Below are 64624 nucleotides of genomic sequence, written 5' to 3'. Positions count from 1 at the left end.
TTTTTCTCATAGAGTGGTTTAGTCTTGTTCAAAACTATAACTTCAGACTTGTTCTCCAACTCGCATGGTACATTTTAAGTAAACTGAAGGACCACTTTATTGTAACCTGAGCTACTGAGTGTTTAAGAATGAACGTCAAGCACAAGACACTTGAGAAATGCAGCTGACCTTCAGCTAAGTTGATTTTTTTAAAATGTTCAATCAGATACAGATGCGAAGGCATCCTTTCGCATACAGTATATTACAGGCTGTTTCTCTATTTGTCTTGATGATGCTGCATTAATGAATCAGCTAGAACTCGCACACACCAATTGTATGTTAAAGTCTAATGTGCTGTAGTAGTGTTCCACATTACCATACTGTAGGTAACTTTGTTTTTTTACCATGGATAAACAGAGATGAGATCTTTCTCTTGATAGCTCTTGTGTAAAGTTTTCCACATTTTGACATGCATACTTTTAAGATGTCATGAACCAGCTGTCTCTAGAGCAAGCTAAGCAGGGATTTTGAGCCACACAATATCCTGTGCTGAATTTCCCTGGACCTACTCCATTTTGCTTTGAGTAATACATCTTTTTGCAGTACAAACAAAGCACAATAGTGTGGCAGTTCTAATCCTGGAAAATAATTGAAAATGTTTTTCTTCCCCGAGCGCTGGAACGAGATAATGATCAGTGTTCTCCCCTATAAATGAAATCAGCATTATACTGTTTTTCATGCCATTAGGCTGTACAATATTTTTTAGATTTATAAAATATGTATATCTTTTATAACATTTTATGATTTGATGTAATTTAATGGGTCTGATTGATCCTCAGGGATATCTGGAAAAAATGATTCAGCTTTCGTAAGAGGAAAAAGGCCCAGATGTTTCTTTCCATCTGAATGCTCTTGTCTTCTTTTAAAAGAATCTTCTCTTTTATAAATTTATTATTCATTTTAAAACCAGAGGATTGCACTAAAGACAAGACTTTTCATTTTGAAATGCATTAAAGTACAGTACAAGACACTTGGATTTTAATGGTTTGCTTCTTACAACTCAATCTCTGAATTTCCATTATACTGTACAGTAAATCAATGCTGCGTTCAACAGACTTTAACGTAACTGAAACACAAAGTCAAAGACAAAAAAATTCTTAAAATGTTTGAACACACCTCATTTGCCTTTATGAACATCTCGCAGAGAATTTGAGTAAACATTTCAATGTGCTTAGTAATGCCTCAAGGGTTTGTTAGATGGTTTACATCAGCACTTCACTATTAGCTTAATGTTTCCAAGTGTAAACACTTCAGTGTAGAAGGGGCTACTGTTGAATATACATTCAAAACCGACAGAGAAGCAACAGCTCTACTGTGTCAGAGAGTCAAGGCTCTGTAAGACTTTTAAAAGTCTTACAGAACGGAAAAAAAGCTTTTAAGGGCAAAAATAACAAAGCACATTGAACTTTGTCAACAGATTGTTCCTGTTTAACAGGCTTTTATTTATTTTTCACCCCAAAAAGAACAGAGAATCTTCATTTGAAAATAAACCATCTGCCATTAGAAAAACAAATGTTCACATAAAAAACCACTAGAACATTGACTCCTTTTCAGACAGAAACCTGGTGCTGGTGAGGGTTACAGGAGAAACCCTATCCCAGAAACACAGGGAACAAGGCAGGACTACTCCCTGGACAGGACTTCAGTCCATCAGAGGGCACACACCGAATAACAGGGACAATTTAGAGACACCACTTAGCTTAGCCAGTATGTCTTTGGAAGGTCCCATAGAAAAGCCATATAAACATGAAGAGAGCATACAAACGCCACACAGAGCTCACCCCAGAACCATAATTTGTGAAGCTGAAGCAACAAGCACTCCTCCATCCTGCCCTGCTACTTTATTCTTGGTGTCTTTTCTTTTCACATGTTTTAAAGTCATTTCTAATATATTTCTGATAAGAAAGTTTTTTTTCTAGCTCAGCTGTGAGCACTAACCGGAGGGCTTATCAGTTCTATTGGAGCACCATAGGACTTTATCAGATTGGCAGCATCCCAGGTGTTTCACTGAGTCAACAATCCTCTGATTTCTTCAGGGTAATACTGTACCTATAGCACAATCCAGATGTTGCTCACACTTTTGACTACTCTAATGAATTTCACCATTTGGCCTTTGAGTTGGGTACAGATTTCAAACTTGCCTTCTGTGAAGTTTTTTACAGAAAAATATTTACGATAAGGACAAAAACAGAGTTGTGATAATGTAAGCTGGGGTTTAATATAATATCCAAAATGTCTCATAAACAGTGGTAATTACAGAGATTATTACAGTATTAATACTGTAACTCTTCAAATGTACACATCACTAAGACCCTGTGCAAAGTCAAAACAACATTTGCAAATTGAAACTGCTCTGATTTTTATTCATCATTTTATTACATCAGTAATATATTTATAATTTTATTACAAGAAGTCTACAAATATTTTTAGTGTGTTTCTTAAGGTGATTAGATATTATGATTATGCTTTGGAAAACAGTGGAAACAGTGGCATGATACACTGAGAGTATGTGCCACATTCCGGAGTAATTGTATAATATCTTTATTAAAACAAAAATAACTCATTGAAAAAAAGGAGCATGACTTCCCTTCCTGAGTTCATTAATCATTGCAGCAAGGATTATTACAGAAACTGGGCATATACAGTAAATCATCTTAAAATGATCTTTCCTTCAACTTGTACTGAATCCCTATACTGTATAAGCTAAATAGAAATTAAGCTGGAAAATGCTGAAAGTTGAAAAGTCAAAGCCAGAAAAAAAAATCCAGAATAAATAACAGAGCTATCAAATATTGGAGAAATATGGTTTGGCATTAGTGAAGGGTAAGTGGCAAACCATCTGTCCTTTCTAGCATCACATACAGTATATACTGTATGTCCTGATAATTCTTGAGAATCTTAAAAGTTGAATGACTAACATTCCTGTAAAAACTTTTTGAATTAAAATGTTGGCATGACTGTGTACAAACTTACAATAAAAATCGTTAGGTGAAGATATGCTCTGCGTGTTTTGTAAACTTCCTAACACCACCAAAATAAATACAGTTGAAAAAAATATGTACCACTGAAGGATTTTGATTTTCATGTGCTAAACTAGGGAATCTTTCAGAAAAGGCATAAAAACAAAGGGCACTATGCAGTACATTAAGATATTCATTGTTGTGGTTTTACCCTTTAAGGTAACACATTATATTTGCCTTCAGTAGTGCTTACACTGTACATACTGTATAATATTTTAAAGTAGTGGTCAGGAAATTTCAAACCTTCACCATTCTGCTAACCACCTCTATACTAATGCAATTGGATGAATAAGTACTCTATGTTTATGAAACAGTTGAAGGGGTGGCACATTGGAGCAGTGGGTATCATTGCTGCCTCACATCTCTGGGGCCCTGGGCTCATTTCCAAATTTGGAGGGCTATTTGCGTGGCGTTTGTGTGTTCTCCAAGTGGTTGAGTGGGATTCCTCCCACACTCCAAAGACATAATTGGGTTCTGAGAAAATTGTCCCTGGTGTGAGTGTGCATCTGTGTGGCTAGCCTGCGATGGACTGGCGTCTCACTCAGGGTGTATCTCACCTTGCAACAATTTCTTGCCTGGATAGGTTCCAGCTCACCTGTGACCCTGTATTGGATATAAAGTGGTTGGAAGATGGATGGATGGATGAAACAGTAAAAGAGCTGGCTGTACACAAATCCTGTACTGGCATAAATTTGAAGGCATGGTAATTGACTTCGATTGATTTAAGATACAGTATACCCCAAAAATCCAAAAGAGGGCTTCAAAATACTACATTACAATCATACTAATGAAATCCTCCAATGGGGGGGTTGGCACACTACCTTAAGTGACGAATGAAGTCAAGAAATAATATGAAAATAAAATATACTGTATATATAAAATAAAATGAAAAGCAAACCAATGCAGTATAAATTTTAATAGAACAAATTGGACAAACTCCGAAGGGGCATGAAGATGAGCTGACCCACACACAGACACATCAGGAGGAATTCCAAAGGGAATAGACAGAGATATCCCTCGACCATGAGAAATGGAATTGCAGGGGTGGTGCATTTTCTGTTCTATAGCTCACATGACACTATTTTCGTGTCTTAGCAACCACAAACGGCCTAATGAAAGATGTTAACACCATGGATCTGTAACCACTGCTGTGAACTATCAATACTGCTTTCTGTAAAGTGCTCTTTTTTATTTTAAATGTTAAATTTTAACAAAAAAAGTCATCACTGCATACTGACGCTCTTAAAGCCCAGCCAGACCAGAAACAGTCACTTTCGTTCAGGGTTTGGAGTTGTTTGGATGTTATTTTCTTTCTGTTATCATAGTCAGTACCTCATTCAATTGGCAGTAATCCCGATTATAGGATTCGCCGGCAGCCAGCGATGAGCTCACAAATATCCTTTTGGAAAGGTTATGAGACAGACGTAAACTTTAAAGATCCAATTACTGCCAACTTTTTATTTAAAATAAAATCCCCAAGCCCATTTTCTTAAAGTGTGCAAAAATAAAGCACTGTATTTACTGTAGTTATTTCTCAGAATTTAGTGCTAAGACATCGAGATTGCCAAAAAATATCTCAGGAGAAGTATTTTACTTGGGAAAATTCAACAGTTTTCCGCCTTCAGGTTGCCTAATTTTAAAACTATAGATCTCTAATTTTATTTCAATTTTGGGAAGTGTTTTGTGTTTTTTGCCCTTTCATTTTGTCTTCAAAGGAGTAAAGAAGTCCATGGGCCAAAAAAAGGCCCATGGATTGTTTTTCCAAAACTATGAACCACTGATACATTTTATTGAGTGTACTACTCTAAATTACATGGGCGGTTTAATTATAGTTCAGCTAATATGACATAATCAGCCCGGTATCCGCAGATGTTGTGGGTTTTCCTAAGGACTGCTTGAGTAAAACCGCATCTATATAATACGAATTTGAAGTCATGAAGTCACTGTCAGCCAATGGGACACAGGAAAGAAGCCCAGGAGATGAAATATTTAAGCAAAAGACGTGCTTGTTAAAATAGTTTGAATGAAAAGAGTGAACATCCATCAGCTATTTCATGTCAGCAAAGAATCTGTTCCCATATGCTGGCTGGATTCCATGATATGTGATGTGTACAACCGGGAATTAGCAAATCTGGGATACAGACATGAATGGTTTGTCTTGATTGATACCCTTGAAGTGCTTTAACTTAAATTAAATTCTTGCTGTTGGAATACAGTATGAGATTTCTAATAAGCAATGCAGAAGAATCTCTTCCACCTGTTTCTACTGGTGTTAAGTATTACTGATTCTGTGTTCGATTCAGTTTGTCTTTGTTTTTTTAATATGTGCCCCATATGTGCTTTCTCAGCACTGCTGAAGCATGGTATTGTTAAAAGACATATTGATCTGTCAACAATGTTAGTCCCTCTTGCCACAATAAAAAGTATCCCTCCTGCATTGCCTGGTTCCCCTTACTGAATGAGTGTTAGTCATGCTACAGAGAGCAAAATAAAGACTCAGTTGTCTTTGGAACCACTAAGGGCCCAGCATGCTTTCAAGCATTTGCCAAAAAAAATAAATCAATAAACTTAATTTGCTTCCTTTCCATCTCCCCGCTGCAAAATAAATGGAAAAAACAAGACGCGCTTGCTTGTCTGTATCCAGTCTCTTAATGCATGGAAAAAGGATTCATTTCGGTTTTGTTCTGTAGTATGACTAAGAGCTGATGAAAGCACCCTGAAAAGCAGTGGGGTCCATTTTTCTAATAAAGTGCACAAGCATGAGAACATCTGCCCAGAGGGAAATTCAGGGAAAGAGCTTTTTTGTCCCTTCTCATGAGCATTGAATTTACTTTTAATAATTGTGGCAGGTGTCTTGTCAGGTGTAATTTTGCATGTGGTATTAACTTACTTACTGTAGGTATGAATGGTGCTTATCTCCCCTTGTGTATTTCAATCTGGCCTAACGGCATTGCAAAGCTTTATTTCACAAATAGCTTCCCTTTTTTGATTGGAGCTTGACAACTTTTGTTTTCTTTAAACTTGTGTAGTGCATTAATTATCAAAAACCTTCTAATTTGCTTGTAACAAACCAGGTGCTACCAGCCATCTCACACCACACCAGTTAGATGCAAAGTAATCATTTGAATTCTAGAATTTTTGCTATATTTTCATATAGATTTTCCTGTAAAATTTACAGTAAATTCCAAGTGTTGGTTAGTCATCAAAACAACCTACATGTATAGTTTCAAAGTCAATTTTAACACTGAAAAAAAAACATATTTCATGGAAGGGGGTCCTTAAAGCTTTGAATGAAACCAAAAATGTATTGCCTTTGCATTGTAAGGTGTGAGTTTCTACTTAGTTTCTAAGTATCTTGGACAGCAGGTTACAACACAAACTGGTATTATTAATACTGTTAATGCATTCACTTATTTCTTTAGATACTAATTTTGGTGTAAGTTTATATAACTGAGTTTACTGTAACAATTTTGTCTAACAAGAGCAGAAGCCCCACCACTCTTTGGTTAGGAGTCCAGAGACCTAACCACTGCTCCACACTACCAATGTGGTACAGTCATACTGCTTGATCGAGAAGGCACCCAGTAACCTCCAGAGTTTTGTTTTTGTGTTTATAAAATTCATTTCAATGCAAGAGCCTAATCCAAATTCCCTCCCAGTCATACTTGTCATGTATAGTTTCCTGTTTCCTGGGATGACTTACACTGTCATTCTAGTGTCCAGATTTGTTATTTTACAGTCAGGTTGCTGCCCAATTTATAGAAATGGAAACAAATGAAGTCAATTGAAGCTGATGCAATATACACTCTTTTTTGGTGCTGTCGTTTCCTGACCTGCCATCTCATTGTTGAGAATAACCGCCTAAAGTCACCACATCATTCTTACTATATATTTTGGATGATGAAATCTTTGCACCAGCTTTTGTAAGATCTTGTTTCCTGCTGCCTCCTAGTTTTTAGGAAAAATTGCTGTGACTCTGCAGCTGTTGTAAAAGGTCAAGCAATACTTAGCAATTTGGAAACAGATCTGTGACTTTCACAAACCCAGTGACATCATGGCAGCTCTGATTAAGACTATTAAGGGGCTTGAAGATTCCTTGAAATAAAACGACAACAGTAGCCCCCTGTTTCCCCATTAAACTATATGAGCTTTATTCTGAATAACGAAGACGTAATTTTTCTAATGCAGATGTGCGTCAGGAAGTTTGTGAATGAAAAACCTAATTTACAGATCATCTGTCTGTGAGGTATTTGAACAAATGAAATGTGGTGTGGTTCACATCACAAAATGAGAGTGACAAGAAAGATTTTCTTTAAATCACTTGGGTGTGGTTTCAGTCTTACAAAACACAATATTTCAACATTGTTAGGCGTACTTATGCCACAACCTCTTGTCTTTTTTAGTTATGCCCCTTACCAACAAGCCTCAACACTTCAGACAGAAAGACAGTTACATGGATGGGTCTTATTACAGAATAACTGGATTTGACATTATTCTCAGCAAAAAATGAAAAATCATAGCAGAGCCAATGCTGATTAGTCCTTGCTAACAGCTCCTTCATAAATCACGATTTAAACAGCCTTTCTGCTTGCTGGAGACTTCTCTGTGTTTACCAGCTTCAAGGGCCTATTGATATCTTTGCTTCTGGACCTTGAACCTGTTATCTTTTCGCCTTGAAGAAACGAAAAAAAATATTGGTATATGTATAAAAGGGGGTTATCCTGTTTAAATTGGTAGTTGGAATGCTTGGAGCTTTAGATAAGGAAGAAATAAATCAGGAAAGAGCCGCCTGACCCTCATGGAAAAATAAGCACCGTGGATTGTCACAAAGCCAAGAGCTCCGGATAGCAATCTGCTGACTACAGATTACATCAATTGTCCGGTGATTGCAAACCAAAGGTTAGTTTCTCTTCCTTTACATGACAGGGTGGTTTAATATTCACTTGACAGGACACATGCCTTAGAAAAGAACCCTGGCCAATACAGAATTGCTACAGTCTTACTGTATGTCCACAACACAGCCCATTGCTTAAAATTGGCTGTGCAATAAGTACTGTATGTAGCTTTTAGTTATCACAATTATTGCATACAGTACTATTCAGTACTATTTATATTTTATCCACATGTTTAGATACATTTTATGTGCCTGTTTAATTTAGTTTAGTTTAATGTTTCTCTCTCCTAGCTCGATCGACCTTAAACAAAGCACAGACTACACAGAGGACACAGCAAGGACCTAAAATACATAATTCCATCACATGTTACCTCCAATGATGTGTAAATGGGTCAAGGTTAGGAGAAAGTGTCTTGAAGATGGGGACTCAGATGTAAGAGTACCAATTTTCATCCTACCAAAGTTGCTGTGTGTGAGATGGGACCTGGTATTTTGCCTTCTGGTACACTTCACGAAAGCCCTTGCAGTGAAGGAGATCCAGCGGCTACTCATCCACCAGACTGCTGGACAATAGAGCAAATACATCATTTCTGCATGGAATGAATTGCTGAATGGATTGTTGTAAAAACTAAAAAGCTGGGGCGCTTGGCATGCTAACTCTTTAAAACAGTCTAGACTGCACAAATCGCAGGGGCTGAGGCTGAAGGGTTTGAGTGCACAGTGACATAAATGACAGGACTGACAAATAAAAGCACCAGGCCTCATTAAGAAAAAATGAGCACATGCTAATATGACATCTGAAAAGAATATAGACACTGCAAAAATGGCAAGCACTGAAACTCATGCCAAGTCCACATACTGTATTATAGGGAGCTGTGAACATGATTATTCTATCCTGCCTGTGAAATAAGCAAGTCTGAAAAGCCATTCCCAGATATCTCAGTACAGGTGGATTTGCAAGAGCTGAACAAGAAGCCACTCACCAAAAGAAGCCATGGGTTGTGGTTGTGTGAGGAAAATTGAAAAAAAGGTAAATGACAAACCAAAAATCTGTTTAGAATTTATGTTTACCTACCTCCTCAATCAGCAAATCAGTTAAAAGAATTATTATTATTATTGTTGTTGTTGTTGTTGTTTATATAACAATATAATATTATTATATTATTCTTCCTTACATTTATATAGTTCTTTACTGTACACTCCACTCAAAGCACTTTACAGGCAATGGGGATTCCCCTCCACCCCCACCAATGTGTAGCCCCCACCTGGATGATGCAACAGCAGCCATAGTACACCAGTATGCTCACCACACATCAGCTATCAGTGGGGAGGAGAATAGAGTGATGAAGCCAATTCATAGATGGAGATTATTGGGAGGCCATGATTGATAAAGGCCACTGGGAAATTTGACTAGAACAACAGGGTAACACTCCTATTCTTTCGATCAAACGCCCTGGGATTTTTAATGACCACAGAGAGTCAGGACCTCATTCGAAGGACGGCTATACTGTAAAAAGGTGTTAGGACCCCTGCTGGCCCCAATAACACCTCTTCCAGCAACAACCTTAGTTTTTCCCCGGGAGGTCTCCCATCCAGGTACTGACCAGGCTCACACCTGCTTAATTTCAGTGGTTTGCCAGTTGTGAGTTGCAGGGTGATAGGGCTGTAGTTATGGTAACATACTTGTGATCAGCATCAGACTTCTGTCTTTCACTTGCTTGCACCTGAAGGAACAACTGTGGATTATACTGCTGTATATCTGGAGGGTTTTCAGAGTCATGGTTTTCATGACCATTTTATTTAGTGAACGTTTGAGTTCCTTTGATTTGTGATGGCACACCAGTCATGCCAGGAAAGTGGACTGCAATGCCTTAGTCAAAATATGTCTGTATGGAACTGCTCCACACAGACCCACTGTAACTGCTGCAGAAGTAAACAAAGGTCAGAAGATGTTTTAGAGAAACTACTCATTGAATCACAAAAGAATAAATGAATATCCAGGAGATCCTGGGCAACATTTCTTAGCCATTTTCTGTATGTTGTCAATCTGTTTATGCAGGGCACAGTCCTCCATTAACCAAAGCTTCAGCCGGCTATGGGTCCCTTCGCTTGCATGCTCTCTCTCTACCCTGGGTGCTGCCTAGAGCTCAAGGACCTGTCTATAGATGGGACACCACAGTGGCCACAGGCACACACAATCACCAGGGAAAACAGGGTGACAAACACAGGAACAGGGGGAACAAGAGGAACTTTGCACAATAGAGGACCTTGAATATCTTAAGGGCTCTGTATCATTTACAATACAGTATATACATTACAATATGATATTCAATACAGCAAGGAGAAACATGGGGCACACAAAATGAGCCTGGGAAGGCAGGCTGGCTCACACAGCTCTGCTTTGATTGTTTATTAGGCTGAACTGGGAAAAAAAAAAACTTTCAATTGACCACACCCTGCAAGATCACGCTTTCAAAACCGCTTCCCATGAACGTGCTTCTCTATTGTGTTCATTTATCTTCCTGAAGATCGTTGTTAGATTTCTGTATGGGGAACAAGATAAGTGAGGTACAGTAACATGTTTTAAAAAAATCAACCAAAACGAATCTATTCTCTATGTTCATGAATAATTAAATGTGTGTATTCTGCGAGGGCTCATCTTTAAAAAAAAAAGAAAAAAAAGTTTCTAAATAAACTACTTAAATTCTGCTCTGATATTTTCTTTTTTTAAGCATTTGTATTTTGTCAACTAATGGTTTGAAACCCAGACTGACACTTGAATAAAATACCAGAGGATTGATTTGATAAATTCGAATTCCCCGTCTATATTTCATGTTCACAGATGTGAGTGTTTGCTTATTACCACTCTCAATATTCTGATTCTATAAAAAAAGAATTATGAGTTGTTCTATTTATTTTATAAACCGAGTTTTGAACACAAAAACATGCCTGGAAAAGCTCTGATATTTCAATTGCAGAGCTACTTTACTTCTATAATTGGTTTCATTGTGCCATCTAGTGGATTAATTAAAACACGAAAATCGGTCAATCTAAATGATTGCACTTCGATTCAAAACGCAGCAATGTAAGCAGCAAGTAGTGTAATGTAAAAAATACAGCATATACTGTTGTAACGCTTACGGCCGACAGGTACTGTGTAAGAGCCGGCGTACCAGAGCAGGTGACGTCACCGCCCTTCCCTGTGATAGCAGGACTACAGCTACTGGGCTGTAGAGAGATCTCTCTTTAGCTCACGGGGCTAGGTCGCTGCAGAGAGACGCGGAAGTCCCGGGTTCGAGCCCCGGACAGTGTGGGGCCGACCTGATGCGGCAAGGGCGCCCGCCTGAGCCCCCGTTGCGTTACATTGGTGTCAGAAGCGGGCAGAATGAGCAACTCGTGGCAGACATTACCCGACTCTGTTAAGCGCCGGCTGACGCTGACAGACGCAGAACCCATCGGCAGCGCACATAGGGAGCCTGAGCAACTCCTGGGTGCAACAGGTGGCCACAGCCCTTACCAGGGCTACCCAGTAGTGGTCCCGCCAGTAGAATTGGGGCGGCTGCCCTGGAGAGAGGATGCCCTCCCTGCTGGAGCCGATCAGCGATTCCCACACCCATCGGCGCAGGTGCGACCAGGTCGCTACAATGGTGAAGCGCCTTGGGAAACCTTTGAGGCGCAGTTCCAGCTCGCGGCCCGGACGAATGGCTGGAGCCGGGCGGAGATGGCCGGCCACCTGGCGGCGGCGCTGGAAGGAGCGGCCTGCCAGGTGCTCCTGGACGTCCCGGAGGAGAACAGAGGCGACTACACGGCGCTGGCGGCAGCCCTCCAGCTGCACTTCGGTGTAGAGGAGGCGCCAGACTTGATGCGGGAGAGGCTGGCCCTGCGGCGGCGCCGACCAGGAGAGCGACTGGGCCCGGTTGCCGCGGATGTCATGTTCCTCGCCCGCCGAGGATACCCAACTTTCCCCCGGGAGGCGCAGCGGGAGATGGCTCTCCAGGCCTTTCTCAAGGCCCTCTCGCCCGAGGAGCTGCGGCGCCATGTGCAGCTGGCTGCGCCAACATCGCTGGAGCAGGCCTTGGCCCTTGCTACACGGGCTGAGACCGTGTTCGGGGTGACTGGAAGCGCCAGCAGACGCAGTGCGCCCTGCCGGCTGACCGAGACGGCGACGGAGGAATCCAGCGAGGGGGAAGAGGAGCCAGCCCGGGCAGCGACCCCCGCGGAACAGCCCCGCACGCTGATCTGCAACCGCTGCGGGAAGAGAGGACACCGAGCCCGGTTCTGCCGGGCACCCGAGCCTCGCACTCCCCAATCAGCGTCGGGAAACGGGAACGGGGCGGCTCAGCGCGGGGAAGGCCGCCCTTGAACACCTCAACCCCCGCTCCGGAGAGCGCTGTAAAAACCGGCGCCCCTCACGCCACCGTGGGGCGAGTCGGCTGTAGCCGGGGCCTGTACCTCCACTGCCGAATCGAGGACCAACCCTGCCTGGCCCTACTCGACACCGGTTCTTCGGTAACCCTACTCTGGCCGGGCGTCCTCCCCGACACCGAGGGCACCAACCCCCCAGGATGGGAGGCCTCCGGCCTGCGGCTGAGGACCGTGACGGGACAGCTCGCTGCAGTCCGGGGGAAACAGGTGCTTGCCTTCCGTCTGGGTGCAGCGACGGTGCGCCACCCCTGCTACCTCGCACCCATCCAGGAGGACTGCATTCTGGGGCTGGACCTACTGCAGCGAGTGGGGGCCAGTTTGGACTTGGACCGGCAGGAGTTGGTGTGGCAGGGGGAGCGACTTCACCTGGTGGAGGGCAGGCCCGGCGAAGGCCGAGGGACGCGGGCTTGCCGGAGCCGGGGGAACAAGAGGCAGCGGCAGCGGCGGCGGCGGCGGCGGCGGCAGTCGCCGGGGCAGACCAGGCCTGCGAGCCGGGGAGCGAGCGTGCCGGATCCTGCTCCCGAGTCAGCCGGGGGGCCAGACAAGGCGCTGGCGGCGGGGGCCGAGCGTTGCGTGGAAGCGAGGCGCGCCGTTGAGGATCTCTACCAGCGGAGCTGCGAGGGCCTCGATCAGGACCAGCGGCAGCGGCTCCAGGAGCTACTCGCCCAGAACGAAGACCTCTTTGCGGCGAGAGATGAGGACTGCACCCGCACTGCCCTGGTCCAACACGAGATCAACACCGGCGACGCTCGGCCCATCCGCATCCCACCGGGGCGCATGATTCACGCCAAGCGGACCGCCGCCGAGGAAAAGATCCGGGAGATGGCCGCAGCGGGGGTGATTGAGCCCTCCGCGAGCCCGTGGTCGGCGCCAGCCGTACTGGTCAAAAAAAAAGACGGCTCGTGGAGGTTCTGCATCAACTACCGCAAGCTGAACGAGGTCACCCGGAAAGATTCCTACCCCCTGCCGAGGATAGATGACGCCCTGGACTACATCACCGGGTCGACCTGGTTCAGCTCCCTGGACCTCCGCTGCGGCTACTGGCAGGTACCGCTTGCTCCCGATGCTCGCCCGAAGACGGCCTTTTCCATCGGCCAGGGCCTCTGGCAGTTTACTGTCATGCCTTTTGGCCTGTGCAATGCCCCGGCGACGTTCGAGAGGCTGATGGAGAGGGTGCTGGCATCGGTCCCGCGGAACCAGTGTGTGTTGTATCTGGACGATCTGCTGGTTCATGCCCGGAGTTTCGATCAGGCCTTGACGAACCTCCAGGCGGTGCTGGCCTGCATCCGCCGTGCTGGCCTGAGGCTCAACCCCCGCAAGTGCGAGCTCCTGCGGCGGGAGGTGACCTTCCTGGGACATGTTGTTGGACCGCGAGGGGTGGCTACGGACCCAGGTAAGGTCGCCGCAGTGAGGGGCTGGCCGACTCCACGTACCGTCGCGGAGCTGCGCAGCTTTCTGGGGTTGGCCTCGTACTACCGGAGGTTCGTCCGGGACTTTGCCAGCATCGCCGCCCCGCTGCACCGCCTCACCGACAAGGGCCGCCGTTTTGACTGGGACTCGGGCTGTGAGACTGCCTTCGGCCGGTTGCGTGAAGCTCTGGTGGGGGCCCCCGTGCTGGCCTACCCCGACCCGCGGTTGCCGTATGTTCTCGACACCGACGCGAGTGACTCGGGGGTGGGCGCGGTGTTGGCGCAGGAGGGGCCGGATGGGGAGCGCGTAGTGGCATACTATAGTCGGGCTTTGACTAGGCCTGAGCGGAACTACTGCGTGACCCGTCGCGAGCTGCTGGCGGTGATGGCGGCGGTCCACCACTTCAGGCCGTACCTGTTCGGGACCCGGTTCCGGTTGAGGACCGACCATGCGTCCCTCACCTGGCTGCTCCACTTTAAGGAGCCAGAGGGGCAGATGGCGCGATGGATAGAGATCCTGCAGGAGTACGACTTCACTGTCGTGCACCGTGCAGGGTCTCGCCATCTCAATGCTGATGCTCTCTCGCGGTGCCCCTGCGAGGCCGCGGACTGCCACCACTGCGCCCGGCGGGAGCAGCGTGAGGAGGCTGTCCGCCCCGTGGCGGGGGTGAGCACCGCGGCCACGGCCCGGGAGGGGCCGCTGGGGGTGGGCCTGCCAGACCTGGCGCAGCGTCAGGCAGCTGATCCTGATGTGGGGCCGGTGCTCCGCTGGAGGGCAGCAGGAGTGCGGCCTACGCGAGAGGAGCTCGCCCCGCACCCGAAGTCCGTCAAGGCCCTCTGCGCCCTGTGGGAGGCCTTGGAGGTAAAGGACGGGGTGCTGCGCCGGGGGTGGCGGGTACCCTCCAGTGGCGAGGTACGGTGGCAGCTGGTGGTGCCTCGGTCGCTCCGCGGGGCGGTGCTCCGAGCAGTGCACGGCCAGCCGGGCGTGGGGCACTTCGGCGGTAAAAAAAACCCTGCAGCGTCTCCGAGGCCATTTTTATTGGGGTCTTTGCCACCGGGACGTGCAGCGGTACTGCCGAACGTGTGCGGTGTGCGTGGCGCAGAAGGGTCCCCCCGAGCGCTCTCGGGCCCCCCTCCAACAACACCAGGTGGGGGCTCCTATGGAGCGGGTGGGGGTGGACGTTTTGGGCCCGTTTCCGCGCACCGAGGCCGGGAACCGCTACGTCTTGGTGGCCATGGATTATTTTACGAAGTGGCCGGAGGCCTACGCCCTCCCGGACCAGAGTGCCCCCACGGTGGCTGATGCACTGCTGGAGGGGATGTTTGCCAGGCTGGGGGTGCCGGAGGAGTTACACAGTGACCAGGGGCGTAACTTCGAGTCCCAGGTCTTCGCCAGAGTGTGCCAGCGCCTGGGGATCACTAAGACGCGGACCACACCGCTGCATCCCCAGAGCGACGGGTTGGTGGAGCGGTTTAATCGGACGCTCGCCACCCAGCTGGCCACCCTGGTGTCCCGGCACCAACGGGACTGGGACCGCCACCTCCCCCTTGCGCTCTGGGCGTACAGGACCGCGGTCCAGGAATCCACCGGGTGCACCCCGGCCTCGCTCATGCTGGGCCGGGAAATGCGAACCCCGGTGGACCTGGTCTTCGGCCCGCCGCCCGGAGACGGGTCGGCACCGCCGGCTGGACCGGATTATGAATGGGACCTGCGGCAGCGGATGCAGCGGGTGCATAGCTTTACACGGACCCACCTGACGCAGGCGGGGGTCCGGCAGAAGCGGTACTACGACCTGCGCTGCAGGGGGCCTGCCTTCCAGCCCGGGGACTCGGTTTGGGTGTACAACCCGCGCCGCCGCAAAGGCCTCAGCCCTAAGCTGGCGCCGTCGTGGGAGGGGCCCGCTGAGGTACTCGGGGTGGTGGGTGAGGTCTGCTACCGTGTCCGGTTGCGAACACGGGGGAGGGTGGTGGTCCTACACCGAGACCGCCTGGCCCCCTACCGGGCCCGGGAGGAGGAGCCATGTGGGGAGGCTCTAGAGGAGCAGCCGGGGCTGGAGCCGGCCGATAGTGGGGCGTCCGTGGGTCGCCAGCCATCACCGCGGCGCAGTGGCCGCTCACGCAGGGTTCCGCAGCAGTTGGCCGAATACGAATACAGCCTGAGGGGGGTGTTCGACGTCGGCGAGACGCCAGACGCTTCAGGTGGGGGCAGTGTAACGCCCTCGCCTGGTGGTGAGGAGGAAGCGCCCCTAGGCGCTCGTAGTACCGCCGGGCATGCTGGGAGTGGTAGCCGGGGAGAGTCTGAGGGTCAGCACGATGACCAGCGGCTGACCCTACCTGTATAAATAATGTCCTAGTAAATCTAGTGCCCTGTGTAGTCCTGTAAAAGTATAGTGTGTTGTTAGGTAATTACCACCCTAAATATGTGTACGTGTTCCGTCAGTCTCCTCATGTGTGTGTAGACCCTGTGTTTGGTTTTGGTGTGGTGGTTAAATAAAGTCAGTGTTTGGTTGGTTAATCGCGTCTCCACTGTTCTTTAGTTCTGAAAAGAACCTGCAACGCTACACTGTATATAAAAACAAAAAGAGAGATAAAATGATTATGAAAGAAACAATGTGAATTGGAATGACTCTGTCCTATACAACACAATAAATAATTATTGGATCCTCAAATGTTCAGAAGACTGATGAGGGATATGAGATGGGTCTTCAATGTTGGCACAGGCCTTCTTCAGGATCTGTTGGGCATAATGCTGTGCCAGGGGTCCTAAAGGCTCCCCAATTATGTTAGAGGTTCACAACATTTTGAAGGTGATTTTAGTCTTTTCGACTGATATGAACCAACAGATAGAAGAAAAGGTTTTGATAAAAGAACTATTAAAAGTTGATAGAATTCTGTTTTTGGACTCCAAAAGAAGTCTTTTTTTTAAAACCGTGCAAGCACTGCTGGATTTCTTCACAATGACACCAGTGTTCTCAGTGGATTTAAGTTTGTCATCAAACACAGTGCCCAGATATTTGTAACTGTGAACCATACTGTGCCAACAGACTCCTGGGATTTACTCACAGAACATGGATTGTTGTGGGAATTATATTGCTTTTTTAAATCAACAGTAATTTCTTTTGTTTTTAACACATTCATCTCTAGATAAAAAATATGACAGCAGTTGATCTAGAATGGATCTGTCCAGGCTATGACTACAACACCGTAGTAGTCACTCATTAACAAACTTGACATACTGAAATCATTTTGACAGTTGGTCCGACAGTCACTATATAAGATGAAAAGGAGGGGCTGAGGGAAATCAGCAAAGAGGAGTCGGGTAAAGAAGGTTTCTGCTCTAAATGTTTATAAAGGAGATCTAGAAGAAACTCCTCTTCCAGGATGAAAGGCATCCAGTTTCCCAGCAAACTGGAGGGAGTTAAGATCTGACTCCACAATTATTTTTTCAAGAGTCTTCACTACTTATTAATGTACGGTACTGTATACACTAATATAACTATATTTCAAATCTCAATTTTATCTGAAGTGTTTTAAAAATCCTACACATTTAGTTTTGTCTTTAACCACAAAACATGCCTCAGAATATACAGCAGAACACAAAACATACAACATTAGGGAAAAAGCTGCTAGTAAACGTACAAAATGATAAGTAAACTTGTGTTCAAGATTCTGGCATGTTTAGCTCTGGGGAAAGTCCAGGACATACACAACTTGACAACAAGCTGATACCATTTCAAAGCCCACAACCCACATACACATTTTAAAATACAGATCTAACTGGAAGAAGCAGGTCACAAGGATTGTTTTCACAAGAAGTTTTCACATTTCACAAGAAACAAACACAAGAACCAGTAAGGATGTCCTTTGCCCTAACTAAAATCAGTAATACAGTACTGTATGTCAATGATTAATGACGAGAACATATGATGTAGTTCTCTTACTGTGATCTAGTAAAACATTTCATAGGCAGCAATAACTGTAAATACATAACAGTGAGATGTCCAATCTGGATAAAGCATTCTGTCAGCTGCTTTATGTAGGTGGCCTTACCCCATGATTTTATTAATAGAAACTTACAGTATCTCCCAGCTGTTGATGTTAGCTGTCACAATGAGAGATTATGATCAAATAACAGTTTTCCTGGGAGAGTGGGGGCGATTTCAGCAAATAGTGTTCTTTCTTCTTTGTGCAAGCACGATTCCAAATGGGTTTAGCGCATTTTCCATCGTGTTCTTGGGTGACACTCCAGCTCATAAATGCTTTATACCCGCGAGTGTGAATGTCAGTGCTGTATGGAGAAATTTTTCTATCCCCCTTGAAGAAGTCAATGGACAGAAACAACCCAGCAAGTGCAGAAGATACAGGCTGGATGTGATCAGAAATTTCTCTAATTTGAATTACATCCCAGGTGTGGATGTAAATGTTAGTGAGATAGAACAGGAGAGCTGTCTCAATGGGTGGGAATACAGTAAAGAGATGTACAAGTCCACTGTTGTAACAGAGGTAAGTGTACCAAAGTGCAAAGTGCTAAATTTTCAGTGAAGTGATCATGTTTTCCACTTTTGTTTTTTGAAATGTATTTAATATAGGATTTTAAGTGTTAAGGATTTTAAACTGCCAGCAAGGATAGTCAAGTTGTTAGTTCATGTACTGTATGAGCCCTGGAGACACATTAGAATGTGTCACTCACAGAGCCTGATGTGAAAATGGAGCTGGTGCCTTATACCCAAGATCAATTAAACCAGTCCAGGGGGGCTGATGGAGCATGAGATACTAGCAAGAAGAAGTCATTTGGCATATTTTTTTGTCAGCTAATTAACTTCCTAATATCATCCAGCCACAAATGAGAGTAGGTCTGTCAAGCTCATTGGTTTTAGTTATATAACCAGAAATGATCATGCTGGGAACATTCTCCAGAAACAGACAATTCAGAGCAAAATTACATTTCTTTGTGTGCTGAGAGAAAGCTGAAGTGTCTGGCAAAAAGCTGTACAAATTTAGGAAGAGGAGACAAACTTCACACAGAAAAGCACTGAAAGCTTGAATGTACAGTGCCATTGAAAGTCCCCCTTGGACTTTTTCACATTTTATTGAGTTACAGCATGGAACCATGATATATTTAGCTGAGAATATTTGCCACTCATCAACACAAAGTACTCTATAATGTCAAAGTAAAAAAAAAACTAAATTAATTAAAATAGAAAACAGAAAATAATTGAATGCATAAGTATTCACCCCCTTGCTTTGACACACCTAAATTACCTCTGAAGTAACCACTTCTTCTCCAAGTCACATAATTACTTGACTGGAGTCCACCTGTGTACAGTTGAGGCGTTTCATATGATTTCAGAATAAATACACCTGTGTCTGGGAGCTTCTACACTTAGTGCATTTCCAAGGAAACACTACTGTCACGCCCACCGCAGCCAGATGGCACTCCCACTCTGTCCTGTCCCTAGTTTCCTGTGCTTTGCTCTCCTTCCGGTGTCTCTCTCTCTCTGGGGCTATATATTTCCGGGTCTCTTATTCTCCTTTGCTCAGCATTGAAGTTCGGATGTCCTGAAACCCGCCTAGCACCAGGTCGCCCCATGTCCGCTACCTGAGGACATAGGTTTCTATACGGCATTTCCTGAACAGCTGAGCCCTGGCTAACCCCCATCTTGCTGCTACGCATAGGGTCTTTTTCGCTTTCCTGCCATTCCACGGTTTGTCCCTTCCGACATCTGTGACAACTACACCATGAAGACCAAAGAACATTCCAAGCAGATCCAAGACAAGGTTCTTGAAAAATACCAGTAAGGGGCAAGGATATAAGAACATTTCCAAGGCATTGAATATACCTCGAAGCACAGTGAAGTCCATTATTAAAAAGATAAGAAAATATGGAACAACTGTCAATCTGTCCAGTACTGGCTGTCCTCCAAAACTGAGTGCCCAGGCAAGAAGAGTAAGGGAAGCCACCAAGAGAACTATAGCAACTTTAAAGGAGGTACAGTCCTCTATGATAGATGGGAGAAACTGTGCATGAGACAACAATAGCACACACACTTCATAAATCTGTCTTGTATGGAAGGGTGGCAAGAAGAAATTGAACTTTATGTTTTGCGCCAACCTAACACAGCACATCACACTGAGAACACCATCCTTACAGTGAAGCATGGTGGTTGCAGCATCATGCTTTTGCAGATGCTTCTCTGCGGCAGGGACTGGATATATAAAGGATAGAAGGAAAAATGGATGGAGCTAAGTACAGAAAAATCCTGGAGGAAAATGTACTGCAATCCACAAGAGCACTGGGACTTGGAAGATGATTCATCTTCCAACAGGACAATGACCCGAAACGTACAGCAAAAACCACACTGGAGTGGCTTAAAACCAAAAAGGGTAATGTCCTGGCCCAGTCAAAGCCCAGACCTCAATCCAATTGAGCATCTGGGGAATGACTTACAAATTGCTAAAAACACGGTCCTCATTCAACTCGATGGAGCTTGAACAATTTTGCCAAGAAGAATGGGCAAAAATTCCAGTGTCAAGATGTGCAATGCTGATAGAGACTTACCTAAAGAGACTCACAGCTGTAATTGCTGCCAAAGGTGGTCCTACCAAGTATTAACTCTGGGGGGGTGAAATTTTTTTTATTTTTAATTATTTTAGGAAAATGTCTGGAAGAGTGGCAAAAATTCTCAGTTAAATACATCATGGTTCCATGCTGTAACACAATAAAATGTGAAAAAGTCCAAGGGGGGGTATAGACTTTCTCTAGGCACTGTATATATTTATATACTGTGTTATATGAATAATACTTTATTAAAAAAAACAACAAAAAACAACAATAATATTTAACTTTTTCTGTTAGTATGATCTTGTCTGCAACAACGAATGGAAAGAGCCTCTCACCTCTTCTATTTACTTCCTGGGAGTGTTGTGTGGGTCCTTTGTTTCCGGACAGCTCTCTGACAGGTAGTAACACTCTAAAGATCACAGTATTTTACTGTAACCTAAAAAAAAGGAACAGAAGCTAAGACTCTGTGTACCATCCCTAATTTTGATTTTGTTTCAACACTGAGCAGGTTTGGCAGAAAGCCAGTGCTATTTGCAACAATGGCAATACAGACTGTCTTCACTTTCATCCAAGTCTTTGCTCCATCCTGGGAGGTATTCTGCATATTGTTCTTCATCGTGGGACTGGGCCAGATTTCCAACTATGTGGCAGCATTTGTACTGGGTAGACTAATACTTTCCTGGCTTTGTGGTAGAAATATGTCTGTTGTTGTTAAGAGCAAAATATAATTTCCATTAATGATAGCTTTGTACTGAACCAAAAGATTGCACAAAGGAAGAATCTGAAAACAAATACACAAGCATTAACTAACAAAAAACCCACAGAGATGATTCAAATTCTTTTTCTCTTGCAGTGAGAAGATGCATAGTTTCACCTTTAATGTAGCTGTCAAGAGTGATGTACTGTAGACATGTCCTGACTGAGCTCTAGTTACTGTTTGGGCATTTGGCTTGGTTCTATTCATTTGGAGCTCTGCAGAACAAAACAGATGTACTGTATACTTTAAGGAGTAGAAGACATCCTAAAGGGATCCCAAGTATAACAGTAAAACATTTATAAAATAATCAACTGTTAATAGTAATATAATATAATATTACAAATATAAAACTATAATTTGACAGGAAGAAATACATGCACAATACAATCTACATTTTTAAAATATTTTTAACAAATATTTTCCAATTTTCTGCAGGTACAGAAATATTGACCAGGTCTTTGCGTGTTCTGTATTCGTCCCTGGGAGTGTGTATGTTCTTTGCATTTGGGTACATGATGCTCCCTTTGATGGCCTTCTTTATACGAGACTGGAGGACACTCCTGATTGCCTTGTCAATGCCTGGGCTCATCTATATCCCTTTGTGGTGGTAGGTCTCCTGTTTCGTGGCTGGTTGGAAATGGAAAAGAGTTTGGTTACGGGCTGGCACCCTTGTGCTAAGAACTTCTCTAACAGCCGTCTATGATGCAGGTTGATTCCCGAGTCACCAAGGTGGCTGCTGTCTCAGGGCAGAGTGGCAGAGGCTGAGGCCATACTGAGAGAAGCAGCAAGGAGGAATGGGATCACTCCCCCCGAAGTCATATTCCATCCATCAGAGGTAAACCTTGACCCCTTTTCTTTAAATGGAACATGAGATTAAATAGTTTTTCTGAAAATTTTTAAAAGGAAGTACTGAACAAAGTACTGCAGAAGTGGCGGTAAGAGGTAAGAGGATCACCAGGGAAGGTTTTAAGAGGAAGCAAATAAGGACATAGAAAATCGAGTTCTATGGGGACTCTGTTAAACCACGTTGTAGAGCTTGGTCTGTGGGTCTGGTCTGAACTTAGTTAGATCTCTTCATGTTAAAGCCTACAGACACCTGTGGTACGGCATCTTTTTTGCTGACTAGAAAGGGTATGTGACATTCTCTAACAGCTCAATTTCAGAATGTATATTCAGTCTTATTGTAAATCAGTGTAAGTCCTTTTACATTCTGCATTTAAATATATGTTCATTCTACTAGGCTCAAATGCAAATTTATGACAGCATTAAGTGTTGGTTCAAGTTTCTGGGTATAAAACACACAGAAAAGGCCAAAGCTTTAAATTTATTTGAGAATAAAGGTGTGTTTTTGTTCAACTCTCCTGTAGGCCTTTCTTTAACTTCAAATGCCAAAACTACACTGTGACTTCTTGCATTCCTACAGGGTAAAATCTACAGAGGAGTAAGGAATAAAATTTGGACACAGGTTGTATAGTGTTACTACATGTCACATTTCCTGATGTTGGCAGCGTCTAGTTTCAATGTCTTTTCTCAGTCTTAAGTCTCAATCTTCCCAGCAGCCATATCACCCTGCAATTCACAACTAGCAACCCCCTGAAGCTAAGCACATGTGTACCTGGTCAGTACCTGGATGGGAGACCTCCTGGGAAAAACAAGTTTTCTGCTGCAAGAGGTGCTAGCGTAGCCAGTAGGGGGCACACACCCTTTGATCTGTATGGGTCCTAATCCCCCAGTATAGTGATGGGAACACTATACTGTAAAAAGGTGCTGTCCTTCGGATGAGATGTTAAACTGAGGTCCTTAAAAATCCCAGAGTGTTTCTTGAAAAGAGTAGGGATGTAACCCCAGCATCCTGGCCAAATTTCCTATTGGCCTTTACCAATCATGGCCTCCTAATAATCCCCATCTATGAATTATCTTCATTACTCTTGTTCTCCTCCCCACTAATAGCTGATGTGTGGTGAGTGTTCTGGCACACTATGGCTGCCGTCGCATCATCCAGTTGGGGGCTACACATTGGTGGTGGTGGTGGTGGAGGGGAGTCCCCATTACTTGTAAAAAGCACTTTGAATGGAGTGTAAGCAATTATTAGTACAGTATAATTATTATTATTATTATTATTATTAAATCTGTGGACTGCCACTGATCCCTGGAGCAATACTGACCAGTCCCTGCTATAGCCTTACAGATTAAGTTGTATTCTTGTATGGACAGTTTATCCCACTATCTTGACCACATTAGACTCAATGTGTAAATTTGCTGTTAACTGTACACTTCTCACTACCATAAACAACACATTTTAATCACACATGCAAGTGATCTTTAATATCTGCTAAATACAACTATTAAATTTGTTTTCATAGCAATTAAATTATTCTCAAACATGCCAACAAATTAATGACATATGTGACAGTGTACAGTACAGTACTGTAGGTCTTTGGATTGATTTTTCACCAGCAAAAGGGTCAAGACCTCGAGAGGAGGTAGAGAGCCAGTGGGTAGTTGTCTGAAAACTTGGGTTCTTCTCTAAGATGAGAAAAGGGTGAGCCGTAAGGCTCAAAAGTAAAATATAGAAAAATTCTCTAAGGGTTTTGTAGATGAGAAGAGAGCACCTTAGCTGGGGAGCCAATGGCTTGGTTCTAAGACGATCGAACAGGACTTGTGTGAGAATGTAATATAGATTTAGAAGCTCAGGTGGTGCTGATAAAACACTCTCAAGCGACAACCAAGCAGAGAGGAACAACTAGCTATGATTGAACTTGCCATATCACCCTGCAGCTCACAACTGAAAGCCTACTGCTGCTAAGCAGGTGTGAGCCTGGTCAGTACCTGGACGGTAGACCTCCTGGGAGAAGAGGAAGAGGTGTTAGTGAGTCCAGTAGGGGGTGCTCACCCTGTGGTCTGTGTGGGTCCTAATGCCCCAGTATAGTAATGGGGACACTGTACTGTAAAGTAGGTGCTGTCCTTCAAATGAGAGGTAGAACTGAGGTCCTGACCATCTGTGTTCATTAAAAATCCCAGGGTGTTTCTTGAGAAGAGTAAGATTGTTATCCTGGTGTCCTTGCCAAAATTCCCATTGGCCTTTACCAATCATGGCCTCCTAATAATCCCCATCTGTGAACTGGCCTCGTCACTCTGTTCTCCTCCCCATGATAGCTGGTGTGTGCTATGGCTGCCATTGCATCATCCAGGTGGGGCTGCACATTGGTGGTGGTGGTGGAGGGGTGTCCCCATCCAATTATGAAATCAATTATTATTATTAATAATAATTAGAGAGCTACCTTAGTGGTGTTAGAGGCACTCTAGTGGTGAGCAGGGGAAGATTCCTGCCACTGTGACGCACATAGCACATACTGTACATCAGCAATGACCACGTAATTCAGACGCATATACAGTAGCACAGCCGGTGAATTTAATCAGTTTAAACCAGCAAAGTCAAATATATATGGATGTATCAAAAAGGCATTATGTTTCACAGTTTAGATTTTTCCAAAATAACTAAGGTCTTTTGTCTCTGTGAAAGCATCAAAGATCATTTTCTAAGTGACCGGGATTTTTTTCACATTCCAGTTAACAAAAATGGTTTGATATTTTAAGAAAAGTTTGAAAGTCATTTTCCAAGCAAACAAACAGGATAACCTGTTCTGAAATTAATTCCAGCTTTGGGTTACTTCATATGTTTATAAAGTAAACATACAGTAAATCATTTTCCTCCTTTTGGAGTTTACTGTGACAAGCACTAAGTTCTTGTAAATGTATTAAATTACACCTCTGACATTTATTTTATTGCCAAAAAAAGGCCTTTATGAAAATGTGAATTATACTTATATTCTTTTTTATAGGGTGAAGAGACTCAATCTAAAAAAGAGGATGCCAATAGCTTCCTTGATCTTCTAAGGACCAGAAACATTCGCCACACCACATTCATATTGTTTCTTGTGTGGTGAGCAACGAGGCATTTCTCTGGCTTTTTCCTCTTTTCTGGTCAATACCACTCAACTCCTCCCTCCCCTAAAATAAACAAAATCAACCTCGATTTGCCCATGATGATTTCTTTTCATTACTTCTTGAAAATCACAATTCCTGACTTTGAAGTTTTCAATATACCCTTTCCATGTTGGACTGTTTTCAGTGTGAGTGCAAGTTTGCACAGTGGTAAGGGACTGAAGAGAGAAAGTCCAACCGTTATTGTGCTGTAAAAACAATGAATTATAACCTTTTCCAAGAATCATAATCAGCAAGAGGGGGTGCTTCACAGCATGGAGAATCGGAATAAGAAGTACAAGCAGTGTTATCAGCTCCTTAAGTGATTACAGTCTATGAGCTTTGGTCATATTGAGTGATCACAGCTAGGCTGCCTTCACTGGCATGTTGAATCTCTTTGGACTAGAAAACAGCCTTTAAGACACATCATATGTAACTTTTACAGATCAACACTGTTGATTTAAGATTATTTATTCATGGATGATATTTAAATATCAAAATGCATATCATAATTTTGCTGCCATTAGTTCAATTATAATGCTAAACCTGGCTACAGGTCCTTCTGACATTTTCTGGCTGTTGGCATTTATCTTGTTAGTCAGCAATGAAATCTAATTGTTTCCAAAATCCATTTCGCACTTTTATTTTCTCCTTTTTAATCCAAAACCAAGATTACAACTGAGAGAAAGCATTAAAGAATGTAGCAGATTTATTGTTAGTAGCTGCCCTTAAAAATTATTGGAAATATGTCTGCAAAAGCCTTTCAGAGCAATTTGAATTGGGAATCTGAAAGTGAATTAATGAACTGAGAAACAGCAGTCTGCTGTTTAACTTTTTGTGGGGGGGGGTTTCTGTGAGTGCAAGAGACCGCGAGGTTATGATTTATGGAGACAGAAATATGAGAGACAATCAGACTACTTCGGTACACATGTGATATTAGCAGATATGATACCTGTTATTGCCAGGGACATTTACATGTCCCATTTGCTTTAAAATGGACAAAGTAAACTTGTACTCAAATAAGATATCTTTGCTATATTTATGTTCAGGTAGCTGATAAGGGATAGAGCTGTTTTTAATTTTATTTTAATAAAACAATATGGACCTTGTTAAAGAGATGTACTGTATAGTTTTTGGAAAAAAAACCACTGTAAATAAAATATGAAGGAGGAAAAAGAAAGTTTTTCAAAAATGTTAGGGATTAAGCCCCTTTTTGTCTGTTTTAGTATGCAGTATCTTGTTGCTAAGCAAGCTTTTTCTTTTAGGTGGACTTTAAGTATGGGATACTTTGGCTTGTCTTTGAACACGTCCCACTTACATGGAAATCCATATCTCAACTGCTTTATCTCTGCTGCTATTGAAATCCCTGCTTACACAATCACCTGGATATTCCTTCGATATTTGCCCAGGAGGCTATGCACCTCAGCTAGTATGATTCTCGGTGGGGGAGTGCTTTTCTTCATTCAGCTTGTACCACAAAGTAAGAAATGCATGTTGTCGACTTGCACAACTGGCCTGATGTTGACTGACTTGTTATTTATCTAAATATATTCTTCAATATTTTTCCAGGTTTACCCATCTTGGCTGTTACTCTGGAGATGGTAGGAAAGTTTGGCATGTCTATTGGAACAGCCCTAGTGTTTGCTTACACCGGGGAGCTCTATCCTACAGTATTAAGAAACACTGCTGTAGGATCCTGTACAATGGTCTCCAGAATAGGCAGCTCTATTGCTCCCTACTTTATCCATTTGGGTAAGATGGCAATGATACACTTCCTTCTAAGGGAACGTAGGGGGTTCAAATACACTTCCAGCTTGTCAAGTGGTTTAAAATGATTGTACCAACACTTTGCATTTTGCAGAGCATGTTTTTACTGTTTACAAAGACGGACGTGTCTGTCATTTCAGAGGAATGGAATCGAACGTTCCAGACCCCATCAAAGAATGTGACCTTGTCACCTCCGGCACAGATGCACCCTGTCTAGTTATAGGGCTGTTCAGAAATATATACATTTCCATTAAAGGACAAAAATTACTGTAATCTCTAGTGTTTGCTTGAATGGACAGTTTAAAAAAAAAGGTCACATTCTGCATGTACATTCCATAAGTACTGTACATGTTTAAATTATAAATTTACAATTGCCATCCAGGATTGAAGGTTTTGTAATTGATCAAATAATATTAAATTATTGTAAATGGGATCCTGCAATATACTGTATATATAGTATAGAATATTTATTATTATATTATTAGGTGTATATGAATATCTGTGCAGACAGAATACAAAAAGCATATAATATCTAAGCATCTCAGACATATATCAGATCTTGAAAATATAGCTGTAATGACAAATGACAGTGATCAAATGTCAGCCCTTGAGTCATAGAAATAACTTCATTATTGATGCTGTCAGTGTAAAATCTTTCGAATGAAACTTTGGCAGGCTTCATTGCCATTTCGAATGTCTCACTTACTTTTTTCAGTATTACCTTGCGCCTCACTGCTTTATGAGACGCAGAGGTACAAACCCCTACCGTGCCATTCATCAGGTGTGCTTGTTTATTAACAGATTAGGGCTAATTACTCATCTGGTGAATTGAAAGGGAAAGTGAATTGGCATGCTACTGTAGCACTTCAGTGATCTATCTTGCAGGAAAATCAGATTCCTGACTGAACCATCACATGACTTGATTTCTTTTCAGATGAACGAAGGATTTTGAGAACATGCAATCTTCTCTTTTGCTAGGCACAATTTCTAAGTACCTACCATACATTATTTTGGGAAGTCTCACTGTTCTTGCAGCTGTCCTCACCTTCTTTCTACCTGAAAGCTTCGGAAAGCCACTGCCAGAGACCATTGAGCAGATGCAGAAAAGAAAAGGGTGAGCAAATGGGAGATAAGTGCTTTCAAATTACTCTTTCCCGAGCCGACTTCTCATCCCCCTTGCTTTTGTGTAAATTGTATGAATTTATGTGGGAAGCAGACTTCAGACTTGAGGTCTGCTGAATCTCTTGGCAATTAATACATGATTTTTCATTTTATTTTTTGCTCTGATTCTGGGGACCACATTGTATTGTTAATAAGATCTATAATGATCAATCCAATTGTTATGTTTTTAATGTGTATTGTACGTTTCCACCCAGGTTAAAAACCAGAAATGCTTCAAATAAAAAGAAAGATTCAGCTGAAACAAGAGATCCTGAAGTCATTAAAGAGGAGCCAATTTGATAGAGTCAGTATTTTCCGGAAAGAGCTTAGTCTTCACATACTGCTACTGTACATGGACACTTTTCTACCTATATTTACAGTATGTTCTTATTGTAATGTTTATTATAATTAGTACAATGTCATAATACCGTATGTAATAAACATTCCTGTAAAATATGATAAATTATAATAGACTGTATTACAGTATAATATGCAATATTCACAATATTAGGACATGTCAGGACATTTACAGTATATAAGGTAAGGCTATCAATTTGAATATAGCATTTTTATCACAATTTTGTTTAACTTTCAAAAACAAGGGAAGCTATAGTTTTCGTGCATGGCCTAAATTACTCACATTTAAGCAAACAAAAAATAATGATACCTGTACTAAACAGAAATTTAAAATAAAATGAATTCTTGGTATAAAGTGTGCAGTTTGCATTCTTCTCTAACATCATGCACTTTTTGAAACTTGATATTTCCAAATACTTACACCACAGTTAATAGATTCAGGCATTCTTCCACTTTTCTTGAGGGATCTTCTGAACAATGCTTATGATTTATGAAATTATGTAATATATTTAATCATATTAAGCTTGTTTGTGTGAAGTTAAACAGTATGTTTGGAATCTGCAGAAATACAGTGCATTACATTTTGTTTAAATAGTGCAACATAGCAGCGCAATGGAGCTTGTATGTTCTCCTCATGTGCATGTAGGTTTCCTCCAGATTCTTCAGCTTCCTCCCACAGACCACAAGCCAGACTGGTACGTTAATTGGCTCCTGGAAAAACTGGCCCTGGTGTGAGTGTGTGTCTGTATCTGTATTTCTTGTGATGGACTGGCTTCCTGCCCAGGGTGTAACCTGCCTTGCGTCTGCTGCTTGTTGGGATAGGCTCCTACTAGGAAATGGATGGATGGATAGTTTACATGGTTTTACAGGCCATAAACAGTATATACAGGGAATATACAGTAGGGAATATAGGCACTCCATAATGTCTCAATTTTTTAATAAACATTTACATGTTTAAGATCAACTATTTTTTTCAAAAACATAGCTACACAAAGTGGATTAAATTCCATACTATAACATGAAGCATTACATTTATTTTACTATATTATATGAAAACAGAGATTAGCTAAGAACACATCAACAAGATGTGCAAAATGTATGGAAAGAAGTTTATTCAGTAGGTGGATAGTTTTCTTCTGAAACACTTACGTTTTTGTTTGTATATACTGTATGAAGATCTTCGCCAGCTCAAACACTAATGACACACACAACATTAACAATTAAATATACACCATTTTGTTTGCTCTAATACTGTACTGTATGTGTGTAAGACGGAGATGTTGAAGATAAAACAAAGTAAGAATGCTCCTTCTGGAACTAAAACCCATTATTATTAATGATTATTATATTTTTAGCATTGACTTTCTCGGAATTCCTGGTATACCATCAGGAGAAATTTATAAACACATTAACCATAAATACAATTTTATGAAACATTAAAATAATTCTATAAAATATTTCTGAGGTTAACAATTAGAGCTGTTATGAAGGAAAGTTTACCGATCCACTGAGTGGAACATATGGCATTTACAGTACGCGTCATGACGGCATCCTTCGGCTGGCGGTTGCCCTGGGAAAGCATCACATTCTCACAAGAGCTCACGGTTTTCCAGGGTTTTACTGCTCTGACCAGATCACCCTTTTGTGATCTGTGTTAATGAGCTTATTCCTGCTTTTCCCACTTTTCTATATAAAGCCGAGGCGCTGCTTTGACGGCACTTCCGTCATTTTTCACAGCAGCATTTCTCTTGCATTTGTGTTCTGACAAATCACCCCCCATTATGAAAATGTTTTCTTTACTGCTGATTAAAATAATTCATTTAACATTATTTAAAATTATGCAGAATATTTAAATTCATATGCATAATAAGGTAGGTGTTAACATTACTGTTTGAACTGCCGACCTTAAAATGTTTCAGACACATTCAGTGACGTACTTCCCAAATACTTAAAGCACTAAGACTTATCATAATATAATCCTTACTCCGAGGTAGACAAAGTCACATTTGAGGCAATTTTTCTATTTGATTGTGACACATTTAAGATACAGTATAAGCTCTAAAACCAACATGAAGTTAAATCAAATATTCCAGATCACTGATTTATGGTGATTCCAAATCACCATAAAATGGTTACTGGCAAAACTTGTACTGCTTTAGAGGTAAGGCTTCAATGAAGGGCTAAAATATTAATTTCTTTCCTTGTCAGATATTAGCTTAATTGTCATAAACTGCCTATTCAGTGCAGCACAACGTATAATATCTTAGATTCAATAAAATATTAAACTGTTATTATGTGCCTGTCTCTCCATATTTCTGAGTAGAATACAACAAAACTTCTATACTGTATGGTCAGTACAGTCAAGTGTATCAGAACATGTTTTCCCTGAATTGTGCTCATGGCACTGTGTATAATGTATAGACTTGGACTTGGTTTGTCCCAAGGATTCAAAGTTCCAAAAGGATCCCATCACAGTGTCTCAGTTTTGAAAACCGCAGAATTATTTGGTTCCACTTCAACTCTATCGTTAAGATTATAAGACGTTTTTCTCCTCTTACACCTAAAGAGGAAAAAAACGGTAAAATAAGTTGTTCCCTGACATGATTTTAAACTTTCATTTAGAAAACAAAAAAGGTGCAAGGAGCCAATTAAAAAAAATTATAAGCCTTATGTAAAGAACATTATAATATCTGAATAACACCATGAGTGTTTTAATATTTCTAAAGTACGAAATCTGAAAATAATAGATATTATGATGCCTTTCCACATGTAACTTGAAAATGATAAAGCTGACAGCATTTTAGCAAACAATTTTTAAACAAATTCTCAACAGACCTTCACAGTCAAAAAAGACATCTTACCATGTTATTTTCTGCATTTGTACAATGGTGTCAGGGAGAGGCATTCCAAAACTTTCAGGTAACAGAAGGGCCAGTACCCCTGAGAAAACTGTCAGACTTCCCATCAGAATGTAAGGCAAAAACTTGTCATGAGATCCTGTGAAACAGAACCAGATCCTGAAATCAACACACCTACAGGTACACTTCATAAGAAAATTATTATTTTTTTTAAGATCACTTTATTGGTCATATACAGTACAATTTGTTCTATTTGGAATTTGTCTTTTCGCATTCCCCAACTTGCTCTCCATGAGACACACAGACAGGGAGAGAATCTGGGGGTCAGAGCACAGGGTCAGCCATTTATATGGCACCCATGGTGTAGTTGGGGTTAAGGGCCTTGCTCAGGGGCCCAACAGAGTAGGATTCCTCTGCTGGCAGCAGGATATGAAACGGCAACCTTCCATCCACAGGCGCAGATCCTTAGCCACAAAGTCACCGCACCGTCCCCATAATGGAAAACTGTCTGTATTTTAACATATGAAGCTTTGTGGGAAGACAAAATTCATTATAACTAAGCTTGATCATATTTATTTTGTACTTTGCTACTGAATTGATGGTTAAAATTAGCACTTACTGAATAAAAGAATTAACCACATGTTTTTCATCCTTATTTTTCAGTTCCAGGTACTGAAAATGGTCAAAATAATTGTTTGTCAAACTTAAAATGACCACCTTTTTAATTCACTGAAAAAAACACACTGATAGAGTAAGAAAGTGCTGTACAGCATGAATACAGTATTTAGTTCAGATTGGAACAACGACTGTATTAGCTTTGCTGCAAATAAATATACAGTATACAGTACCAATATCAAGATAATTCCCCAGCGTGGGCTTTGTATCTTTTTTCTTGTGAAAGCTGTTAATAAGAAGTGTACACGGATTAAAGATTTACCCATGTAGGTGAAGTAGGGAGCAATGATGCTCCCTATTCTGGAAAACATGGAACAAGCTCCCACAGCCATGTTCCTCACCACTGTGGGGTACAGCTCGGCTGTGAACGCATAAACTATGGAAAATGCAGATGTCATTCCAAACTTCCCCAGCATCTCTAGAGCGATTGCTAAGGAAATTAAATCTGAGAAAATAAAAAAAAAATAAAAATTACTTTAATGCCACTAAAAAACATACAGTCAAAAGAAGAAGGATTTTTTTAAAGTACCTAATTGATATTTTTTAGCATTCATTATTTGCTTAAATGAACAAATCAAAGCCTTTCCTTGCTCTTGGAAAGCTGGAGATTTATAGAGCCCTGCAAAAACTGCTGGACAGCAGCTCTTGACGAAGAGTGTTGGGCATCCCTGTCCTTTCTCAGGCTTTTATATGAAACTCTATTCAGAACAACTAATAACATGTTAATTGGTTAGTTTATGAACCAAAACTGGATGGATTTAAAAAAAATCCAAAAACAGATTTTCCAATATATATTCCAGATATGTTTTGGGATATGTCTAGGATTACTGTAGCAGTGCCAATATTTGTGGCTTAAAGTCTTACTTTGTGGTATAAGGTGAATGAAAAGAAGCACTCCTCCTCCTAAGGAAAGTGTGAAGAAAAGGCATAATCGCCTTGAACAGAACCGGAGGAGCAGCCAAGCAGCAGAATATGCTGGGACTTCAATGGCCGCAGAGAAAAAGCAGTTGAGATAGGGGTTTCCATGCAAGTTGGAAGTGTTCAGTGATAAGGCAAAGTATCCCATAGATAGTATCATCCTGAAAAGAAGAAGGCAGGGGTATTTTTAGGTTTGGAGTACACAGTTTGCAAACTTTTGTACAATGTCAGAAAAATCCTCACTTAGCTTTAACTTGGTTAAAAACAATAAACACTTTTCTGACATACTGTAGTGAGCCTGACTGCAGGAACGGGTGTTGAATTCCCCCCATGTGTATCAGGTGTTTCTGAAGAGATAAGGGCCTAAAGAGTATCAATATTAATGTCATGTGAAAATTAATATAAATACAGTACCTGCTTCCTACATTGCTGAACTCTTCCCTAATGACAGGACTGTGTAAACAGTCTGACATATGGCTCCCTTTTCCCGCACAAACAGTTGTCCTGTATGACTTCAGATTTTGAGGAGGCATTAACTGGTTATCTGATCTAATATCATCATGGACACACCAATTATTAAAAAGTAGAAAATTATGATAGATTGTACATAAATGAGAACAGAAAAATGACTGTTTTTTAATTACTTTGTAAAAGTGGTGATTTTCTCCTCTATATTTAGCTACAGTATATGTAGCTATGTATAGCTATATGTAGCTATATTTAACTACACTGCTCATATCTGTAACCAAAGCAAGCAGTCTGGGCGCTGGTTCAGTTATGCTGTGTATGTTTCAGGAAGGGATGAATGGCGGTGCAGTGGTTAGCATTGCTGCCTCATTGTGATGGGGCCCTAGGTTCAATTCCTGGGTTATTTGAACCCTAGAGGTAATACTACAGGTGCTATCTGCATGGAGTTTGCATGTTCTCCCCTTGTGTGTGGGTTTCTTCCAGGCGTTCTCCACCCACAGTCCAAAAGCACGCAGACAGGTTAATGGGTTTCTGTAAACTGGCCCTGGTGTGAGTGTGTGTTTGTTTGTGTCTGTGTGTGCCCTGTGATGGACTGCTCATCCAGTGTGTATCCTGCCTTGTGCCTGTTGTTTGCTGGAATAGGCTCTGGGCCACCATGAAGCTGCATTGGATAAGTGGTTATTGAAAGTAATGTGATATGTGATGTTTCAGGATTTGAGGGAAACTCCACTCTGCATTTCACACATAAAATGTACAGCTTTGCCCTCCCATCCAATAGTTCACCTAATTATTTCAAGACTTACTTCCAATCTCTTCCCTATATGACTTTTTCATGATGTCCAAAATCAGTCCCTTCCCAGTCATTTTAAAATGGTACAGTGAAATAGTGTGTCTTGTGTTTTGTATGTGTTGTCTTTTTTTGTTCTGTTTTTGAAATTAAATACAAAATGTTCATAAAAAAGCAACTGAAAAGGCCATTGATTGCCAACAAGGTAGAACAGAACAGAATAAGTTCAGCATTATACAGTATGATTCTGGTACTTACCACACAAGACACAACACAACAGTGACGCAGCAGATGTTACTGGTCCTCAGAAGATCAAAGACATTGTGAGGACGAGCTGTTTCAGAAGTCGTTTCATTAGCCTAGAGAACACATGTCGTAAAACAACTTAGACCTGTACTTTTGGTGTCCTACACATTGTTCTATATATTAAATAAAATGTCAAATATGTTGAGCGAACATGTGGCTCTTTTGTATAATGCATCATAAAATTGTTTCCCCATCATTTCTGAACAACATATTGTGCAAAAATAATTTTGACAGCTGTTTGTATAAAACAGATATAAAAAATATTTGATTAAATACAATGCATATCCAAGATAAATCTTTTCAATATTTTTTAGCGATATTGCAGGGGTTCAAATGAGGCTGCAGTGAAAAAGGATTGACATTGGTTACTGCACAATGTTTGTCTTTTGCCATGAATGACAAAAGAATTCCTGACCCCACATGGTCTTAATGTTCAACTAAGAAGCACTTCAGACTATTGGGAATATTCTTGTGTGAGCCTCTTAGCATCTCTACTGGAGTTGAATGCCCCATTCATGCCTGACAACTATTTTATTATTATTACTACATTAATAAATCTATCCAGACATCCATTTATGGGTTTCATTCATCTCAGGGTTACAGTGGCCCAGAGCCTATCCTGGCAAGCATCTTGGACAGTAACTCACTCCATCATTGTGTCGCACACAAAGACACATAAACAGACGCACTCACACCCACAACAAGGCCATTTCTCCCAGAAGCCAATTAACCTGCCAGTATGTTACGACAGTGGGACTGTGGACAGAGGGAAGAAACTGGAACACCCGGAGGAAACCCATGTGGACACATGGAGAACATTAAAACTCCCTCCACCCAGACAGCACCAGGTCTGGAATTGAACCCAGGGTTCCAGTGCAGAAAGACTAACCACTGTGTCACCTTTCTGCTCAACAATATAAACATAAATATTTTTTATTCATATGGTTATATCTCCATCTACAAATGCCTTTCCATGGGAGATCTGATCATTTATTGAAATGTTCTGACAACAAGTTAAAAAAGAAGAAAAAAACATTAAAAAAAGTTTATGTAAGGAGTTGGGAGAAAACAAAATGAAACACCACACACACACACAAAATTATGCGGCCTTAACCCATCACCTTAAAAATTCAGACCAAGGCTTGAGAAATACACTGATTCGCCAAACTAATTCTTCTCAAAAAAGTACTTCACCAACTCTCTCACATTAGACTCCAACTACTCCACCCCCTAAGTCAGGCTACAGCCTCACTTGCGTTCAGATTAGCAATGACACTATCAAACATTATCAAGCTATTTAAGCTATTTAAACCCGAAACAAGTAGTGTATAATGATGACAACGTAAGGAGAAACATTCATAACACTCTTGATCACTACTTGAACACTAATTGATACAGGGCACTGTTACAATATTGACTGTGTGTTTGTAACAGTGCAGTATTTGTGCTCATGTGAAATGTATGCCAGGGTTTGTGTTGTTTGATGCTAATTGTATCCTTCCCTTTTCATCCACGTGCCTCACACGCTAGTGATGATTGTTACAACAATGTGGGATTTAGGATTCAGACAAACTGTATGCAAACTTTACAAGTGTCTGTTTCATTTGTAATGTTCTGTGATAATCTCAGTGACTCTGTCACTCCAGATATAAAGGAGTCTTTTCGATTTCCTTTTTTCTGTTCAATTTCTTTTAAGCATTTGAAGAGAAAAATTGTAAAGATACCTCACAGCTGTTGTGTGAGGAATGATCTTGACTGCTTATACTTGCATTGAACATAATTACATGTAACAGCACTGATATGCAAAGTCTAAGAAATGAATCTCTAACAAACCAGCTTTGGTACTGTTCACTTAACTGGCCCAGAATACACCTGCCACAGAAGAAATTACAACTCTTAGAATCAAATATTTTATAGGCCATGCTAAGTACTGTACTCTAATCACACGACAATTTCTTGTATACTACTCAGTGGTCAACAAGTGAAACACTATTTTCTGCAGATGTTTTTTTGTCTCTTAATGGAATAAAAGATGTGCTTCCTGAAATGGAAATTGGCCAAATTTTTGAAGCAATAGTTTGTTCAGTGGAACAGAGATGAGGAAGGTCCCTACCTGAATAGGATGGAATATGGCATCTGGTGCAGTGATCCTGTTCATTCTGGCAGCCTTTCTCAGTATGACTTCAGCTTCCTCCACTCTGCCCTGAGACAGCAGCCACCGTGGAGACTCAGGAATGAACCTGCATCACAGAAAGCTGTTAGAAATGATTAACCCCATCTACTTAACGGTAAGGATAGAATATTACATAATGAGCACAAGAATTTGAAACCACAAAAGCTAGCTAAACTATACAGTGATGGGTTGCTGCCATGTCAACGGTTATATGTTAGCATTGGATTTTTTCAGCAATTTGAAGGAAAACAAATTAAAAATAATAAATTATAAAAATGAAAACAATCGTTAAGTGTAAAACAATGAAACATCTGTGACTGATGTGTGCAAATCATTGTGGAGACGAAGCATGCAAAGTAAAGGTATGAATGACCTTACATTTTAAGGATCTAGATTCCTGGTTAATAGAGCAATTAACATCTGTAATTTTGCTAAAACAGGATTAGAAAGTAAATGAAACCCGTATATAATATAGACCTACCACCACAGAGGAATGTAGAGCAGCCCAGGCAAAGTTAAGGCCAAGACCAGCATCCTCCAGCCTCTTATAAAAAATGCCAACAAAGGCAATGCCATGTATCCAAATGCAAAGAAAATGCACACTCCCAGAGTAGAATAAATAATACGAATGGATTTGCTTAATATCTCTGTTCCTGTTGACAGACAATACATTTTCTTTAACACTTTAAACATATTTGAACCAATTTGAATACAGTATGTCTAAATATGTTTGATAACATGATAATGACTGTGAAATTAGTATATTTTATATCAGCACCAACCTACTTTGCTTATAGTCAATTAAAAGCATAATTAAGGTATTCATGATTTAAAGGCCATTCTCTCACTACTTGTAGTTTTCAGATTTAAACTATAGTCCAGCACAGTACCAAACACAGCTGTTTCTCAGATGCCACAGTTGGAAATACAAATTGCAATACTGCTCTGTTCCTTTAACACAAGATTGGTAGAGACATTCAGAACTGATGCGGTTAAAACAGAAGCAGGTGGAATGATTGCACTAACTGAGCAGCGGGTTTCAAAATGGGAGGGAGATCAGCTGCATACCCAGTACAAACGCTGTCACATAGTTGGAGATGTGTCCCATCCCCACAATGAAAAACAACAAGCAGAACACCACCCATGATGGAGAGAAGACCAGGATAAAGCTGAAAAGAGTCTGAACTCCCATTGTAGCAAACAGAATTAGTTTCCTTCCAAACCTACAAAATAAGAAATAATAACTTAATACTCACAATTAAAAGGATGATTCAGGGCCAAGGATAAATGCAATTTCATTTGCCAAGTGAAACAAAATGCACAAGGTAAACAGTCATTGAAGTAGCAAACAATCATTCAAATCAATTGTACGCTTGTTCTGAAACATTAAATTGCACTATACAGTTCATGTGAAAGCACAAACAGTGCCAATAGTCATATCACCCTGCAACTCACAACTGGCAGCTGATTGAAGCTAAGAATGTTGGAGCCTGGTCAGTACCTGGATGGGAAACCTCCCAGAAAAAACAAGTTTTCTGCTGGAAGAGGTGTTAGTGGGGCCAGTAGGGGATGCTCACCCTATGGTCCGTGTGGGTCCTAATGCTCCAGTATAGTGACAGGGACACTATATTGTAAAAAGGCAATATGCTTCAGATGAGATGTAAAACCAAGGTCCTGACTGTCTGTGGTCATTAAAAATCCCATGTTGTTTTTTAAAAAGAGTAGGGGTACTATCCTGGTGTTCTGGCCAAATTTCGCACTGGCCTTTACCAGTCATGGCTTCCTAATAATCCCCATCTATGAATTGGCCTCATCACTCCATTGTTCTCCCCACTGACAGCTGGTGTGTGGTGAGCGTACTGTGTGCACTATGGCTGCCGTTGCATGATCCAGGTGGGGCTGCACATTGGTGTTGATGGAGGGGAGTCCCATTACCTGTAAAGCGCTTTGAGTGGAGTGTCCAGAAAAGTGCTATATAAGTGTAAGCAATTATTATTATTATTGAAGTACAGAACTGCACACAGACTTAGAAAATATATTGTAAAATGTACTGCTATGACATTAAACATATATTGCAATTTCAGATAAAACTTATAAATATAAAACAACATTACAAATTACAAAAATGGTTACAAAGACAACCGTTTTTGGATTTATAAGGACTATACTGTACCATCTGCTAAATAAAAGAAGCTGAACCAAGTGCAGGGCTGGGTGAGATCAGAATTGCTGGTTGCCTTGGAGCTGCAGGAGAGTACTGAATTTCAAACAACCGACAAATTAGAGATACCAAATGAACGTGACAGTTTACTGAACAGAACAGTGTTCAAGTATTACCTGTCAGACAGCTGCCCAGACACAAATGTTCCAGTTAGTACGCCAAAGAATAAGATGGAGGATGTCAGAGGGGCTTTCCATTCATTTTCACAGACAAGGTCCCACTGCAAAGACAATATTTAGTTACTGTATTATAAGGTACTTTACTTACTGGTATCTGAAAAAAACTGAAGGAGATGGTAATATCCATAACATTTCTCTTACATTTCCTGCATTTCCACAGTACTCTAATAATACCTTTATAAATTTTAAAAGACTATTTTTATAAATTTTAAGAGACTAATTTGTTGCCTAAAGAAAAACATACTTGATTTCTAGTATTTTTTAACCATTGCACAGTTATTGGAAGAACGTACTCAACCATGCTGTCAAAGTTGATACCCTGGCTTCTTTCAAGAAACAGCCAAATGAGATCCTGGAATATTGTAGCTACTAGCAACCAAATGAACTTCAAGGACCTGTAATCTTTCTTATGCTCTTATAGAAAGTGCCTTTTCTATAAGTAGCTTAAAGAATATTAACAAAATTAAACACTAACTTGTTCTGTGTACCATTTTACATGGGTGGCATTATTTTCTGTATCACTGTAAGTTCATGGAAATGGTTGACAGAAATAAATTACTGATCCAGAATGGGGAATGTTAAAGGGCCATAGAGTAATTTGAAACCTTGCAAAATTATACACAAAAAAAAACTAAAAAAGGCAACAGCACATAGTTTTGTGAGCACAGCGCACAAATGATACAGAGGCTGCACAATGCGACCTGATGCAATGCAAGTCTTAGTAGCACTTTCTTAATCAGAGACACCTGTTAACCATGCATTACTGTAGCTATGTACAGTATGAACAATACAGTCGCACTTAACAGAATTAGGAAAAATTTAATTTAAAGACTGGGTAGTCTACCTTTTGTCAGAAATACCTTCATGAGTACAGCATGTATTAGTCATTTACACATGTGTTTCCTACTATGATCTATTACCACAATTTATCTTATGCAGTGCAGTAATGATTTAATTACTGACATAAGAAATGTGGAGTGTTTTTTTCTTAGCTGGAAAAAGTCATGCTTGCCTAACATTAACCTTAGATACAACAGCTGCAGTGCCTTGTAAAAGTAACAAATCCTACATTGAAATTTAGTTATCTGTGAAAAGAATATTTTCAAACATGAAATGTCACATTAAAATGTTAATTTGGAGTTTCAGTGCTTTGAAATAAAAATATCACAGAGAACAAAATGTCAATGTAGGATTTGTAATTCAGTATACGGAGAGAATTGGTCAAGGGTCTGAATACTTTTGCAAAGCACTATACTGTATATACAGTTTCCTCCGACAAGACAGCTTGTTTATAGATGCTGTATAATTTCTATTTCCAGAGACATTTTCCATATTGCAGAGAAAGGCTGTACACTCATTTACACACAGGCGAAAACAGCATGTGGATGTTTCAGTGACACATGCTGATAAAAGAGTTTCACAATAAATGGAGGACAGGCTGAGCACAGTTTATCAAGTGTGGACACGTTTGTGCTCCATGCTGCTGTAAAGACGTAACGGGCTAACAGAGGGAAAGAGTTAAGTTTCAGTCAATATAGATGTATTTTCTTCTTCCCTTTTCGTTTCTCTCTTTTACTGACTACATTTAGCAATTCGTCAATGACGGGATGGAAACGGCAGTTTACCCTTTGCTACATTTAGTCTTTTTTGTTTTTATCTTCTCATTACAATATCGATACCCAAACAATGTTTTTCCTATTTTCCAAACAAAGAATAATTAATCATTTTTTTCTGTTGTGATTTTATATGAAGTCTTTTTAGTTTTCTTAGACATCACAGCATTGCATATTTAATCAAATGTTTAATATTTTATACATTATTTTACAAGAAATAAATCACTAGTTTAAGATTTATGATTGACTTATATTGGACATAAAAGGATAAAGTAATATTTATTCCAGAGCTAATTTATTCCGTGTGTGAATGAACACCACTCTTGTGCTACAGTATATTGTAGCAAAAACCGCCAGTAAACGAGATTAATTACTGTACGTCTCCTGCTGGTCTGCTTAAGAAGTAGACATCAGTATATTAAGAAGGCGACCTTGGCCGATCATATTAGTATAACAAATTCTGTTTCTCTAATCAAATACTCATTTATAATGATGAAATATCATGAATAATGAGTAACTCAAACGTTTTAAGGTATTCTTTCACAATACGTGAGCACCAGTGATGCTCGTTGCATGTAATAATAACCGAAAAGGAAAAGTGCACAATACGGAACCACATGCGTCTTGCATTTCTCCCATCATGCTTAGCTAAACACCTTCTAGTTTACTATTTTAGCATAAACATCCACAGTTGTATTAGTGTGACATTTAATTCAAAAGGGAAATCCAAAAGGCTTTGAACTTAACTTCACCGACCTCGGTTACAATGGTGGATGTGTATGTATCTCGGTTATACTCCCAGCCATCCTTACAGCTCTCTTGTTGTATTTCCGTAACATTGACATCAACACCCGGTACCAACTTCTGGTCGGAAAATTTTTTTATAACGTCCAGTTTATACCTCCAGCATTTACTGTACTGTGTTTCCCCGTTGATCTCTTCCACGGGAATACTGACGTTTCTCCATTCAGCGCTAATGTTGGCACTTTGGGGTATCAGGCACGTATGAGTCGGGGTGTCCCCCACAAACACAATGGAGAGAGCCGTAAAACCGTTGGGAATTATGCTGAGGCTTAAGAGAAAAAAAATGACACGTTGAAAAGGTCCCCATTCTCCGAGGAATGCTGTTATTTCATCATAGTCTCTCATATTGCTATAGGCAAAAACTTCCAAAATAATTCTTAAGAAAGGACGAACCAAACTGCGTCACACGTTTTACTTTTTAGTCCTTCCTTGCAGCCCGTGCATCGTGCGATGGGAGTAGTGAACTGAATGACACACATTATAGCTTCCGAGTTATACAGTACATTCGCCTATAGGCAGTGCTGCAGATTTCGTATTTCATAGATACGACTTATCATTATCTTTTTAATGAGTGTTGTGTTATTTAACCTATCCGGTTCTATTGATCGGGATTTATTGATTGGGTTACAAAGTTGCTAGTTCCGGGAGACTCCTGATTCCGTCCCACGGTTGGAGTTCATTGAGAATTATATTTACTGTGACGCAAGTTGGAAATAGCTTATTCAGTGTTTATTTCATAAACGGTGTTAACGTTTGTCTCTGTGTGAGGTTTTGGGAAATAATGTTCGCGATGAATACACGTGTAAGCAAATGTCCTGTGTTTATTGTTGTTTTATTTAAAATATGTTTGAGTTATATATGCAAAAAAGCTTAGGAAACCTGTGAGGAGTTGGAATATAAATTATTATTTTTATTTGATATCCTTTTCCAGAAAATGTTAAATAGTCCGAACTATTTTAGCTCTTGACTTTATTTGCTGCTTGCATACATTACTTACAGGTTAAACTGCTGACAGCATCCGGCTACTTAGTAAAAATGTGACGTTTGAGATAAAATAAAGAAAAAATATCTGTCTTTATAATAATTATGAAGAGGTTGCTTTTTTTAGCTTGCTAAAATGGTGGATTGTATATCAGGATTTTCTGATGTTGATTGGGATCTTTTTAATGTGAGTCCTTTCGAAATGTAAAATGTATTCTTAAGGATATTTAAGGACTTTAATACTACAGTACTTCCTCTTGCTGAAAAATTAACATAATTGACAAATTAGAGTTAAAATTCAGTCATACACATACACTGCAATACGATTTAACAGAATGAGCTGTGAGAATTTTAAAGGATTGTAAAAGCAGTACATTTTATGTTGTTTTTCTATGCATCTATTATAGATTTCATCTGGTGTGTAAATGTTTTAACCTGTGGCATGCATTTACGCGAACAAGGCTGCAGAGTGCGACAAGCCTCAGTGATTAGGCAGATCTTTCAAAGGATGAGCCACTCCAGTAGTTTGTAAGCGATGATACTAACCTATAGCTTCCACTACCACTTGCTGGTTGTAAATATTTTGACAAAGCACTGCCAATGGCTTCACCAGGCAATTTGGCCATTCTCCATCACCTTTTAAAAAAAGGTTAATAAAATATTTTTAAGATACTGGTCTGCAGGAAGTCCAGAGGATTCCCGACAGATAATCATTGCCTCCTTCAACTCATGCATGTCATTCTGCTTGTCATGTGGTCCATTAAAGTTTGCAATAGTTCCAGGTTCTACCTCTGAATTCACAGCATCTGCAGTGGCCCACAGAATTCACGAGAGAGATCATGTGAATGGAGCGACACCTGGTGGCTGATAGAACTTTTGCAAATGGAGGTCTTTCAAAGATCAGTTGAATATCCCTGTCAATGTAAAGAGGTAAAAACTGCAAGAGTTACCTTTTTACTCACAGCCTAGACAACCCTGGCCATTTAATCCTAAATGTGCCCCAGCAATCTATGAATTGTTCTTTTCCACTTAGGAATCCTGGTCATAGCTGACCTGTAAAAATATTCAGTTTATCTTCTATCAATGCTTAACACTTAACAAATGTAAACAATTATCTTCTAAAGTTACTAGTTTACAAGTTGAGTCAATAATTTACAAGCTACTTCATGAAGGACCTAATACATTTATACATACAGTACATGAAGCTACAGTATATGTCTAGAAGTAATCCAGGTATTGAACACAGAACATTATGGTTTCCTGGTGTATTTTTAAAATATATTTAAATTAACATACTGTATTATGTGGTCTTCTAAAATACTACATTTGGTCATGTGTAGGTAATAAATTTAGTGGCAACAGTAAAGAAAGAAAAAGTGCACACTGACCTGTTTCTAATTATGAAACACTTCTTGTTGCTCAGACTATCAAATCCTTTGACACAATGGTGCAAATAAAAAAATTGGTAATATGTTTTGAAGTTAAAAGTCCCAAAAAGTGATTCTTTGATCTGTTTGGTTTAATAAAAAGACAAATTCAGTTTACAACTTAGAATTTAGACAACTACAGCTTAGACACAAAGTGTTGACTGTTTCTGTGATCTCTTACCCATGATGACATGGAGAAGAGACTCTGCTTTTCACAGGTTGCAAATTTGCCAGTGAATGGATTTAAGTCTTCAAGCTTTTTTTTCACATTGTGCCAAATCCTGGTGTTTTGGGGGTGGTTTCAGTAGTACCCGGAAAAATGGTTGTAAATTGAAGGAAAATCTGCAAAGACCTGCGACATTTGCTCAGTGCAGATGGGCCTGTAGTCATTTTTTAGGAGTTATTAAAGCAAATGAACCGAGAAGTCCCTAACCCCTGTTGAGACAGATGTCAGTTTTTAATATAAACTCTTGGAAGAAAATTAATCATCACCCTCCCTCTCACACCAGATAAGCGATTACAAAATATGGCCTACAACATTTTTTACCATGTCTAGAGCAATAAAAAGGTTCTTTGATTTGCAATCACATTTCTGCATTTAAAAAAAAACAACTTGGGAGAGTGTAAAAAATTAACTTTAGAGCTTCAAATATGGCGCTTAGTGCAAAGAGTAAGACTTTGCTTCTAAAGAATCTGACAGATGCAACAATGACAGAAAGTAGAACTTGTTTAATTAGACTGCTAGTTAGTCTCAGCCTTTTCCTTTACTAAGGAAGAAGTGAGAATGCCTGGAATACAAAGGATGAGAGATTATGATGAAATTACATCTTTCCTCGGAGTATGGGGGCCTTTCCAACAGATGGTTTTCTTTTCTCTGGCTGCCAGCATTCTTCCTAATGGATTTACTGGTCTTTACATTGTCTTTGTGGGTGACAGCCCACTTCATGAGTGTTTGATACCTGAAGAGGCCAATATAAGTGACTTGTGGAGAAATGTGGCCATCCCTATAGTGAATGTGGATGGGAAACAGCAGCACAGTAAGTGTACAAGATACAGACTGGAGCAGATCCAAAGTTTTTCCGATTTAAACTATACACCAGGCTTTGAAGTAAATGTAAGTGACATAGAACAGGAGAGCTGTAAGGATGGTTGGAAATATAGCAATGAGACATACGAGTCCACTATTATAACAGAGGTAAGTGTCAATTCTGATAATGCATTATCTATTGCTGTTTTCAGACAAGAATGGCAGTTTTCAGTCAGCAGTGTCTGCATCTTTAAGTGTATATATTTGCAGTTTTATTTAGCAAAATGTTTTTAAAAAGTCCTTTTAATGCTCAGAAAATACTGACTTTAAAGTTTAACAATGGCAATTAGTGTTACCTAATAAGTACAGTGCATTCCTGGTACTAGACTATTCAGCATAAAAAGAATCAAAACCTTTGATAAGGACACATTTTCCATCAGCAATGTGAACAAGCAGTACAAACTAAGCAACAGAGATGTTGTATGTATAACGTATAACCTTTAAACTGTTGTTAAGAATGAAGACCTATGGTCTGTTAATTATTCTTTTTGTAATGCTTGAAAGAATGTCTTAGTCTATATTAATCATTATCAGAATCATTGACTGGATTTTGTTTTTTGTTTTGTCCTGTATAATAAAACATTCTTTGCAGAGCTCCTTGCAATAGGTACTGTAGATGGTCCATATTTCTTCATTTACAGCATTAGTCTTTCTTCTAGCTATTTGGCAGAACTGTCTATGAGTTCATATATTGATGAAGCAGCAGTAAATGAATTAATTTGCTGTAAATTACATTTACTGCAACATTATTCCAAATGCATTGGCATAATGGTTAGTGTTAAAATAGAACCTTTTAAGGACATATTAACTTGGATGTTAATTTTAAACAACCATTCCCAAGAAATAAAATCACCCAAGAAGAAAATGAATTTAGGAATGTTTATTGAGGAGTGGGGTTCTGTGTAAGATACTGTATTTTGGCTGAACCCACCAGACTGTAGGATTTGGAACTAAGGGTGAGCTGCAAATGTGGAGATGGGGTGGAGGAGAGATGCAGAAAGAGAAATAGATAGATACTTTATTGACCCTTGAGGGAAATTGCAGTGCAACAGCAGCTTAACACAGACAACACAGCCACAGTGTAACGAATGATACAATAATAATAATACAATACATACAATACAATCAGTACAGTGAGAAGTGCACTAATAGAAAAATAGAACTGTGAGGAAGTTGAAACTAGAACTGTGAGAAATAGAAATGTGAGGAAGAGAGAAACTACAGTATTATGGTATTTATAGTTTTTCAGGAAGTGGATACAAGGAGAATTATGAGTTAGCGTAGCAGAGGTGAAGGAGACCTTCACTGTTCTCATCCCTCCCAAACTTTTGTTACAAACTCCACTAGCAGGTGCACTATGTAACACTATTATTGTTCGGAAGACCACTGGGCTTTCACCTTTATAACACAGTTCTATTTTTATGGCGTTTTTTTCTCTATGTACTTACAATTTATAACTGTAAGTTAAGCTATAAATTAAGACAGTGATAAAGACAGCAATATAATAAAAAAGTATTTTGCTGAAAAAACTATAAATGTCCTTTGAAGTCTTTTATTGTTGAAAGGGTTTTAAATGCATTAACCTTTGGCTCATCTTCATTTCAGGCAATGAATAACTGAAGACTCGTCCAATCATTGACAACAGTTAGAAAGTGATGGGTTAGAACAAACACTGCTTATGTTCTTGTATACACTCAAAATTGTTTTATGGCAGTAGCTGTAGTTGAGAAAATGTAAACCTTGTTTTTGCAAGTTGTTTGTCTTAATAGGACAAGACATTAACTAAACATGATAAAATTCACAATATAATAAACATGCTGTTGTGCTATTTAATAAATTGGTTTTGGTAACCCACTGCTATTTTACTTTGTTCTGTCGAATACAAATGCAAATAGAAAAAAGATCTGTGCTGTAATAGATTTATATGTTACAGTGGGACATTGTTTGTGAAAATGAGTGGAAGGTACCTTTGACATCATCAGTATTATTCCTGGGTGTGTTGGTTGGAGCCTTTGTCTCTGGACAACTGTCTGACAGGTACTGTATATTTATGAGCACAGATCCTACTGAACTGTTTTGCATGTATAGTATAAAGACCCATAGTGTACATCGATAGTATAGCATAGTCTAAGTCTGATTCGAAAAAGAATCTTAATTTCCAAACTAACAGCAGTCTTTGAAGGTTCATCGTCATAAAGTATCCTGTATGAGCTATCTCCTCAGTCTCTCAGAAGTGTATTTCAATTCATCTTCCAGTGACCAAGATAAAAATAACTTAAAGTTATTTTACCTTAGCTGCACTATGAAATAAAGTTTTGGTATTTTTCCAAATGGGCCAATGAGTACATATTTCCTTGCACGATTACTTTTGGACATTGCATACCTGGACATTGCCATTACAGATGCAAACATTGGTCACATTGTATTAATGTAACACTCTTTGGTGTTTGTAAACTGTAGCTACGAAATTACTCTTATTTACAGCCTTGTCATGTGTTTACTGTATATGCGGTGCATTGTAACACTGCCACAGGAACATGCAAGCCACCCAACTTGAATTATTAGTTCCTACTTTTTTCTGTTTTCCTGTTTTTTTTTTTATTTGCAGGTTTGGGAGGAAGCCGGTCCTTTTTGGAATGATGGCAATTCAGACATTTTTCACCTTTATCCAGATTTTCTCACCCAGCTGGGAGGTGTTCTGCGTGATGTATTTCTTTGTGGGCTTTGGTGGTTTCTCCAACTATGTGGTTGCATTTGTACTAGGTAAAGTGATGACCTACACAAGACCACATGAAATATTGATTTCGGGAATATTTCAATATTTTACAGTTATATACAGTATTATACATTCTGCGACAAAGAGATTAGATTATTTCATAGTAAATCTCTATGTCATTGCAACTTTGGTCAGTGAATCTTTACTTGGTTTTGGTAGGCAATATAGAGTACAGTATTTTAACGATGCAATAAATTGAAGTCTAATGTCTAATGTAATTTTAAAATAACTACAACATACAGGCCAATGGCCTACAAAAATTGTTGAAAGAATGGGTATTTGTTTACTTATTTTATTGACTCTTGCTATGAAATTGAAACCTGGCCTGCCCTGTTCATGATTTTCTTTTGTGCTCTGACAGGATCAGAAATTTTGAGCAAGTCCATTCGTGTTGTATTTTGCTCCCTGGGGGTCTTTTTTGGCTCGGCCGTTGGCTACATGCTGATGCCTGTGGCAGCATACTTTCTGCGGGGCTGGAGGGCTCTGCTGGTGACCATGGCTGCCTCTGGAATCCTCTATGTCCCACTGTGGTGGTGAGTGTGAAGAGACGATAGAGGCAGAAAATAGAGGGGAGTCACTGGACATTTACCGTTTTGAGGGATTGAAGTTTAGCCCACTAAATGAGGCTAAGATCAATCTCCCCTTTAAATAAATGATACACTTTTCTAATCTTGCCCCCACCCTCCTTAAGATGAAACAACTGTGGGTAAAGGATGGATGGGTGAATTGTTTTCAGTAATCATGTCATAATAATTCCCTGATGGTGCTACAGCCCAGTCCTCAGCTTTCAAATCAATATTGAAATAAACTAAATAGGTTTTTTTAAAAAGAAAGTTGTATTTTTAATATCTAATTCTAAAAAAATCTACAAATAAAAAATCTAAATTTGAATAAATTCCTGAATAAAGTGGGAAAAATGGCAACAACCATTACTCATCCAATCCTTCCTCACTTTTTGCTCCCGGTGTTTATTTACCATCTTTAGGGAGCCTTCCTTCTTGGCCTTTATTGTGATACCATAATGCAGGATAACAAGTAGTGTGAAGTTATATATCATATAGTCTCATCCTTGCTATCCTAGTCTGTGTTCTAACATGAGCGTGTGACGCAGGTTCATTCCTGAGTCTCCACGGTGGTTGTTGTCTCAGGGCAGAGTGGAGGAGGCGGAGGCCATACTGAGAGAGGCAGCCAAAAAGAACAGAATCACCCCCCCTGACATCATATTCAGCCCCGCAGAGGTAACTGTAGCTGTGTGTCTCTTGCAAAATCAAGTATTTTATTCTTTTAACTGCAATAAGAGAATAAACAATTCATCATGTCTTAGATTAGCCATAGCTCTTTCTCTGTTTGCTTTGGCAAAAGAAGCAGGATTTAAATAATTTAATACAAATTATATGTTTATTGAATAGCTACATAAACCCCATCACTGCATGTTGTATTCAGCTCCGCAGTGTGTTAGTGTATTACTTACTATCATTAGGTCATGTGAACGAAGCCTTCAGGACTTGCAAAAAGACAAACAAGACCTCATTTCACAGGAATGTGCAGTTCAGGTCTTTTAAGGACACACAATTTTCCAGTAGTGCTTTTCTCTTTCCAAATCCCCCATTAATTGTGTTTATGTGACACATCTTTCAGGATATTTTTGTCTTGTGAGGTCTGTGCCTTAAAACAAAGTGGGGAATTTCCAAAGGATATAGCATGAAAGCCTGCTGCAGGCAGCTCAACAAACTTTCAAACAAGATCTTTGATAAGAAACCATTTAAAGTGAGAGGAACTGTAATAAAAAAAAAACTTATGATAGTTAAAACTTCTACTCAGTTTTTGCTTATTTGAATATGCTTAATTTAAAATTTCTATACTCCACATACATTTTTACAGAAGGAGCATTATTTTAGTGAGAGATTATTGAAAGAAAATGAAAACCGGTAACCTATTTCCAGACATTTTCTGGACAGTCCAGTTTTTATCACCACATTACTGTGATAAAACAGTTTGTTTATTTCCATTATAACAAGGACAAATTTGTACTGCAGTTCTATTTTAATATATTTGTTCTTCTGATTATTATTTTTTCTAGGTAGAAAATGCAGTTGCTAAAAAAGAGCATACACACACCATTCTAGACATTTTGAGGAGCTGTAATATTCTCTTAATCACCATCATATCTGCACTTTTGTGGTGAGTGTCATTTGCATCAACAGAAATCACAAAAAAGCCAAGTGGAGAAATTTATCCTGTGTTCCAGGTTATAATGCATTCATGTGAAAATGATCTTGGTGAAAAATATGCTTTTTCCACAAGGACTTCAGTGGTGTAAGTCAGTAAGTGTCAGATAACCACTCAAATCTATCAAAATACTGATACATACAGTGGTATGTATTTAGGTAGGAAACATTGTGGGTCTAGTTGGTTTGGTTAATCCTTTTGAAATGGAGCTGTCAGTGCTCACCAACTGGCATGTTTCACAGACATGCACTCCAGTGACAGTGTTGTATTGTTAGTTTAAGTTTTTCATTCACAATTACTACATCAGATCAATTATTTTATGTAACTTTACTGTAAAATAATTTACTTAGTCTGGATTTAAAATATTTCTAGCAGAATTTAAAATACAAACTGCTAAATTTTTAACACTGGGGAATTTTGACCATAATCAAATAACATTAGTTATTAATAGTGTTTGTCTATTGTTATTGGTGGCATGGAGGTGCAGCAGTTATCATTGCTGCCTCACAATGCTGAGGTCCCTGGGTTCAAGTCTGGACTTGGGGTCCTATCTGTGTGGAGCTTGTATGTTCTCCCCTTGTTCACATGGGATTCCTCTGGCTGCTCCGGGTTCCTTCCACAGTCTAAAGACATACTGGTAGGTGTCATGGATGTCAGAAGGGACAAACCGTGGAGAGGCAGGAGAGCGGAAAAAGACCCATATTCATAGCGGCAGAACGGGGAATTAGCCCGGGCTCAGCAGTTCAGGAGTCGAATAGAAACCAGTGCCCTCAGGCAGCGGACGTGGGGTGACCTGGTGCTAGGCGGGTCTCAGGACATCCGAACGTCAATATTGAGCAAAGGGGAATGAGTGACCCGGAAATATATAGCCCCAGAGAGAGAGACACCGGAAGGACAGCAAAGCACAGGAAACTAGGGACAGGACAGCGTAGGAGCGCCATCTGGCTGCAGAGGGCGTGACAGTAGGCTAATTGGCTTCTGGGAAAATTGTCTGTGGTGTGCTTGGGAGTGTGTCTGTCTCTATGTCCTGTGATGGACAGGCATCCTGTCCAGGGTGTACCAGGTCTTGCGGCCATTGCTTGCCGGGATAGGCTCCAGCTCCCCCGCAACCCAGAAGTAGATAAAATGGTTAGAAAATAGATAGATGGATGGACATTCATGTTATACCTTGTTATTTACTACTGCCTTCTCTGTACTCATCTGTTCCCAATTCAAAGAGTTGTACAGTAAGACTTCCCAGCTAAGTTGCTGAAGTGCAGATTTTGAGCTCTTTCAAGAAGAGGCTACATGAAATTTTAGATCCACTTAGCTACAAACCTGCCAAATGTGCAAGTAGTTGCAAGTAAGTCACATGACCACAACTGGTTTTCAGTCTTCTTATTTTTGATGTTCTTACTTTGCCTGAAGGATAATAATAACCATGGCTTACTATGCGCTGACTTTGAACACTGCCAACTTGCATGGGAATCCCTACCTCAACTGTTTTCTCTCTGGCATTGTGGAAGTGCCCGCATACATCGCAGCCCTGCTACTGCTGAAATATGTCCCCAGGCGCTACTGCCAATCTTCCACTCTCTTTCTTGGGGGAGCTGTTACTCTCTTCATCCAAATGGTTCCCGCAGGTAAGACGTACCACATAGGAAACCTGGAGGAAATGACCTTGAGAGTGCTTGTACTGAATCTTCGGTTCATACACACAATATGACCAAAATATTGCACAAATACTACCAAAGAACAATAACTTTTTTTTTCATTTTGCGATATCAAAGATGAAAGAAATTGTAGTTTGCTGAATCTTTGAATGTGAGGTAGTTAATAACTTGAGAAAAATTACTTTGTACAACACTGCATTTGTGCTGCCTCCTCACAAGTTTCCCACAGCTGTAAGATCTGTATAATTTCAACTATACTTTCACTCTAATCTTTTATTTCAATTCGAATAACTCATCATGGTGACGGTCCTGCTTCTTACAATTAGATCTACATGCCCTGGCGATTTCTCTGGAAATGGTGGGAAAATTTGGCATCACGTCTGCTTTCTGTGTGGTTTACGCCTTCACTGCCGAGCTGTACCCCACCGTCGTGAGGAACATATCAATGGGAACCTGCTCCATGGCAGCTCGAATTGGCAACATTATCTCTCCCTATGTTATCTACCTGGGTAAGACAAGCTGCCAGCCTCTTTCTCAGCATTCAGGGAAGACCAAACAAACTGGTGAATTAAGATGAGACATCAAAAAGCAAAAAGCGGCTTCATACAGGCCTCCCAGTTGGTGATCCTTGGTCCATGTGCTCCAGTAATGCACTTTTTATATACAGTTTGTAGCAGTGTAGGAGTGGGAGGAGCCAGTGTGAGACTAGCAGAAACCAGAAAAACAAACCAAATAGAAAAAACGTATCGCTGTGTAAAGCGGCACCAGGCTGGATTTTCCCTGTCTAAAGGGATCCAGCCTGGGAAAAAGAACCTGCTTGGCAGCGGGGACCAGACTGCACTTCCCCCTGTTTAACAGGGTCCAGACTGGGAGAGCAGGCAGGGAGCGCAAGGCCTAAAATAAAACTCAACTTGTGGAAAAAGGTCAGCCTGTCCCGGTGAACTTGCAAAACAGACAGGCGGAAAAAAAAGAAAAGAAAAACAACGGCCTTAAGCTCGGTCCCAGCCCCCCTCTGGGACTGTCGCTGGAATATTCCTGCTCCTTCCTCCGGGGGGGTGTTCAGTATGTCTTTAAAGAGCCCTCACAGCTGTGGCTCGCCCTTGATCAGCCGGTACTGTGGCTACTAAAGTAACGTGTTGCCACACTGAACACGCCCCCCTCGCAGCGTAGTGCCACAAGTTATTTAACTAGAGGCTAAGGTCCTTTACCTTAGCCTCTACTTAAGAATAACAAAAAACACTCTTAAGAATAACAAAAAACACTCTTACGGCAGCTTTCAACATTTTTATGTTTTTGTTAATTTTCTACTCATTGTATACAGCAATTCTGTCCACTTTTGTTTTGACAGGCAACTACAATAAGTTTTTACCTTACATTCTTATTGGCAGTCTAGCCATTTTTTCCGGACTGCTGTCCTTCGCTTTGCCTGAAAGTTTTAATATGCCCCTCCCCGAGACCATTGACCAGATGCAAAGGCTCAGAGGGTGAGGCCTCTTCATGTTTACGTCTGCAGTCGAGCTTAAGCAAACAAGTCCTTGCCTGTTTGTGCGAACATTTATCTTTATTAAATCTGTTTTTTTTCTCTGTTCACAGGATGAAAGCTAAGAATAAAACACACTCTGGTAACCTTAAGAATCTAACTGAGGCTGAAATCAACATTACTGTCATTTGCAAGGAAGACAAACTGTAATACAGTCTCCTCTTCACACACAGAAGTCTACTTTCTAAGAAGAAATACTGCCCCTAACCCAGCTGTGGCATTAGGATGAGCAAAATCACAGGCCCAAGAGCTCAAGACTAGATATTGTGGATCTATCTATACAATAATACCAGCATAATTACAGCACTGGAAAGACAGGAGAGATAGTTAGCAAGCAGAAACAAAAATAATTTTCTGAAGGAATAAGATAGCACAATAGAATGCCTTCTTTATTTGTTGGTTTAAAAATGGCTTCAATATTTGTTCAGCAATATTACACTAATATTATATGAAATAAATGCCTGACATACTGTAACTGGGATGTTTATATTAAAAAAAAATGTGTTTTGAGTGTGTATTAGAATGAAAAAATGGTCATCTTTCAAAAGCAAGAAACATTATTTTAGTAATACCATTATGAAATATCACCCAGAATAACTTACAAGATCATGAGAATATGACAAATTGATTCTTCAAAGTAACCTAGGGGCCCTATTGTTCTGTGTATGTACTGTAAGTATACAATAGGTACTACTATAGCCATTTAAAGAACCCCTCAGTTTCCCTGTTTGCTTATTTACATCATATGTCTCTACATTCTTATATTATGGATAGAAATATTATGAGTATTTAAATAAATTAATAATTAGACCTGTGTGGCCTGCCCCTGCATCATAAATCTGTGATTACAGGATGGGGGTGGTGGTTTGGTTTTCATGTAACCTGATGGCTGGAGACAGCCTGTGTAAGAAGCAAACTAACCCACTACAAAGCAAACTAAACTTATTGGGAAACCGTCGATATGCTGTCACTGATGTGTAAAATAAATTAAAATATCCAAGCAGGATATTTTTCATTGGGAAAAAATATAAAACTGATCAGACAGAGAAATGAAAAGTAAGAAAAACCATTTTGGTACAGACAAAAATAAAAGATGTGCTTTCAATTTAGATTTTAGCAAGAAAACATTGGCCTTTCTAACAAAGAGGGAGTTACAGGGAATTTTCGAGCAAAACAATAATACAGCTGAAGGGGAATTTCTCAAGTGTACAGCAGCTGTCATACAGCAGTTACAAGCAGAAGTCAAAATGACAAAACACCCACATAAGCATTCAGTATCTTGGGATATATCTTACACCTCATTTTTATTGTTGCTTATTCTCTTACATAGCCATTTGTAATACGTTTTTAGCATTCCACCAAAAAAAATCATTTCTCCACTCTATGCTTAAAGCAATATATTGAAGCATATACAGTATAAACCAGCCCTGATGAACTATATCACTCTTAAAAGAAAATCCTGTCTTTCTGCGTAAGGAGAGTTACGTGCTCTCTTAGTGTCATATTTGATGTCTAAGCATGCTTAAAAGCAGGATAAAAAAGAAAAAATGAAGACCTGAGACAAACTTTGAGACAGACAATTTTTTCAACAATCAAAACTCAGTGACTTTACATGTGTTTAATATTTAATTAATGTGAGTTGCCTCCCAGATTGAACTGGCCTCTGAGGTTGTGAGATGGGTCTTGGAGAGAGAGCAATGTTAATGGAAAAACCCAGTGGAACGAGGCACAGCTGGTTGGAATGAGAGTGAAACTCCACATGAGGGAATGGAGCTGTCAGGAAAGGTGTTGGAATTGTGGAATTTAATTGTGTGGAATTAGCTGTTGCTCTGGCTAATTAATAAGAACAGCTAGGAGGAAAAGGGTTTAAGTCTCTGTTGAACATTCAGACTGGAAGGATGTAGAGTGTGAACTCTAGAAGAGAGTCTTCATTAGTAAAGGCTTGCACTGTAGTAATGTTTTAGGACTGTCACAGGCGCTAGACAGATGGATTATATATTGACTAGGAAAGGGATTAAGTACACAAAAGTCTAATGAAGGTGAGGGAGAGTAGATACTTTGTTAAGCAGATAGTGCAGAAGGCCAATATAATCACTGACTGTCATGACCACCCTCCTTCCATCTGAGCATTGATTTAGATTGCCTACCGTAGGCTCAAGAGCAATAGAACTCAAGTAATCTTTTATTCCCGAAGCTATTAATGTGCACTATTTGGACAATTGACTGTTTATTTTACTTTAAATATATATATTTTCTTTCACATCATACATATATGTCACAAAGGAACAGGTAAATGTTTATTCCATGCAGAAAAGAGAAGAAAAGAAGCACAATGTTTCAGCTGTGGACACCTGAAGAAGTCACACCAAAGAAGGCTCCAGAGCTGAAACGTTGTGTTTCTTTTCTTCTCTTTTCAGCATTGAATAAACCTTTACTTGTTCCTTTGCAGTCTACGCGTGCTGACACACCTACCTACTTGAACATATACAAATATGTCTCTTATTTGTTAATGGGTTAATGTTGTGTTAAATATATTATGCAATGTGTTAAGTGTTTTACTTGCCTGCACAGAATATTTACCATCTGGGACAATAAAGTAAGTAAGTATTATTTGCCCAAAATTCGTGTAGGGGACAGAGGAACAATGTCCAATATTCCTAGATTGGTAGTTCATTTGCTGGGCACAATGGGGTCGAAGTGTGCTGCTGAGGAACTAAGGAACTAAGACAGACTGGAGGAGTAGAGTACTGCCACAGCTGAGAGAGGAGAGGAATCAAGATATCCTGAAGTCAGCCTGTACTATTCCTTGATTTTTACTACTGATAGAATGTCAATTTCTCTGTTCACACACCTTCTGCGTCTATGTCAGGGCTGCAAGAGAGATGTCCCTGACCAAACAGGATCAGCTGGGATAGCCAGAAGTCACTGGTTGTTAGTGGAGTTGGGGAGAAGATCTATTGAGTAATGTCCTGTGTGGGGTGTTGAAGGTGGAGAGTAAAGATCACGTATGAGAAGCTGGGTGATGCAGAGTGAATATGAATGCTCAAGGGCCTGGAAATTAATGATCATGAAGAGAATGTATGAGAAGACATGTCATGAGTTGAGAGTGAAAGATCGATGGAAGAAAGACCATGCAGACTCCCCCGAGAGCAGAACAACAAGAGCTAGGATACCAGAGGAATCCACATTGACAGTGTCAGTCAGTGTGGTCACATGGCCATTGCAAACAAAGTAAAAAATAATAATTCTTTGCACTTATATAGTGCTTTATCTCCAGTCACTCCAATCACAGCACTTTACAGTTAATGGGATCTCTGCTCCATCACCACCAATGTGCAGCACCCACCTGGATAACATCATGGTACCCAGAGTGTGCCAGAATGCTCACCACACATTAGCTATCAGTGGGGAGGAGAACGTCGTAATTGAAGCCAGTTCAAAGATGGGGATTATTAGGAGGCCATGATTGATAAAGACCACTTGGAAATTTGGCAGGACACTGAGGTACACCCCTGTTTGTATAGAGAAATGCCCTGGGATAGCTAAATTTCACACAGGGAAATCTATTCTAGGAGATGTGATTTTTATGGAAAAATGGAAGGATAAAGTTGAATGTAAGAAAATACTAGTGCATCATGAAACCTAGTTTATTTGATAATAATGTAAGTTAAAAGTCTGCAAAGGACATTAAAGAACTTAAAGCTTACAGATGAGAGGATGCCTACGTAGTTCATTTGCTAAGTAGTAGCTGATTGAATCAAAAATCTACTCTGTAAGAAGTAACTTCAGGAAAACGCTTTCTGTTCTGTTTTCAATCCTTTTCTACTTCTACTCTGGTTCATGCTACACTGATTCTGAAATAAGGCTGTAAAGCTGTGTCCCCTATTCTCTTATGTGAAAGTACTTAATTAAACATTAAAATTCACAACCACAATTAAAGAGATTGACTCACTTTAGGTTGTATAGTTTGTTACGAACACACAATTGTTAATTTCAAAGCGTTGCAAAAAGACTGTAAGCTTCTTTTTGACTCACACTTTTTTCCCACCCCCTGGTATGGTTTTAGGCAGAAATAAAAAGTGAAAGTAAAGAAAGCAGAGACAGAGCCAACATTGTGAAAAGCTGGTGAATGGAACCTGCGAGAGAACATTTTAATCTATTTTAATGCTTTTACAATGGATTTATTTGAACATCTAGACAATGGAACATGGAATATACATTTTAAGGTAAGAGAAATGTTTATGTACAGCAGACATAAGCTGATACAGATTTCAGATCCTGACTAAAAAGGTACTGCTGCTTGTACAGTCTGTTTGTACCAAATTTGAAACTGAAAAGTAAAGTTTAAATATCATTTCTTAAAATAGTGTGGAGTTTGAGAATCTAATTTTAAAAGCGCAATCTAATAAACACACAAAAGTAATCAATCAGTAATCATTCTCTATAAGATGTTGTGTTTACATCCAGTGGTTGTCCGTTATAAGTATGAAAGTAAAACTGTCTAATTTGACAAAATGTCATTAAATGACAAAATGAGTGTAATTTCCATGAAATGTGATGTAATGAATTAGATTAAATTGATGGGTAAAAGTAAGAACCTGTATAATTAAAAATTGAATTTAGCGTTGTTTGTTTAAAACGGAAAATTTTTTTTTTGCTTTCACTTTCTTTCTTGGGGCTACTGCAGCTTTCATAAGTTGCATTAAAGTACAGCAGATGTCTTTAAGAAACAGGAGTGTCTGGGGAGGTGGAGTCTCTAGGTGAAGGTTCTGAACTATTTATTTAATAATGATTTAGTTGTATCTGCCTAAAATGTCTCCATTAACAAACTGAACAGGAATAGTCAATATCTGTGATGTGGGAAAAACAGCACTGAGGAATAACATCATATGTGATGATGAGGTTAGCCCAAACAACACACATTCACACCAAGCACATGTGACATACCGACTTGTAGTATAATTATATTGATTTCATTAGCACATTGTTAACCTATTCAATTATCTTTTGTATAACACCTTTTTGCCTGCTTAATTCTAGTTGTGGTGAGAATCCTAAAAGAATGCTTAGTCAATGTTTTGTTAAATGCATTATGAGGAGATTTTATAAAGACTGTATTTTTAGGATGTGCCATGACATAGTTTTATTTCTGAATATTGTGCATGAATGGTTGGATTACCAGCCAAGGTACAGAGGTGAAGTATTCCTTTTTCTTTGAAACAGATTAATGTTATTAAATTAGGCATTATAAAATGACGCATCGCATATTCACATTTTTCATTATTAAATCACTCATTTGCTTATTTTAAAGGTTTTTATAAAAGAATTTTATGCATTGGGGTTAATATATGCATGAATGAGTGTACAGAAAAAGTAACAATTGACTATTTGGCATAGTGTTAATGGATTTATGATGTACCATCTTAGGTGTTTGATTCCAGACTTTTCAGAACTGTTGTTCCTATGGTAATTCCACTTGATGGCAGTGTCAGTCTTCTGTGTTCCTGAACAGAAAAGTATAGATTTTAATCCCAGGTGGGGACTGAAAATGAATGTCTGTGTGTATACCGTATATTGTAAGAGGATAGTAGGTTGAGACAAGATGGATGTCCTGAACCACATTACCCAGAAAGCTGTGGAGAATGAGCTGCCATCCTCAGTCACCTTGCCTGTTTAAAGAAGTCTGCTGGTCAGGTGTTTTAAAAAACAAAAAGCAATGGCTTCCAATTGTTGGCTCAACACCTGTTTTCTGGATACAGAGGCAGAACTTTCGCTGTATGATTTCAAATAGAGGGGGAGCAAATCGGACAAGGAAAAGTCTGAGACTTTTTGAAAGTGTTTCGAGAGAAACTGTAGTTTCTACATTAGAATTAAAAATACAAATTGTGAAGTCACTAAGCAGTTTAGCAGTCTGCTGTATATAATGAAAGACTTTGTAGACATTTAGTTAGGAGCTCAAAAAAGAACTTAGACTTTTTCTTCTTGTTATTGTCAGGAAACCAACTGGTAGAATAGGAGGATGCTAATGTGTAACCATGAGCAGCACAGGGACAATCCAAAAGACAAAATCCAGGGGCTAGGTCAATTAGGGAGGTAATGAGTCCAGTAACAAGAGAAATCCAAAAGACAATCCAAAAATGAAATCCAAAAGGCATGGTCAAAAGGCAGGAGCAAAGATTTGGTACCAGGAGATCAGTCAAAAAGGCTTAGAAACACACACACACACACACACACAAAAGTATTCACCCCCCTAATTTTTACCATTGATTGACACAAAACAGTATTTCAAAGTGAAAACAAAAACTCTACATATCTTCCTAAGTTACAAATAGAAAATAGAAAATACAGTAACTGATTGCATAAGTATTCACTCCCTTGAGTCAATATTTGGTGGAAGAACCTTTGTCCAAAATTACAACTGTAAATCTTCTTGGTTAAGAGTCTGCTAGCTTTGTCCATTGTTCTTTACAAAATTCCTGAAGCTCCCTCAGGTTGGATTGGGACCATTGGAAAACAGCCATTTTAACTCCTGCCACAGATTCTCGATTGGATTGAGGACCGGGCTTTGACTGGGCCACTCCATAACACTGACTTTTTGTTTTTAAGCCATCCAGTCACTCTGGCTGTATGTTTTGGGTCATTGTCCTGCTGCAAGATGAACCCTCTCCCAAGTCTCTTGCTGACTACAGCAGGTTTTCCTCCAGGATTTTTCAGTATTTTGCTGCATCTATTTTGCCTTCTACCTTCATCAATCTTCCAGGTCCTGACACAGTGAAACATCCCCATGCCACCACCATGCTAGATGATATTCTCAGTATGTGATGTTACTCCACTCCACTCCACTGCTGCACCAAGCCAACGTTTCACCAGGGCACAAAATCTTCTTCCACTTGGTCTCAGAATTTCTTTCCCATACGCTTTCTGACAAACTGTAGTTTGCCACTCTTAGTTGAGATTTTATGTGAGATTTTTTCAACAATAGCTGTCTTTTGCCTTTCTCCCATGAAGCTTAGTTAAGTGAAGCACCCAGGCAATTGTTGTCGTATAAGGTTTCTTCCATCTCAGCCCTGGAAGATTGTAATTCCTTTAGAGTTGTCATAGTCCTCCTGATGGCCTCCCTGACTCTGCACAGATTCACAGTTGTGACATATTTCCTCTATTTCTTTATAATGGACTTTACTGTTCTCTGGGGGATATTTAGTCTTAGATTTTTTATACCCTTACCCTGGTTGGTGCTTTACCCTGCAATAACCCAGGTTTTCTTTGAATGTTCTTGTCTTCATTATATATTTTTTTAAGGGAGCTGTACAAATCAACATGGGACCTCCTAGCGATAGATGTATTTAACTTGATCTTGTGCAAGACACCTTAATTGAACACAAGTGGATTCCATTCACCTAACTGTGACTTGTAAAGACCATTGGTTGCACCATTTATGTGTGCCAGAGCAAAGGAGGTGAATATGTGCAATCAGTTATTTTGTTTTATATTTAGGAGGATTTAGTTAACCTTGGAGGATCTTTAGAATTGTGTTTGCAATTTGACATCATAGTTTTGCGTTGACCAATGGCAAAGAATCTCAATTAAATACATTATGTTTCTATATTGTAACAAAATATGAAAAAGGCCATGGGGGGTGAATACTTTTGATAGCCAATGTACATTGTTACTGGGGGCACAGTGGCATTTTAGTGCTGTTGCTCCACAGATCTTGGGTCCAAGTAAGGGACTGGAATTGTGTGCAATTTGCATTTTTTTCCACTGTTTATACATGTTTTCCCTGGGCTCAGTAGTTACCTCCCACCTTCAAAAGACATGCTGGCAAACTTCTTTTTTAAGTTGCAGTTATTCTTTCTGCAGAAAAACACAACAGTTTAAACTAATAACCTTGGTATTGTAGGCCTATCCCTTTGTTCACTAATCTGTTAGACCACGGGTCTGTGAAACATTTTTTTCCCTTTGCTCTCCATATACATACAGTATACAATTGTTTTAATTATTTATTGCAAAGTGCATGTTTGGGATTGATTTTCATTTTGGCTCTTGGTAATTTGAACTGCTTTGCCCTTATGTTTGTTTTTTTCCAGAAGGCATAGTGCAGCTGTAGACATCTAGTGCGTGTGTAATGTCTTGAGACATTTAAAACAACTGAGAAATGGGAATGATATAAATACACTTACCATAGCCAGAGAGAGGGACTGCAGTATTCCTAGGAGTACCTTTCCTAAGTTCAAATCCTTGTCATCAGGTTCCATTTGATGCCAATATAGGATGGCACTACTTTTTGTGGAAACATGGCTTCTTTTAATGAGGCCACTGCTCCGAGACCTTTGAGTTTCCCTGTTATCAAGGGATGTCAACCCTTCCCCCGTGAATTACAGCCGTTCCAGCTCAGTTAGCTTTGGCAGTTGTACTGGTTCCCTCCCTCTCTCAAATTATTCCTGCTTCCTGTTTATCGACTGTAGAAATCAGGACGTTTTAACTAGCTCTGAAAGCCATAGGAGTTATGCTTTGCTAAATAAACTACACATATGCTTTTAACGATAGTTATGCAAAATCTTCACTTGAGAATACTGTCTGTTGTTTACAACACCAGTACACTTTTCCTCACATGCACAAAATATCTGTATTGTTCTGTAGTACTTAGGTACTGTGAGTGTTAATGGATCTACAATGTGAATATGTTCAGAAACCTGGTGCCACAGAGTGGCTAAGTTGAACATTCCATACTTGATAGATTAAAATATCACCTGGTATCCTGGCTATATAGCTTAGAAGTCTTTAAAAAGAGGCTGTGAAATCTGAAAACTTTTTCGTTTATAAAGAGGAATACTGTTACTAACTTGACTTGATTGCTCAGTTCACAGAAGTTGTTTTATTCGGTTCTGCTTTTAAACAAGAACCACCTCAGTTTTGAAGTTTCTCGATCCAATTGAAAACCAATAGTGTTTAGTAAGATATATTTTACATCCCACAAATGTAATTTGCCACAAGATGGCAGCACCATCATTGTGATTCTTTTTGATGTTTGCGTGACGTTTTTTTTTCTCAATGTTTGTTGTCATGTCTCCCGGCTTCTGAAATACGTTTCAGTTAAAAATATCATCTAAAATGGGATTTTTAATCAAATATTTCTAGACAATACCCAGAATTGTGAATAGAGTGCACATCTAGGCGAGTTCTGAAAACAAAGATTTTCAGTCTTGTGGTGTTCCAAAGGACTTTATTGTCATATCTGTGAGAAGGACTGGGTGGAGGAGGTCTTTTGGATCAAGGGTTTACTACAACACTGTCCAGACAGTATTCTGTTTTACATATCCTTAGAATCAATGACAGATTCACACCATATTTACTTCGTTTGGTATGCTGAGTCTGGGGGTGGGGAGTCCTTCCTGTGACCTTTTGAAAACTGATCTGGATGAGACAAGTGTGAGAACCTTCGTTTCAGGTTGGGTTTCATTTGCAAATTTGAGTAGGAATACCTTTTCTAATGTATTACCCATTAATGAAGATTTAGTCATTAACACTGTATAAGAGGCACTGCATACATAATTTGGTGAAGTAATTGAAACTTGTTTAGTAATCTTGCACAGAGATAAGCAACTCTACATATTAAGGACCAGTTTCTTCCATTTTACAAGTTCTTCTTGTTTAGCAACAGGTGATTCAACTTATCCAAACGATTATCTATGTTACAGAATGCGGTTCAAGCAACTGGTGTCCTTTGTTAGCTTTGCATATGTGGTTCCTATAGCAAACTCATTTCCAGGAAATTAGATCTGATTAAGTGTTTATTTTTTCAATTTCACTCACAATAATTCCCTACTTTTATGGATTTTCTGTGAATTTTCCAGGTAAAAAACTTCTTGTAACACTAACTGCTTTTCAGTATTTACATGTTCCCACATGGTCAGATAGTAAGATCACATGGCCTAAATTATCATTTCTATGTTGATGATACTCAGATCTACATTGAAGTGTCCATTACTTTAGATACATTGGAAGTGTCCATTCCAAACCTGACATGACTGTCTCTGCTCTCTCTAATTGCATCTCTGACATAAAAGCATGGATGACTCAAAATTTTCTTCAAAAAGATCTTCAAAAAGTCTAAATTGAAGAACTTGGGGTGATATTTGAACCAGGATTGATGTCTTACATGTCAAACATATTGTTAAACCATCTTTTTTCCACCTCAGAAATATGGCCAGACTACATCCTATGTTGTCGTTAACTGTTGTTGAAAAGCTGGTCAACACTTTAATCTTTTTCTTAATTGACTACTGTAATGCTCTACTCACTGGGGTATCCAAATCCACATTCAACAAACTAAGGCATTTCTATAATTCTGCAGCCAGAATCCTGACCTGGTCTAGTGCAAGTGATCACATTACTCCTATCCTGGAGTCCTTGCATTAGCTTCCTATCAGGTTTTGTGTCGACTTCTTCGTGCTCACCTATAAGGCTCTGCATAACTTATCACCTCAGTACCTGTTTGAACTTCTATCGTCCTACTCCCCACCTTACAGCCTTTGTAACCCAATTCTGGTCTCTGACCCCTAGCCCATCTACGCTCTGTCGGTGACAGGACCTCCTCCTGCTATGCCCCGAGTTTTGAAACTATCTCAAAAGATATCAGAGCCTCACCCTCCCTGAGCTGTTTCAATCAAGACTCAAAATCTTCTTCTTTAGAAGGGCTTTTACTTAACTTTTTCTGTGTGTCCCTTTGCTCCTACTTTATTCTCTACCCTCTTCAACTACGTTCTTTCATTTGTATATTCATTGCATGTATATCATGTATTTTTCTTTTATTGTTGTTTTGTTGTGCTTTGAGGAGCCATTTTTAAAGGCACTATATAAAATAATATTATTATTATTATTATTATTATTATTATGTTCAGGTGGGTAGCTGCGTCAGCATGCGTAGGCTGCAAAGGAACAAGTAGTAGGTTTATTCCATGATAAACCTATTACTTGTTCCCTATTGTTATATTTGCCAACTTTGGAGAAGCTTGGCTTTGCTGTTACATGTGTCCATCTTTCTTGTGCAACAAGAAATTAGATTTTTTTGCATCATCAGCTTTGTGAAAGGCAATCAAAAGGAAAGCTTCTCTTTACAATAAGTTCAGTGAAAGCAGGTAATAATAACTTCTAGTGCACACCGACCTACTGGTGTACAGTACACCTGGCTGAACCCAAGTAAAATAAATAACAAATTTGAGATGTCAATATTGCTCTGCAGGTTAGTTTCAGATGTCTAAAATAAGTTAATAGTAAAATAACTTCCTTTGTCTCTTGTTAGATTTATAGATCTTTTGCAAAGTGAGTCTTTCAGAACTGCAACAAGGGAAGCAAATGTTGGAAAGGTTTCTAATTAGGCTACCCAAGGCTTAGAGGGAGATAATTATATAACAATGCATCAACAAATATGCCATTTGAGATGTTTGAGCAGGACAGAAAGATTGATCTACTTTTTAAACTCCACATATTTGATCAAAGCCATTGGAATAATAAAGCATAATAATTATTTTTATGCAGGAGAATGAAGAGGAGAA

The 64624-nt window shown here is 40.0% G+C and overlaps 4 protein-coding genes across 9 annotated transcripts; 3 read left to right on the top strand and 1 right to left on the bottom strand.

Annotated features, from left to right (window-relative positions):
- The first annotated feature begins 10048 nt into the window (after positions 1-10048).
- Positions 10049-12316, top strand: LOC148820983 (uncharacterized). Its single transcript, XM_088933419.1, has 2 exons — positions 10049-10168; positions 11288-12316. Exons 1-2 carry the CDS (start codon positions 10049-10051, stop codon positions 12314-12316), a joined length of 1149 nt encoding a protein of 382 aa, XP_088789545.1.
- Positions 12317-17882: 5566 nt separating this feature from the next.
- Positions 17883-28318, top strand: LOC148820982 (organic cation/carnitine transporter 2-like). The gene is made up of 10 exons (XM_088931639.1): positions 17883-18290; positions 20644-20747; positions 20858-21012; positions 21542-21713; positions 21815-21941; positions 24949-25049; positions 26356-26570; positions 26660-26842; positions 27836-27971; positions 28234-28318. Exons 1-10 carry the CDS (start codon positions 17883-17885, stop codon positions 28316-28318), a joined length of 1686 nt encoding a protein of 561 aa, XP_088787765.1.
- Positions 28319-28328: 10 nt separating this feature from the next.
- On the bottom strand, positions 28329-61403 carry LOC148820980 (organic cation/carnitine transporter 2-like). 6 transcript variants are annotated; one of them, XM_088931635.1, is made up of 10 exons: positions 61250-61403; positions 38898-39001; positions 37629-37783; positions 37042-37213; positions 36501-36627; positions 34340-34440; positions 32773-32987; positions 32171-32353; positions 31237-31372; positions 28329-29204 (listed from the first exon to the last, which is right to left on the bottom strand). In XM_088931635.1, exons 1-10 carry the CDS (start codon positions 61322-61324, stop codon positions 28952-28954), a joined length of 1521 nt encoding a protein of 506 aa, XP_088787761.1. In that variant the 5' UTR covers positions 61325-61403; the 3' UTR covers positions 28329-28951. The 6 variants fall into 6 exon arrangements, with proteins under 6 accessions (XP_088787761.1, XP_088787762.1, XP_088787757.1 ...); XM_088931636.1 differs by lacking the exon at positions 61250-61403 and adding an exon at positions 41475-41560 and having other exon boundaries at positions 28332-29204; XM_088931631.1 differs by lacking the exon at positions 61250-61403 and adding an exon at positions 41330-41854 and having other exon boundaries at positions 28335-29204.
- On the top strand, positions 44448-53817 carry LOC148820981 (organic cation/carnitine transporter 2-like). The gene is made up of 10 exons (XM_088931638.1): positions 44448-44980; positions 46806-46909; positions 47481-47635; positions 48010-48181; positions 48760-48886; positions 49729-49829; positions 51285-51499; positions 51856-52038; positions 52878-53013; positions 53123-53817. Exons 1-10 carry the CDS (start codon positions 44570-44572, stop codon positions 53217-53219), a joined length of 1701 nt encoding a protein of 566 aa, XP_088787764.1. The 5' UTR covers positions 44448-44569; the 3' UTR covers positions 53220-53817.
- Positions 61404-64624: the final 3221 nt, after the last annotated feature.

The sequence above is a fragment of the Atractosteus spatula genome, chromosome 14 (assembly GCF_055471065.1).
Source record: "Atractosteus spatula isolate fAtrSpa1 chromosome 14, fAtrSpa1.hap1, whole genome shotgun sequence".
NCBI classification, from domain to species: domain Eukaryota; kingdom Metazoa; phylum Chordata; class Actinopteri; order Semionotiformes; family Lepisosteidae; genus Atractosteus; species Atractosteus spatula.
This window is presented reverse-complemented; position numbering and strand designations above follow the sequence as displayed.

Excerpts from the sequence above, each read along its gene's own strand:
- LOC148820982 (XM_088931639.1), top strand. The coding sequence starts at position 17,883 with ATGTTAGCTGTCACAATGAGAGATTATGATCAAATAACAGTTTTCCTG. Across the intron at positions 21,942-24,948 it reads TCATATTCCATCCATCAGAG|GGTGAAGAGACTCAATCTAA; the intron begins GTAAACCTTGAC and ends TCTTTTTTATAG. Across the intron at positions 25,050-26,355 it reads TTCATATTGTTTCTTGTGTG|GTGGACTTTAAGTATGGGAT; the intron begins GTGAGCAACGAG and ends TTTTTCTTTTAG.
- LOC148820981 (XM_088931638.1), top strand. The coding sequence starts at position 44,570 with ATGCCTGGAATACAAAGGATGAGAGATTATGATGAAATTACATCTTTC. Across the intron at positions 48,887-49,728 it reads TCATATTCAGCCCCGCAGAG|GTAGAAAATGCAGTTGCTAA; the intron begins GTAACTGTAGCT and ends TATTTTTTCTAG. Across the intron at positions 52,039-52,877 it reads TCCCTATGTTATCTACCTGG|GCAACTACAATAAGTTTTTA; the intron begins GTAAGACAAGCT and ends TTGTTTTGACAG.
- LOC148820983 (XM_088933419.1), top strand. The coding sequence starts at position 10,049 with ATGGGTCCCTTCGCTTGCATGCTCTCTCTCTACCCTGGGTGCTGCCTA. Across the intron at positions 10,169-11,287 it reads CAATCACCAGGGAAAACAGG|GGCGCCCGCCTGAGCCCCCG; the intron begins GTGACAAACACA and ends TGATGCGGCAAG.
- LOC148820980 (XM_088931631.1), bottom strand. The coding sequence starts at position 41,722 with ATGAGAGACTATGATGAAATAACAGCATTCCTCGGAGAATGGGGACCT. Across the intron at positions 32,988-34,339 it reads GTTGTGTTGTGTCTTGTGTG|GATGATACTATCTATGGGAT; the intron begins GTAAGTACCAGA and ends TCTTCTTTTCAG. Across the intron at positions 31,373-32,170 it reads TCCCTACTTCACCTACATGG|GATCTCATGACAAGTTTTTG; the intron begins GTAAATCTTTAA and ends TCTGTTTCACAG.